At 37.7% G+C, this 72089-nt stretch overlaps 2 long non-coding RNA genes across 2 annotated transcripts; one reads left to right on the top strand and one right to left on the bottom strand.

Moving 5' to 3' along the window:
• The first annotated feature begins 43610 nt into the window (after positions 1 to 43610).
• On the top strand, positions 43611 to 44281 carry LOC145580977 (uncharacterized). The gene is made up of 2 exons (XR_014099600.1): positions 43611 to 43938; positions 44019 to 44281. It is a non-coding gene; the product is annotated as an uncharacterized LOC145580977 (long non-coding RNA).
• Positions 44282 to 50343: 6062 nt separating this feature from the next.
• Positions 50344 to 51907, bottom strand: LOC145580902 (uncharacterized). The gene is made up of 4 exons (XR_014099599.1): positions 51468 to 51907; positions 51028 to 51083; positions 50874 to 50951; positions 50344 to 50781 (listed from the first exon to the last, which is right to left on the bottom strand). It is a non-coding gene; the product is annotated as an uncharacterized LOC145580902 (long non-coding RNA).
• Positions 51908 to 72089: the final 20182 nt, after the last annotated feature.

Here is a 72089-nt window from a genome sequence, read left to right as displayed (position 1 = left end):
ATGCGACATCAGGTTTCATTCATCGAAGTTTTTTTTTTACTGGTTTAGAGGTAGGGTTCAAGGGAATGGTATGTTCCGCAATTTCTCTATCTATTCTAGGCATGTCCTTGTATGACCAAGAAAACACGTCTTCGAATTCTTTGAGCGTCGATATGAGAGTCGATCGCTCTTTCGAATTTAGAGTTAAGCCAATTTTGACTTTTCTTTTATTTTCGTTAGTTCCTATATTAACTATTTCAGTTTCTTCAACGATATGGTTCTTTTGTTTTCGTTCTTCATTAGAAGGCATATACTCGGAAATAGAGCTCATATTATTAAAATCAAAAGAGAATACATCAAGAGAAGAATCCTTTTTGGGATCTTCGTCCTTAGAACTAGAAAATAAAGACACGGTAATGGCCACAAGGCCTAGATTTTCAGCTGGCCTAGATTTTCAGCTTCCCTAGAGTCTATAATAGATTCATCGTCCGATTCTTCAAACATCTTCCCTTCTCCTATGACGATTTTCAGTTTAACGCCTTTGCAATTGGTCCATTTCAAAGATTTCCTCCATCCATGCTCAAAAGTTTCATTTGAAGGGGTTAATCAACGAGGTTGGGTCAAAAGCTTCATCTTGAATAGCGTTTTGATTGGTCATTGTAGCGACATGATTTTTCTCTAGTCCAAATAGCAAGTTAAATTCTTGTCCATCATAGTACCCTAGAGTTGGGTGTTTCGATTTAACGATACTAAGATCGTCATCCAAGAAGTAGCAATCATGAAATATTTCAAATCCATGCTTCTTGATTCCTTCCTGAACTAAGGGTTTTGGAAAGTCGTAGCATGGGTAATTTTCTCCCTCCCTAATGAATATCCCATTAAGGGTTTGTAGATAGGATGGGAGTAAAGTTATTATCCCTTTCTTATTATTGTCTCTACGTGCTTTGTTTTTTGCATTGTGAGACTCCAATTCTTCTTTGTTTGGTTTATATCCCAATCCAAGAAGAAGCTTTTCTTTGGGATAGGAAGTAAGAGAGATTTCTTCATTCCTATTCCCAAAGGCATCCCAGGAAAGTAACAACTCTTGAGTAAGATGTTGTTTACTATCCGAGTAGAATATGGATCAAGCTTGAATGGTTCTTCAAAGTCTCCTTCCATTTCAATTATGCAGATTTGCTCCGCGGCGAATCCCCACATGTCCTCTTCACCATTATCATGGTTTATTTCTAAGAGTGATTGATCATTTATTGCTATTTTGAGTGGAGAAGCATGTATAGTCATAGGAAGCCCTTGATAGTTCAACCTAATCATTTGATGAAGTGAGGATGGTATTGCACCAAGCTCATGTATCCAAGGACGACCAAGTAAAAGGTTGAATGTAGGTTTTATGTCCATAACATGGAATTCAACTATCTTTTGAATTGGGCCTGTGGTAATTGGTAGCTTGACAGTTCCACACACCGATCTTCTCAAATTGTCATAGGCCCTAATGTTTTTTGTTGTTGATTGAAAATCTTTTTCTGGATTAAGGCCTAAGTATTTTGTAGTTCGCAATGGTGATCCGTGCCATTTATGGCACCTTTAGGCTATGTTTTATTTACATTTCTATGCTTGTTTTAGTCATTTATGTCGTTTTTTTAGAGAATAATGCTCGATTTGCGTGTTTTTGTGTTAGTTCAGATAAATGCGTGCTTTTAATGCTTTTCTTAGCATTTTATTCATTTCTTGGCTATTTCTCTCCTTCTCCGTTTCTTTGTCTTGTTTTGTAGGTACATCGAGTTCCCACGGATTTAATAATCAAGGAGGGAGCTCAAGTGCATTCAAGGAATTTAACGGAGCCAAGTTAGGGAAGCCAAGCACGCAAGTGAAGCCAATCTAAGCAAGCTCCGCAAGCTCGAGTTCCGAGGTGGCAATCTTGAGCATCAAGGAAGCAAACCCAAGATCCTAGAAGTGCATGGGAATCGAAAATAGCATCCACTAGGATCAAAAATAGCACTTTCCGGATTTGAATTTGAGTTAGAAACAAAGGAAAATGAAGGCTTGCAAAGTATCAAAAAGGACCTTTGTGCATTGCTTCAACCATATCTCAAGTTCTACATATCGGATTGAGGTGATTCAACTTGGGTTCAAAACTAGACTTGAAGAGCTTCCCAATGATAGGTTGCACGCCTAAATACAATTCCTAGATTATGAGTTACAGGTTTCCGAAGTTGGTCCTGCAAATCTGGCCGCGGGCTGGCCGCGGGCGCGGGCTACAGTACCCGCGGAGCGCGGGCTGCTGCAACCTATTTCTGCTCATTTTCAACCAGGAACTTGTAGAGGGCTGGCCGCGAGCACCCCTCGGGCACCGCCGATTTCTCCGCAGGCGAGGCTTTCTGGGTTTTACTTGCGATTTCATTTATTTACTCCTTTTGTATATATAGAGTACGACCTTCTTTATTCTTGATGGATGAAATACTTTAGATTAGGATACTCTCTCTCTAGATTAGCTTAGATTAGAATACTCTCTCTCTAGATTAGCTTAGATTAGAATACTCTCTCTCTAGATTAGCTTAGATTAGGAGGTTCTCTCTCTTGATTAGGAGTAGTTTTAGAGAGAGAAATTGAAGGATTTCAATGGTGATTGAGAGATTGAAGATACAAGTGTGACAAGTGTGTTCAAGATCCTCTATTATCAATGAGCATTTTTAACTCTATCTCACCTTATTTCTTTTTTTAATTTCATGTTGTAGGGAATAAATTTCAAGCGTTAACCCCCTTAGCTTGAACCCCACTATGATCATACACTAAAGTACGGTGGCGTCCAAAAGGGAAGAAGATAGAGCAAAAGAGTCGCTAACAAGTTTTAGGAACTTGTAAACCATTCACAGGGTGAAGGTTACACCCCTAAACGATCCAAGAGATCGTCAACTCCATAAGGTCTTGAACCAAATAAGGGTTCGGGGATGAAGGTACAAATCCAACCTAAAAGAGATTGAACCTGCCCTAATAATAGGCCTCTACTTTATTCTGATCGTATTTATGTGCGCTTTTTGACTAACATGCAATCAATAAGATTAACCCTAAACATGTTTATCTATGTTGGTTGAATTTAATGCACAAACAAATCTATCATTGGAGATCACTTGAATTATAATCAAATTAACCTTAAACAAGATTATTAATTATTTTATTAAGCGTGATTACAAATACCAATTCCCTTTAAACATGCATAAAAGGTGTAATTAAGCAATAACAATAAATATCAAGCAACATAATAATAATCAAAATCAATAATCATAATAATAATAATAATAATAATAATCATCAAAACAATAATCATCGTAATAACAATTATAATAATCATAATCATAATAATCCTGTTAAAGCATAATAATAGCAAGATCCTAGGCATGATACTAACAAGATTAATAACAAACCCTAGCATGTCACTAAACAATAAAAATCAAAACTTTAACCCTAACATGATACTAACATGCTATTATATATTAGGAAGAACATAGGAAGCATCATAGCAATCATACTTGATATCAAAATTACCCTAGACATGATACTAGAAATCATAATAACAATCTAAACATGAACTCTATACCATAACATCAATTAAACCATTAAAGCACTGACTTCGATGCCTCGTACCTCTTTCTAATAACAAAATACACACGTTAGTAACTTCAAGGAAAATAATAAACAAACAATTAAATTAAATAATTGAAAGAGAGATTTGGGACCAAACCCTCATAAATTAAACCATTCACGTCTAGGGCGAAGGCAACTTCGAATATGGCTAGGTGTATCTAGATCTAATGAATACGGAATTTTGTATGTAAAAGCTAGTTTAGAAAAAGAGAGAGAGATGGTGAATGATTAAAGAGAATGAGAATGAAAACTGATTGTAGGTGAATGAAAACGGAGTTTTTACGGCATTATTTATAAAGAAAATCAGCCAAAAAGATAAAATTATTAAAATAGAGTCTGGCGCACAGAAAACAAAACTAGCATCAACGCTGGCTGTTGGCGCCAGGCGCCAGGCGCTAATTTCATAAATTCACGCGTTTTCTAAAATCAAATAAAAATTACCGTGCAGGAGGATAAAATCGTATTTTCCTCAAAAATGCTCTTTGATTTTAATTAAAACTCTGAAAAGTCAACAAAAGTCAATTTATCAATGTTAATTGAATTAGGAATGAAAAGAACCTTCTAGAAGAATCTAGAAGACTAAAACCATTCCTAATTGCATTAGGAATGATAAGTCATATAAGGCCCTCCTCTAGATCATTAGGCCGCTTATAAGGCTCAAACCTGGCCCAGTTCAGCAAATTGGCCATCACTTCCTCAGTATTCATCGGAATTGGGCTTATAATATATCGTTGTAAAGCTCTTGTCAAACCCCATCCAACTACACTATTATTGGACCCATATCATGGACCAACCAAACTGGATTGGCTGTTTTCTTAAAATAAGTTTTCAAAAACAGAGAGAAGAGAAAAGAAATTAAAACTATCTGCAACACTAGACTTTCCACACTTTCGCTTCATTCGATTATGATTCGACGCAAAAGGTACTCATCACTGGGTTGGGTTTTGGGGAGACACAAATGGGTGTCTACAGAAGCCCCCACTTTGACTGAGTTTGGAGAAACACAAGTTTCGAAAACAAAAGTCAAAGTATCGATAGGGACGGAGAATGATTCAGAACTTTCTGCGATCCTAAATCACTCTTGTAACGCCGATACCTGCAAAACTAGCGTTAGTTAAACAGATAAAAGAGTTAAGAAACGCGTATCTTGCACTGTCGAGCAAACATATCTGAAAGTAACCGATTGTTTTGATGACCTCCTGCAAGCTAGAGAATGCCATCCCGCTTGAAAACCGCTACGCCCGTAACTGCTTCCAATATAGAAGATTGCTTCGCCTGAAACGATCCTCCTCCGCTTTGATAATATTCCACGTCCAAGGGAATACTATCGAAGATTGCTTCTCTTGAAACAATCCTCTTCCGCTATGATAATACTCCACGTCCAAGGGAATACTATCGAAGATTGCTTCTCTTGAAGCAATCCCCATCCGCATTGATAATATTCTACGTCCAAGGGAATACTATCGAAGATTATTTCTCTTGAAACAATCTTCATCCGCATTGATAATATTCCACATCCAAGGGAATACTATCGAAGATTAATTCTCTCGAAACAACCTCCTTCCGCATTGATAATATTCCACGTCCAAGGGAATACTATTGAAGATTATTTCTCTTGAAACAATCTTCATCCGCATTGATAATAATCCACGTCCAAAGGAATACTATCGAAGATTATTTCTCTCGAAATCACCTTCAGTTGTTTGTGACAACTCTCCACAAGCTCTCCACAAGCTAGGGAATGCTGCCAAAGATTTCCTTGCTTGAAGCTATCCTTATTCTTTGCGATAATTTTCCAAAGAAAATTACCGAAGATCTCCGCTTATCGATCTTTAAAAGCTTGCTTGAACTTTGCTCCCGCTATTCTTGTACGTTGGCGCTTCTTCTGCTTTTGAACTTGTACGTCGGTGCCTTTTGCAAATGAACTACTATATCCGTGCCTTTTGCGATGAGCCAATGCTTAGGCGCTTTAAGCTAAGTGAGACGATCTTTCATCAGGTCGATCACTTTATGTAATCAAGCCGATTACTAAAAATCATGTCAAATTGCTTAGAGGGGCTAACTAGCGTACCAAGGAACCCAAAATATATTGCAAAAAGGTAGAACAACCTCACCGAGTGGCTGAGTATCCTGGCGCCGCGAGGTTGTTGAGCATGTCAGAGAGAGCTGGTCCCCCTTGGTGATCTTGCACGATCCCTTGGCGATGCTATGCAGAGGAGCTACTGCCGTTGTTGGCTCCAGTTCTTGTACAGGCTAAGGATGTGGCGGTACAATTTTTAGCTCTTTTCTTTCGTTAAGTAGCCCCTAAGTAATGCTTCACTGACTTGGTTTTGCTTTGTCCGGGCGATGCTGCTGAGTTCGTGCCACCCCGTATGTCTATCCATTACCAGGGGACATATGGGCCGATTGAGGAGATTATTCCTCCGGTCGCGCTTCGTAGAGCGGTCGATTCCTCGCCACCAGACTCGAGTAAGCTTATTTATTTGCAACTTGTGTCCACATATATTATGCATGTTTACTGACTTATTTCTTTGACAGTTCTCGCGCGAAGTAGTTTGTACCTGTGCTTTTTATTATTTATTTGACTTTGTATAGAACTTTGCCTTTTATTTAAACTCATTTTGTTAGACATATTTTGTATATACATACTATTATGAGTTTATTTATTTTTGCTATTATAATTATTATGTGCATGTTTGTGTGTGCAAGAAAAGTGTGACAAACAATTTTACGCAAAAATTCCGTCATTTTTATTATTGATGGAGGGTATCCGACTCTCTCCCCAAAAGAAAAATGAAAAAAAGAAAAGGCCAAATAAAATGTTGGGTTTATAAAAACTTGGAAATTAACCTAAATAAAATCCAAAATAGAATAATATAATTAATATAATAGTTATATTAATTAAAAAAAGATGTTTTAGAAAATAGATAAAGAAGTCGTAAAGTCATTAGCAGACTCGAATTAAGGTAAAAACGAGGTTTTAGAAAGCGTGGATGACGTGGCATATTGGCGCCAGCTGGCGCCATGCAATTGGGTGGAGCGTCAGGCGCTACACTTGGCGTGTGGCGCCAAGCCTTGGCGTCTGGCGCCAATCGCGGCGTCTAGCGCCAAATAGTGCTGACTCCGTATTTTACCCCGATTAAAACTGCTCCTAACTCGTGCATAAATAGCACCCTGCCCAGCCGATTCTTTTCATAATTTCAGTAAGTAAAATAATTCTTGGCCTTAGAAAAATAATATCATGTCTCTAGTCACCAAAACTTTTACCCAATACACCCATGAATGTTGTCGGTCTCTAAATGCCAGAGAACGAAAAGAATTAGATTTGTTTCACTTGGGGGAATTTATGGCGTCAAAGGGGTAGACCTTGACTTAGATTTCATTCATACCGCTCTAGAATATTGGAATGTTGATACTCATTGCTTTAGAATAGGGTATGATGACATTAGCCCTTTGCCAGAAGAATTTGGTGCTATTTTAGGTTTCCCTTCAATAAACCTCATAGTAATCCCTAGAGTAGATGCATATTATTACAAGGATTTTGAGCGCTTCTTCAATTTAAAAGAAAGGGATTTTTCAAAAATAGTAGATGGCAACATAGTTAATTTGAAAGAATTTGCACGCCATTATTTTGATAAACCTCTTTCTGAATCTTTTCATATTTATAGAAGAAGGGCTTTCTTATTTTGCATGCTTAATCAATTTTTTCTTAGTAGTGGTAAAAATAATGAAGGTCAATCAATTATAACCACCGTACTAGAACAAATTGAATCAGGGAGAAATCCAATGCCACTGATAGTTGGAGAGACTATGATTAGTCTTGATGAATTGAAAAGGAACCCAAAATCACCTTTTCGGGGTTCTCCAATTTTATTATAGGTAGAAAAATAATATTTTTAATTACAGAAATCAAAAAATATATTTTTGTATAGTAATAATAATTTATTTGCATTGCAATTTTTTACATATGTGGCTAATGGAAAGGCTAGAATTAATTAGCCCTCCGGACAACATTGAGAAGTACACTCCGAATTGCTTTGTGAGGAGGAAGAAACGCTTTTCTAAAATGGGGCGCCACGAGTGGAGAAGGGTCTTCGAATCTCGCAATTTTACTATCAAGTGGGTCGTCCCATGGTGGAAAATAGAAAGGATGGTTGGTGTCAACAAGCAACCTTTCTGCCGTCTTCCAAGTTTGTCTCGTATGACTTATTACTATCCCTGCAGGGTAAAAAGACAATACGGCCTTCTTTAAAATATTCCTTCCGGGAACTTCGTCCTCCCTATGAGTACCCTGTTTCCCAGGAAGTAGACATATTTGATGCTTATTGGAGTGCCAGACCTCTAAAGGATGCCTACTAGCTAAGGTTATGGATGACGAGGAGGAAGCAGACAAAAATTGGAAAAGGGCTAGGAAAGAAAAGAAAGATTAGGAGCATTGCTTAATTTCAAATTATTATACTTAGTTTATATTTTTATTTAATGTTAATTTATTTCAGCTTTATTTCCATCAATAATGTAATTTTATTTTATTAATGAAATTTCAGCTTATAATTAAATATTTACTTTAAATTTATTTTATTAAAGCAATGAGAACCGAAAAAATTAATTTTCCAGAATTTCTTCAAGTACGGAAGTCGAAAATTTCCGAAAAACACCGAAATTTGCCCAGAATTTATCTGTGAATTAGCGCCGCTTATTTACGACAGGCGCCGGCCACAGCCGTCTGGTGCCAAGCGCCAGTGCCGTCGGCTGGCACTGATGGTCGTTGTCTGGCGCCAGAGTTTTCTCTGCGACGCCAATATTTCGCCGATCTTCTGTCGAACTTTTAATTAATTCTGGGATGCGAGATATTCGAAAAATAAAGTGGCCACACCCGTAAAGGGTTGCCTACGTATCCTTTCTTAAGGAATCAGGCCAAACGTAGCTCTCTAGAGTATCCTACTCAAGTAATTATGGGTAGTATTTCTTAAGTTGGTCAAGATTTGTGATGTTCGAGAACTCATTGCCATCCATATCAGTTAGTTTTGCTGCACCCCCTGACAGGATTGTTTTGACAATGCAGGGGCAAGACCAATTAGGTCTAAATTTTCCCCTTGGATCTAAAACATTTTTCCTTAATGCTTTTCACACCAAGTCTCCTACTTTGATGTTTCTTGTCTTGACCTTCTTATTAAAATGCCTAGCCATACGAGTTTGATAACACTGAGTGTGATGCAGAGCTTCTAGTCGTTTCTCATCGAGTAGAATTAATTCTTCATATCTTGCCCTAGTCCATTCGACTTCATCGAGTTTACTCTCTAACGGAATGCGTAAAGATGGTATTTCTAGTTCGATGGGTTGTACGGCATCCATTCCATATACCAAGGAAAATGGCGTATTTCCTATTGATGTGCGAATTGACGTGCGGTAACCCCACAATGCGAAGTGAAGTTTATCAGGCCAATCCTTATAATTTTCCATCATTTTCTCGATGATAGTCTTTAGATTTTTATTAGCTTCCTCGACTGCTCCATTTGCTTGAGGTCTATAAGGGGAAGAATGATGATGTTGAATGCCGTATTTTTGTAGCAATTCTTCACATTTGGCTTGAAAGTGAGTTCCATTGTCACTTATCATTTCATGTGGGACTCCGTATCGACAAATAATATTTCTCTCGATAAATAGTGCTACATGTTTTGCAGTAAGTTTAGCGTATGATTGTGCTTCGACCCACTTTGTGAAGTAATCAATCGCTAATAAGATATATTCGTGGCCTCCTGTTCCTGGGGGAGTGATTTTGCCGATGATGTCGATTCCCCATGTAGAGAATGGCCATGGCGATGTGTAGGTGTAGAGCAAGGATGGAGGAACATGTTGTAAATTGGCATAGATTTGGCACTTAGGGCATCTTTTTACATATTGATGGCAATCCCTATTCATTGTAGTCCAATAATATCCTTCTCGCATTATTTTTTGGACTAACATTTTGCTGTTTATATGAGTGCCACAGATTCCTTCGTGGACTATCCTCATTGCTCTTTGTGCATCATTCTTTCCTACACATAAGAGAGCTCGACCCTTAGGTACCCTTTTATGTAGCTCGTTGTCTATGAGTACATATTGGGAAGCCAAAAGCCTTAATGCTCGTTTTGCTCTTTTATCATCATGGGGAGGGTATTCTCCTTTGGTGACATAATTGAGTATATCCGTGTACCACAGTTCTTCTTCTTCTTCGTCTTGGACTACTTCGTCGTCTTCTATAGCCTGGATGTATGCTGGTTTGTGCCTTTTTTCTATAGTTAGAGGCATTTGCTCGATTTCCATGGGAATCCTAACCATTGAGGCTAGTCTTGCCAAGGCGTCAGCAAATTGATTTTCTTCCCTAGGTAGATATGTGTATTCTACCTTCTCTAACTAATCCGTAAGAGTTTCCAGATAGGTTTGGTAAGGGGCTAGACTTTCGCTCCTTACTTTCTACCTTTTAGATATCTGATTGATAATCAAAGAAGAGTCTCCGAATATCCTTAACTTTTTTACTCCCTTTGCCAAAGATGTTTCAAGGCCTACCAAGCATGCTTCATATTCATCAGCATTGTTGGTAACGTCGAAATCAAGCTTTATGGAGATTGGAACATGCTCTTCTTTAGGTGATACTAGTAATACTCCAACGCCACATCCCTTTTAGTTTAAAACTCCGTCGAATTATAAAGTCCAAGTATCATCTTCGGTAACCATTAAGTCTTCGTCTGCAAATTCATTGGCTTGTATTGGCGTCGAGTCTTCTATTGGAAAATCTGCTAGAAAATCGTACACCACGGATCCTTTAATAGCTTTTTGCGGCATAAACCTTACATCAAACTGGGCTAGATTGACTATCCATCTCGATATGCGTCCATTGAGTGTAGATTTCTCAAATAGATACTTGAGTGGATCTAATCGGGAGACTATGAAGACGGTATGCACTAGCATGTAATGTCTTAACTTGGTTGTGGCCCACACCAAGGCGAGGCACAACTTCTCGAGTGGCGTATAGCGTGCTTCGTATTCGAGCATCTTCTTGCTTAGATAGTAGATTGCATTCTCTTTGGCTTCTACTTCTTGTGCTAGCATAGCTCCCATTGTCTCTTTGGTAACCGTCAAATATAACCTAAGAGGTATTCCGGGAAGTGCTGGTGCTAATACGGGAGGATTTGCAGGATAGGCTTTGATCTTTTCAAAGGCTTTTTGACACTCGTCATCCCATATTACTGGCACATTCTTCTTGAGCTTTTTGAAGATTGGTTCACATATTGTCGTCAATTTTGATATGAACCTACTAATGTATTGCAACCGGCCAATAAATCCTCGAATCTGTTTCTCAGTTTTGGGCGGTGGCATTGACATGATTGATTTAATCTTGGTTGGGTCTATCTCTATTCCTCTGGAGCTTATGACATAACCCAAAAGCTTGCCTAAGGTGACTCCAAAAGCGCACTTAGATGGATTCAACCTCATATTATATTTTCTTAGCCTTTCGAAAAATCTCCTTAAGGCTATTTAATGGCCTGGACGGTCTTTTGATTTCACAATCATATCGTCGACATATACCTCGACTTCTTTATGCATCATGTCATGGAGTAAGGCAGTTGCTGCACGTTGGTAAGTAGCACCCGCGTTTTTCAACCCGAATGGCATTACCGTGTAGCAGTAAGTGCCCCATGGTTTTATAAAAGTTGTTTTCTCCATGTCTTCTTCTGCCATGAGAATCTGGTTGTAACATGCGTACCCATCCATGAATGAGAGAAGCGCATGATTTGCCGTGTTATCCACCAGAATATCGATGTGTGGCAAAGAAAAGTCGTCCTTTGGACTTGCCTTATTTAGATCTCGATAGTCGACACACATTCTTACCCTTCCGTCTTTCTTCGGAACTGGGACGACGTTGGCGACCCATTCGGGGTATTTGGATACCTTGATGAAACTTGCAGTTATTTGTTTTTGAACTTCTTCTTTTATTTTAAGAGCTACGTCGGGCTTCATTCGACGTAACTTTTGTTTTACGGGTTTCATTCCTGGAATTAGTGGTATAGTGTGTTGAGCTATTTCTCTATTAATGCCTGGCAAACTTTCGTATGACCAAGCAAATACATCGATAAATTTTTTAATTAAATCGGTTCTTTCTTGTTCATTAAGTGTTAATCCGATTTTAACTTCTCTTTTATGGGTTGAATCATTTGAGATATCAACCGTTTCAGTTTCATCAATTACCGGTGTTTTCTTTTCGAGTGTTTCCATTGCTTTAATAATTTCTTCGTATTTTTCATTGTTAATTAAGCAATGCTCGTCATCTTTGGTTAGAGAAGAACACAAGAAATAAGGAGAAGGAGAAATATTATTATACTCTGAGATCATTACATCAAAGAGTGATATGTCCTCAAGGACTGGATCACTAACTATTCTAGGAGAAGAAATAGAGGGAGGAGGTGCTACTACTAAAGACTTAGAAGACTCTATAGGAAGAGCTTCACGTAGTAAATGTGATACCTCCATCATAGACAGTGTGACCAATTGTATATCTTCTTTACTTGCCGATTTTGGAAGGTTATCCTTGACATCAAAAAAGGTTTCCTCCTCTTTTTCTGTGGCATAGATTTCTTTGACAAGTCTAATGAGAGACGAGGGGTCAACCTCGTTTTCCTCATCATGGATAGCCAGGGCATGAGCGAGAGGTGCATTATCAATGCTTGGCTTCTTACTGGGAGGGGGCAACGGCAGCTTGTTGTTGTCGATTAAGTCTTGGATAGCTTCCTTAAGCTTCCAACAGTTTTCGGTGAGATGGCCCCTACCTTGGTGATACTTGCAGTGTGCATTGGGGTTCCAATTAGCCAACCTCTTCTCGACTGGTGGGTCCCTAAATGGTCCAATAGGAGTTATAAGACCTTTTGCATTTAATCGATCAAATGCGGTGTCATAACTCATGCCAATAGGAGTAAAGTTTCTCCTAAATGGTTTCTTTTGTCCTTGATTGTTCATAGCAAGGACTTCACCTAAATTAAAAGTGCCAACGTTGTTTGAGTGGGTGTTTTTGGAAGAAGAAGAATTGTCGTTCTTCTTTCCTTTCCAGCCACTGTTGGAGGCAGCTTTCAACTTAGCCAAGTCTTCTTCAATATTGATCCCAATGTCATAGACGGCCTTGAAGGTATGGAGATTATTTTGATACTTGAGATGCTTGGAATATTCTTCTTGAAGGTTTTTGATGAACAACCTTACAGACTCTTTTTCACTTGGCACCTCAATCATCTTAGCTGAGGTTTCTCTCCATTTGTTAAAGAAAGAGGTGAAGCCTTCGTTCTCTTTCTGTTTGAGGATTTCAAGTTCTCTATGGTCAGTCTCAACTTGAATGTTGCACTTGTATCTATCAACGAAAGTGTTTGCTATGGACTCCCAGGTAGAGGTCTTTTCTTTTTCGAGAGAAAAGAACCATTGTTGGCAAACGGTCTCGAGAGATAGTGAGAACAGAGAGGGGAAAACCTTCTTATCGATACCCTTAATACTCATTATTTTTTTGAAGGCTCTTAAATGAAAATAAGGGTTATCAGTTGCTTTGAATTTCGGGATGTCGTTGGCATTGAACTTCTGCGGAAGAAGATCTTTGTCCACCGAGACCCCTTGTGAAGTAAGCCTTTGAAACTTGTAGTCGATAGATAGTTTTCTTAGACTCTCTCGCATGAGATCCATCTGTTGTTGCTTCACGAGATCATCGATCTTGAGTGTGCGGAGCTTCAGTGTCTCAGTCACGGTAACCAGTTGGTTACTAAGCTCATTGACTTTTTCTTGTGTTGCCATTATGGTCTTAGCTTTCCTCTTATAAGCTATGGGTTTGTCGAAAAGTTGGACTTGTATGAAAAGGTTGTCTTTGATTAACCGTCCTTCCTTTATTGACCACGCGCTGTAATTTAAACCATTTTGCATTTTAATTACTTGACTCGAATCAACTTGACTTTACGGTTTATTTTTAAAGAGGAATAAAAAATAAATAAAAAATGGGTGCATATTTTTGGCAAAAATAATTTACATATTTTTAGGGAACTTAGTATAGTTTTTAAATTGGAGGATTAATATCCGACTTACCCCCCTAAAAAAATGACGGAAAAAAACGCGCATGCAAGACTCTCTTAGACATGGTCAAAGGATGTGGATTGGTGTGTGCGTTGAGTGTAAGTGACATGCTTGAACTCTTGTGTAAGACCATGGGACTTAGTGCCTAAACTCGATTAATGACTCGACCAATAATTCGAACTGTCGGCAAAACGAAAGAACTGGCGCCGCACTGTGTAGCTTGGCGCCAGACGATAGAGCTATCGCCAGGCGCCAGACTCCACAGGGTGGCGCTACAGTCCAGACTTTGGCGCCAATGCTGGAGCTTCAATCTGGGGCTGTTTTCGTTGTTATTAGTCAACAGGGGTATGCCTAAAGTCGTACTAGGTCAATTCTGATTAAAATATTAGACTTTATTGACTCAAATTAATTAATTAATTAATTAATTAATTAATTCGGCAAAGTTCTTTAAGTCATTAATTTATTTAATCTCAACACAAGTCAAACAAACGGTTAAGAAATCATAGATCATATGCACAACAAATAATGCACAATTAGTCAAGTAGGCACAATATGATGCAATGAGTTTGCAACCTAACCATGGCTCTAGTTCTCTAAAGTTCGGGATATGGTTTATTCAACATAGGGTCCGTGGTTAATTGTCCGGATGCACCGCGCGGAAGCCTAACCATGAAGGGTTGGCGGGAGTGGATGGGACACCGCGAGTTTTAGAAAAAACTCACTTCCATGGTTTGGTGAATTCAACATTCTCGGATGTACCCTTTGTTGCACAGAACGTTCAATCAGGTAGATGGAGCATGAATTCCCAAAGGGTTATGTCCATATGTAGAACACATATGGGTTTCAGAAAAATGAGAAAAAATTTAATCAGGAAGTAGGATCGAGCAAACAATACGAAAAACTGGTCGAAATTAGAACGCATATTTCTGGCTCGGTATTGGAGGAATTTGGCGCCAGCAAACAGAGACTGGCGCCAGGTTTTAGCTGTAGCGCCTGGCGCCAATGCTGGCGTCTGGCACTACAGTTAAAAATCTGGCGCCAATGCTCTAACCCTGGCGCTAATTCCTACATGCCTCAGCAGCTTTCTGTGCTCGATAAAATTTTCCAGTTTCGCGCAGTGTTATTTCGGTCCTAGTTGTGAAAGATATTTCTCAAATTTCCTACGTGTAAAATCCTATGTTTTTAACTCATTATGGATGGTCTTTCCAATGAGATCTTTTTTTATGCTGTGACAATAATGTTAATCAAAATTACGCACATGAAATACTTAGAACGATTCGAGTCTCATCCACTCATTCTAAATCATTGCCGAAACAAATTCAGGAATTTAAATAGAAATCCTCCCTAGTGGAGTAGCCAAAAACTGTAGGGAATAAATTTCAAGCGTTAACCTCCTTAGCTTGAACATCACTGTGATCATACACTAAAGTACGGTGGCGTCCAAAAGGGAAGAAGATAGAGCAAAAGAGTCGCCAACAAGTTTTAGGAACTTGTAAACCATTCACAGGGTGAAGGTTACACCCCTTAACGATCCAAGAGATCGTCAACTCCATAAGGTCTTGAACCAAATAAGGGTTCGGGGATGAAGGTACAAATCCAACCTAAAAGAGATTGAACCTGCCCTAATAATAGGCCTCTACTTTATTCTGATCGTATTCATGTGCGCTTTCTGACTAACATGCAATCAATAGGATTAACCCTAAACCTGTTTATCTATGTTAGTTGAATTTAATGCACAAACAAATCTATTATTGGCGATCACTTGAATTATAATCAAATTAAACCTAAACAAGATTATTAATTATCTTATTAAGCGTGATTACAAATACCAATTCCCTTTAAACATGCATAAAAGGTGTGATCAAGCAATAACAATAAATATCAAGCAACATAATAATAATCAAAATCAATAATCATAATAATAATAATAATCATCAAAACAATAATCATCATAATAACAATTATAATAATCATAATCATAATAATCATGTTAAAGCATAATAATAGCAAGATCCTAGGCATGATACTAACAAGATTAATAACAAACCCTAGCATGTCACTAAGCAATAAAAATCAAAACGTTAACCCTAACATGATACTAACAACATAAATATTAGGAAGAACATAGGAAGCATCATAGCAATCATACTTGATATCAAAATTACCCTAAACATGATACTAGGAATCATAATAACAATCTAAACATGAACTCTGTATCATAACATCAATTAAACCATTAAAGCACTTACTTCGATGCCACGTACCTCTTTCTAATAACAAAATACACACGTTAGTAACTTCAAGGAAAATAATAAAAAAAACAATTAAATTAAATAATTGAAAGAGAGATTTGGGACCAAACCCTCAGAAATTAAACCTTTCACGTCTAGGGCGAAGGCAACTTCGAATATGGCTAGGTGTATCTAGATCTAATGAATGCGGAATTTTGTATGTAAAAGCTAGTTTAGAAAAAGAGAGAGAGAGAGATGGTGAATGATTAAAGAGAATGAGAATGAAAACTGATTGTAGGTGAATGAAAACGGAGTTTTTACGACGTAATTTATAGAGAAAATCAGCCAAAAAGATAAAATTATTAAAACAGAGTCTGGCGCACAGAAAACAGAACCAACGCCAACGCTGGCTGTTGGCGCCAGGCGCCAAGCATAGCGCCAGACGCTACATCTGGCGTTTGGCGCTGATTTCAGAAATTCACGCATTTTCTAAAATCAGATAAAAATTACCGTACAAGAGGATAAAATCGTATTTTCCTCAAAAATGCTCTTTTATTTTAATTAAAACTCTGAAAAGTCAACAAAAGTCAATTTATCAATGCTAATTGAATTAGGAATGGAAAGAACCTTCTAGAAGAATCTAGAAGACTAAGACCATTCCTAATTGCATTAGGAATGATAAATCATATAAGGCCCTCCTCTAGATCATTGGGCCGCATATAAGGCTCAAACCGGGCTCAGTTCAGCAAATTGGCCATAACTTCCTCAGTATTCATCGGAATTGAGCTTATAATATATCGTTGGAAAGCTCTCGTCAAACCCCATCCAACTACACTATTATTGGACCCATATAATGGACCAACCAAACTGGATTGGCTATTTTCTTAAAATAAGTTTTCAAAAACAAAGAGAAGAGAAAAGAAATTAAAATTATCCGCAACACTAGACTTTCCACACTTTCGCTTCATTCGATTATGATTTGACGCGAAAGGTACTCATAACTGGGTTTGGTTTTGGGGAGACACAAATGGGTTTCTACACATGCTTTTTTGGTTTAATTTTTATATTTGATGTTTGATTAGGGTAATTGTTCTTGATATTTTGTTGATTCTTGTTTTCTATAGTTGATAATTGATTTGACGATGATGTTTCTTGAGTAGTTTTCTGCTAGGATTTGGGTAGACATGTGTGATTGATGAATTGAGATTGATTGGGAATTTGAGTAGTTATTATGTTGTGATTAAATTGATTCATAGAGGTTTGCATGTTACTTAGTTAATTGGAATAGCTAACCATGATTGCTAGCATTGATTGCATGATTGAATTGATTGACATGACCACTTGATATCGATTTGATCATAATTGGTTGAGTATTTGATTATGTTTCTTTTTATTGTTTAGCCCTAGAGAAATCTATGTTAGAGAGTATGAGGATGATTAGTTGAATGCTCTTAATTGCTCCTACTATTTGTCTTTGCATTGTTTGGATGGCTTGATTCCCTAATTAGATTGGTTATCATGAATGGATGTTGATCCCCTTTCCCTAGTGCTTTATTTGTTTGGTTATTTGCTTATTTATTTGGTTAGTGTTTACCTTTTACCCTTAGACTTTGACCTAGCTTAGGCACATAATTTAGAGCACTTGAACATAACTGTTCCTAGTGGTTCGACCCTTGACTTACCTCTATACTTTTATTTAGGTTAGTTGAGTTACTATAAATTTGTTTTATCGTAGGGAGGATTAGTTCAACGACCTAGTTTTCCCCACGTCAAATGGGCATACGTTTACAGCTGACCCATTGTCAACCAAAGTTAAAGGGATATTGTACCCCTTGTACCCCACGGTTAAGTATAATGCATTATTGTGGGTTGTGTCTTTTGAAGGTAAACCATCATTAGTGAAAATGATTGATTTGTCGGATTTCTCGCTAGTAAGCAAGCTAACGAAATCCTGAGGGGTTGTGTCTGTGCATATAAACAAAGTTGTTAGAGCGTTCATGAGAGAATTCCTATGTTCTTTAGAAGTACTTAGGAGTTCCCAAATGCTAACATTCGCCTTGGATTGGAAAAGTTGTTAGACCAATGGATCTTCCACCTCAAGTGGAGGTGGTATTGGATTTTTTACTTGACCTTGAGTTTTATTTTGTGTGGTCGAAGATCCATTTAGTGGTGGTGCTTGGTAGACTCGCCCAGAACGAGTTAAATGATCTATCTCGTTTGGGTTAGTTGTAGGACTCACAAACCAACTTTCTCCTAGAGGCTTTAGATGTGCCTCCATTTCAAGATGTTCCATGAGTTGTGCTTGATGCCATTGTTCATCCAAGGAGAGATTCGATAAATCTTGCGACTTCCCCAAGAAATGATCCCAATCAAGCGCTCCATTTTTTTCATTTTGTAAACAAGATGGAGGTGGGACGCGGCATACTTAGAGACATATAAGTCTTGAAAGTCATCGTCCCATAGTCCACATACTTCATTAGTTGCCCCTATGAGTATTGTGGATAGAGGTTCTCCTATAGGTGTGATATAGTCCAAAGGATTGAACATATCACTTCCCATATGGTCCTCATCAATGTGAGACACCCCTAAGGTGGATGCATTATTGTTAGGTTTAGGCGTGGGAATTCTCCCATCGTCTACTAAATCTTGTATTTTGTGCTTTAAGACATAGCAACGTCAGTATCATGTCCAACGCCTCTATGATAAACACAATAAGCATTACCATCCCATTGAGGAAATCTTCTTTCTGGTGGAGTGGGTGGTGTCGGCCCTGTTGGCGCAAGTAAGCCTTTTTCATTTAATTTTTCTAACAATTCTTTATAGCTTACAGGAAATGGAATAAATTTTCTTTCTTTTGTCCATCTTTTTCTAGGATCATCATATCGATTTGTGTTATTGTATTGCGTGGTGGTCGCAAATACGTCAATAAAGGATGATGCATTATCATTCCCTTTCTTGTAGTTATTCTTAGGTTGATGATTATGATGAGGTTTGTTTGCCTTTTCTTTAGCAAGATCATCTTCAATCCTAGTAGCCACAGAATAGACCTTTTCAAAAATGTCTAAACCAAGGTAACGTAGATGTTTGTTGTACTTTTGATGACAGTTGTCAATGAACTTTTGTACTAACTCGAGTTCAGGCGGCCTTCGGGCAAGGTGGGCCGCTTTTTCTCGCCATCTACCATAGAAAGCAAGGAACCTTCATCGTCGCCTTGATTAAGCATCTCAAGTTCACGTAAAGTTGACTTAAACTCTACGTTACTCTCATATTGGGTAATGAAAGCCGAAACTACATCTTCCCATGTTGCCTTGAATTTTGGATCAAGCCCATAGTACCACTCTCTCGCAGTTGGGTCTAGGAATAAAGGGAAAGTCAAAGCATAAAGCTTATGATCAACTCCCTTTAATTCCATAGTGCCAGTAAAACACATTATATGATTTTGTGGATTACTGGTCACCTTAAATATTGGCAAGTCCGTAGCTACGAACTTTTCCGGTAAAGCAAGTCCTGCGGGAGGAGCAAACTTTTCTGCGTCAAAGTACTTGTTCCCCATTATAGAATGAAGAACTAGCTTCTCCAACTACTTTTCTTTGATGGATAATTGTTCCATCTTTTCTTGCAAGGCTAAGTTTTCAGCATTTTTCTTTTCAGCCTTTTCCATTTTCTTAATTCTTCTCTCCTCGGCCTCTTGAGCCTTTTCCTCTATCAAATGAAAAATCTCTTGTTGAAGTTCTTCAATGGTTGGCATTGTTGTTGGACTAGGATTAGTTGTCGAATAAAAGTGGTTTGAAAGGGGTTGATCTTTGGGTGGTAAACATAGAATGCGAGTGCCCGGGGAGACTTCTTTTCCAAGCTTGGAAACCGGCCCTAAAGGAGTACGAAAGGATAAGTAAATCGATACGCTTATGTAGGGAATAATTTCAAGCCTTTAAAATCCCAATAGCTTGAACCCCACTGTGATCATATACTAAAGTACGGTGGCGTCCAAAAGGGAAGAAGATAGAGCAAAAGAGTCGCCAACAAGTTTTTAAGGAACTTGTAAACCGTTCACGAAGTGAAGGTTACACCCCTTAACGATCCAAGAGATCGTCAACTCCATAAGGTCATGAACCAAATAAGGGTTCGGGGATGATGGTACAAATCCAACCTAAAAGAGATTGAATCTGCCCTAATAATAGGCCTCTACTTTATTCTGCTCGTATTCATGTGCGCTTTCTGATTAACATGCAATCAATAGGATTAACCCTAAACCTGTTTCATCTATGTTGGTTGAATTTAATGCACATACAAATCTATTATTGGCGATCACTTGAATTATAATCACATTAACCCTAACAAGATTATTAAATATCTTATTAAGCGCGATTACAAGTACCAAAATTCCCTTTAAACATGCAATAAAGGTGTGATCAAGCAATAAATAATAAGCATCAAGCAACATGATAAATAATAATAAATAAATAATTATAATCATGATCATAAAATTATAATAATCAAAATAATAATCATAAAAAATAATCATCATAAAAATAATAATAATCATGAAATCATAATAAAAAATCATGTTAAAATATAATAAACATAGCAAGATCCTAGGCATAATACGAACAAGATTAATAAAAAACCCTAACATGTCACTAAGCAATAAAAATCAAGTCTTTAACCCTAAAATGATACTAACAATCATAAAAATTAGGAAGAACATAAGAAGCATCATAACAATCATATTTAATATTAAAAATACCCTAGACATGATACTAGGAATATCATAACAATATAGACATGATTTCTACATCATAACATCAATAAAAACCATTAAAGAACTTACTTTGATGCTTCGTACCTCTTTCTAATAACAAAATACACTCGTTATTAACTTCAAGGAAAATAATAAACAAACAATTAAATTAAATCATTGAAAGAGAGATTTGGGACCAAACCCTCAGAAATTAAACCTTTCACGTCTAGGGCGAAGGCTACTTCGAATATGGCTAGGTGTTTCTTGATCTTGTGAATGCGGAATTTTGTATGAAAACAAAGTAAGAAAGAATTGAATGTTTTAGAGAATGCTAATTAAAGCTTGTGAATGAAGAGAATTGGTGAATGATAGATGTAGATGATCCATGAAAACGGAGTTTTTAATACAGTATTTATAGAGAAAATCAGCCAAAAAAGATAATTTAACAAAACAGAGTCTGACGCTCAGGAAACAGAGCTGGCGCCAACCCAGGCTAGCTGGCGCCAGGCACCAACGAATAGCGCCAGGCGCCAATGGCTAGCGTCTGGCGCCAAGCCTGGTTCCAGGCGCCAAGGCCTGAGGTTGGACGTCAGTCTTGATTTTAACGCGTTTTCGAAAATCCGATAAGTTTACCGTACTGGAGGATAAAATAATATAATTTCTTCGAAAATGCTATTTGATTTTGATTATAACTCTGAAAAGTCAACAAAGTCAACTTATCAATGCTAATTGAATTAGGAATGAAAAGAACCTTCTAGAAGATTCTAGAAGACTAAAACCATTCCTAATTGCATTAGGAATGATAAATCATATTAGGCCCTCCCCTAGATCATTGGGCCGTACATAAAGCTCAAACCGGGCCCAGTTTGGTAAATTGGCCATAACTTCCTCAATATTCATCGGAATTGGGCTTATAATATATCGTTGGAAAGGTCTTTGCAAGCCCCATCCAACTACACCATTATTGTACCCATATAATGGACCAACCAAACTTAATTTTCTGTTTTCTTAAAATAAAGTTTTCAAAACAGAGAGAAGAGAAAAGAAAATAAAACTTTCCGCAACACTAGACCTTTCCACACTTTCGTTTCATTCGATTATGATTCGACGTGAAAGGTACTCATCACTGGATTTGGTTTTGGGGAGACACAAATGGGTGTCCACCGAAGCCCCCACTTTGACTGAGTTTGGAGAAACGCAAGTTTCGAAAACGAAAGTCAAAGTATCGATAGGGACGGAGAATGATTCAGAACGTTCTGCGATCCTAAATCACTCTTGTAACGCCAATATCTGCAAAACTAGCGTTAGTTAAACAGAAAAAAGAGTTAAGAAACGCGTATCTTGCACCGTCGAGCACACGTCTCTGAAAGTAACCGATTTGCTGCCGCTTTATTGTTTTGATGACCTTCTACAAGCTAGAGAATTCCATCCCGCTTGAAAACCGCTACGCCCGTAACTGCTTCCAAATTAGAAGATTGCTTCGCCTGAAACTATCCTCCTCCGCAATGATAATATTCCACATCCTAGGGAATACTATCGAAGATTGCTTCTCTTGAAACAATCTCCATCCGCATTGATAATATTCCGCGTCTTAGGGAACACTATCAAAGATTGCTTCTCTTGAAACAATCCTCAGTTGTTTTTGACAACTCTCCATAATCCAGGGAACTCCATCTTGCTGTTTCGATGTTCACTCGTCTCTGAACAAAGAGCTTCCTTTTGATATGTTCACGTGCCTCTGAACAAAGAGCTTCTTTTTTGTATGATCTTCTGAATGAGGTGTCCACGCGTCTCTGAACGAAGAGCTCGATTGATATGCCCACGCGTCTCTGAGCAAAAGAGCTTGATAATAGGAAATGTCCACGCGTCTCTGAACAAAAGAGCTTGAAAATAGGAAATGTCCACGCGTCTCTGAACAAAAGAGCTTGAAAAGGATTGTCCACGCGTCTCTGAACAAAAGAACTTGAAAAGGATTGTCCACGCGTCTCTGAACAAAAGAGCTTGAATGAAATGTCCACGCGTCTCTGAACAAAAGAGCTTTTTTTTATATGCCCACCCGTCTCTGGAGCAAAAGAGCTTTTTATGGAAATGTTCACGCGTCTCTGAACAATAGAGCTTCGGTGCTTGAATGTTTGTTGCGATAATGTTCTGAAGAAAAATTTCCAAAGACCAGCGTTTGTCAATCTCTAAAGCTCACCTGAACTTTATTTCCGCTAAAACCAGTATGTCGGTGTCTCCGTGATTAGGCGCTTTAAGCTAAGTGAGACGATCTTTCACCAGGTCGACCACTTATTGTGATTGTAATCAAACTGACTACTTAATCATGTCAAATTGCTTATAGGGGCTAACTGGCGTACCAAGGAACCCGAAATTGCTGTACGAGGTCGAAATCACCTTTTTGATAGGCTTCAAGCTCTGGCGCTGCTGAAATATCTCTGGCGCCAAGAATTGATTCTGTCGCCGAACGCTGCGATAGGGTCTTCCCTGTTCTGCTATACCTGTATTTATTTTGACTATAGAACTTTGCCAATCTCTTTAATCATCTTAGGGTTGACCTAAAGTTAGCGTTGCTTGACTCGTCGACTTGACTCGCTGTGATTGACTGACTCGAGGTTGACTCGACTCAAAGTAAAATGACACGTGTGTTAGACTCAAATCAAAGTGCTATGACACGACATGACTCAATGTGTACATGACTCGTGTGTGCATTGTAATGTGATCGTGCGACTCGAAAATGCAAAAAGCAAAAATTTCCATCACTTTTATGGAGGGTACTGACTTTCTCCCGAAAAAGAAAGACACGAAAAAAGAATCGAAGTGTTGAAGATGCATGAGCATAGTCAAATGTCATTTGATACTGTCTCTCAAGGTGGAAGGATTAATCCATCCTAAGCTATCTCAATGGTTGACTCAATGATGAAGGTATTTGGGTAACTTAGGCACGGAGGCTAAGCACTTCGTACTTTGTGATGCAATGACAATTATGAGTGATGAGTGATTCTGACATGGCATGCTTCAGCATTATGTTAAGATTTCATGACAAAGGGTTCCTAAGGGAAAGTATATTTGGTAATGTATTTGTGTAGTGTGTGAAAGTGACACTAAAGCTAGGCCGCAAGAGCTAAGTGTGTGGAAAAATATATTATTGAAAAGAGTCAAATGGTGGTGACTCTTAGGCTAGGTAAGCTAATGATGTTGGGATCAAGCCCCCAAGTCTATCTCTAAATGAATAGGGATGAGCACAGGGGATCCCTTGATATGATCATGGTGTAAGTGTGTGAATGTGAATATGAATGCATGTTTATTACGGCCGCACCTCGATGTGAGGTTGCCTACGTATCCGTTAGGAATCAGGCCGAACGTAGCTCTAGCCGAACCTCGCACAAGTGTGTATACCTCAAAAAGGTCTTTTTAAGGGTTGTAACGTGGTTAGGCTAAAGGTTGTAGAAAAAAGGGATAAAGGCTCAAGATCCTAGATAAGCCCCCAAGGTGTGCAACCTCGCTTTCGAATCTTTATACTTTTATGCTTGAGTTTCTACTCCTTTTTAACTCTATTTTATCTTTTGCTTTAGCATCTATTTTATTTTTATAAGCGTGGGCAATCCCGATCACGCGGTCTATCACTCACTTGGCATTCATGTTTCTCAGACACGGTACCGAGCACTTGATAAGAGACGCAATCTGAGACGTGTTCATATCAAAGATATTTTCATATCAAAGACATTGGAACACTTACCCTTTTGTACACTTTTATTTATATTTTTGCTATTTTTGCTATCTTTTGAAATACTCAAGCTTTTGTTTAGAATTGCATAATTTGCACACTGTCTCATCCCAAGATTAGATAGATGTAGGTTGAAAGAAGAAGGGTCTATCGTTAGACGAGGCTCAAAGTGGTTTATGAAGAAAGGATTGTATATTTGAAAGGTGAAAGGAGATATGATGTGGCTACAAGGGTTGCCTTAAATCATTGGTATACCTTGTGTTTAATTCGACATTGTTTTTTTTTTTTTTTTTTATGCAATATAATGAAATGATCATATGTAAGGAAATAAATGCTCATTTTTATTAAAGGAAAAGTAAAAAAGACTACAAAAATAATTTAAAGGAAAAGAAAAGGTGCCTATGCTAGACTTATTGAGGAAAGGGTAGATAAAAAAGAAAAAGAGGTCACAAAATCTTTTCGTTGAAGCTCGCCTCTTGTCTTGTGTTGTTTCCTTTATCATCACTCGCTCTTCTTGTTAACTGGAGGTATGGGAAGCTTGTTTTTATCAATCAAATGTTGGATATCCTCCTTTAGCTTCCAACAGCTCTCAGTAGCATGACCCTTACCTTGGTGGTACTTACAGTGTTTGGAATTCCAACTAGGCAATCTTTTCTTGAGTGTGGGATCTTTAATAGGTCCAATGGGAATAATGATTCCCTTGGCATGGAGTCGATCGAAAGCATCATCGTAGCTAATTCCAATAGGGGTAAATTCCCTTTTTAGTTGCTTTCGATTACCCATGGCTAGGATCTCACTAAGGTCGAAAGTACCAACACTATTACTAGAGTAGGTGTTTTCGGAAGAAGAAAGATAGTCGTTCTTCTTCCCTTTACAACCACTGATACTATTGTTACTAATCTTCGCCTTCTTGTCGCGCGGAGGAACATGAAGGAGATTTGAATCAATGAGATCTTGAACACGATCTTTGAGGGCTAGACATACTTCGGTGGTGTGACCACGACCTCTATGGTATCGACAATAAGAATTTGGATCCCAATTGGGAAACCGCTTTTCAGGTGGAGGGTCTTGACTGGGACCAATGGGGTGGATAAGATCTTGATTGTGAAGACATCCGAAAGCTTCATTGTAAGTCATTCTTATTGGTGTGTATTCTTCAATGGTCCGTTTTGCTTGTGGCTTAGGAGTATTGAGTTCTTCATTAAACCCTTGGCGAGAATTTTGTTCAATGGCCATCACCCGATTCGCTAATCCTTCTACCACATTCAAGAGCATGGCAATGACATCTTGCAGTTTTCGAATGTCCTCTTTTAGACTTGACGAGTCTTCCTTGGTATTATCTAAGAAAAGACTTTCATCCTTCTCAATTATGGCCACTTCATCGAGAGAGGTCATATAAGCTGTCTCGATCATAGGCTCTCCCACAGGTGTGATAAGAAGTGATGGATCGAAGGATGCTTGGTCATCTTCGATGGCTAGAATCTCGGAAGTTTCATTGTTATCGATCAGATCTTGAATAGCTTCTTTGAGTTTCCAACACTCTTCAGTGTCGTGACCCTTTCCTTGATGATATTTGCAGTGCTTATTAGGGTCCCACTTAGGTGGCCTAGCTTCTGGAACTGGATCTTTGATGGGCCTTATGGGCATGACTAGTCCTTTGTGATGTAGCTTCTCGAAAGCCGTTTCATAACTCATACCAAGTGGAGTGAACACTCTTTTTGATCTCTGGATTCGTGGTTTAGAGGCGTTCGTGGCATGTACTTCATTAATGGGAGAGGAAGAAGAAGGAGGGTCGTTCTTCTTTCCTCTCGCACCATTGTCTTTCAGAAGGTCATCTTCAATGTCAATGCCTATATTATAGACAGCTTTGAAAGTATCTGACTTGTGTTAGTACTTTAAGTGTTTTGAATACTTCCCTTGGAGATTCTTGATAAACATCCTGACAGATTCTTTTTCGGTAGGAGCCTTGACCATATTAGCGGAAGTTTTCCTCCATTTATTGAAGAAAGAAGTGAACCCTTCGTTTTCCTTTTGTTTTAACATCTCAAGTTGTCTGTGGTCTGTTTCGTCTTGGATGTTGCACTTATATCTATCAACGAAAGCGTTTACTATCAATTCCCAGGTAGAGGTTTTCTCCTTGTCGAGGGAGAAGTACCATTGTTGGCAAACGGTTTCAAGAGATAGTGAGAACAGAGAAGGGAAGAACTTCTTATCGATGCCCTTAATGTTCATTATAGTTTCGAAAGCTCTTAGATGAAAATAAGGATTATTTGTTGCCTTGAATTTTGGGATGTCGTTGGCGTTGAACTTATGCGGAAGGAGTTCCTTGTCCAGCGAGACCCCTTGTGAACTCATGCCCTGAAATTTATAGTCACTAGATAGCTTGCTTAGACTCTCTTGCATGAGTTTCATCTGTTGTTGCTTCACGGGGTCATCGACCCTAAGTGCGAGAAGCTTCAGTGTCTCAGTCACAGTAGCTAGTTGGTTCTTAAGATCATTGACTTCTTCTTGAGTTGCCATTATCTTCTTAGCCTTCCTCTTTTGACGAATCGGTTTATCAAAAAGCGAGACTTGAATAAAGAGGTTGTCCTTGATTAATCGCCCTTCTCTCCTCGACCAAGTACTGTGGAAAAGGAATTTGGGGGTACTGATTGTTAATTATTTGACTCAAACTTTATTCAACATGCAATGAATGGAGGAAGTGAAGAAAGATGGAAGAATGTGAAGAAGATTTAGATGGAGGGATAAGAAGGATTAGGGATAGAATGTACCTCCAACTCAAATGACGGAAAGACCGACTCATGCATGGACCTAAGACATGGCCATGGTGATGTACTCAACGTGTGTGCTAAGAATAGTGAGTGTAGATGGTACGTTAAGACTCGTGTCATGACCATGTGGCTAGACTATGTGACCAAGACTCGATTAATGACTCGACAAGGTGTTATTGACAGCGGAAATTCATCGAATTAAACAGAGGACTGATTAATTAGACCCTAGGTGATGACTCGACCAATAATCCGAACTGTCGGCCAAGCGACAGGACTGGCGTCACACTGAGGAGCTTGGTGCCAGACAACATAGCTGTCGTCTAGCGCTACACACCATAGTGTTGCGCTATAGCTCATACTTTGGCGCCAATAGTGGAGCTTCGGTCTAGGACTGTTTTCGGTATTATTAGTCAACTGGGATTAGCCTAAAGTCGTACTGGGTCAATTCCGATTGAAAAAAATAGACTTTATTGACTCAAATTAAATAATTAATTAAATAATTAATTAGGCAAATTTCTTTAAGTCGTTAATTTATTTATTCTCAACACAAATCAACAAACGGTTAAGGGAAACATAGAATATATATGCACAACAAATAATGCACAATTAGTCAAGTAGGCACAATATGATGCAATGCGTTCGCAACCTAACCATGGCTCTAGTTCTCTAAAGTTCGGGATATAGTTTAGTCAAAGAGGGTCCATGGTTAATTCTCCGGATGCACCGCGCGGAAGCCTAACCGTGAAGGGTTGGCGTGAGTGGATGGGACACCGCGAGTTTTAGAAAAACTCGCTTCCATGGTTTGGTGAATTCAACATCTCGGATGTACCCTTTGTTGCACGGAGTGTTCAATCGGGTAGATGGAGCATGAATTCCCAGAGGGTTATGTCCATATGTAGAACACATATGGGTTTCAGAAAAGTGAGAAAAAATTCAATCAGGAAATAGGATCGAGCAAACAATACGAAAAACCGGTCGAAATTAGAACGCATATTTCTGGCTCGGTATTGGGGGAAATTGGCGCCAGCAAACAGAGACTGGCGCCAGATTTTAACTGTAGCGCCTGGCACCAATGCAGGCGTCTGGCGCTACGGCTAAAAGTCTGGCGCCAAGCTCTGGCCCCTGACGCTACTTCCCACATGCCTCAGCAGCTTTCTGTGCTCGATAAAATCTTCCAGTTCTGCGCGGTGTTATTTCAGTCCTAGTTGTGAAAGATATTTCTCAAATTTCCTACGTGTAAAATCCTATGTTTTTGACTCATTACGGATAGTCTTTCCAATGAGATCCTTTTTATGCATATGACAATAATGTTAATCAAAATTACGCACATGAAATACTTAGAACTTTTCGAGTCTCAACCACTCATTCTAAATCATTGCCGAAACAAATTCAGGAATTAAAATAGAAATCCTCCCCAGTGGAGTCGCCAAAAAACTGAAGGGAATAATTTCAAGCCTTTAAAATCCCACTAGCTTGAACCCCACTATGATCATACACTAAAGTACGGTGGCGTCCAAAAGGGAAGAAGATAGAGCAAAAGAGTCGCCAACAAGTTTTTAAGGAACTTGTAAACCGTTCACGAGGTGAAGGTTACACCCCTTAACGATCCAAGAGATCGTCAACTCCATAAGGTCATGAACCAAATAAGGGTTCGGGGATGATGGTACAAATCCAACCTAAAAGAGATTGAATCTGCCCTAATAATAGGCCTCTACTTTATTCTGCTCGTATTCATGTGCGCTTTCTGATTAACATGCAATCAATAGGATTAACCCTAAACCTTTTTAATCTATGTTGGTTGAATTTAATGCACATACAAATCTATTATTGGCGATCACTTGAATTATAATCACATTAACCCTAACAAAATTATTAAATATCTTATTAAGCGCGATTACAAGTACCAAAATTCCTTTTAAACATGCAATAAAGGTGTGATCAAGTAATAAATAATAAGCATCAAGCAACATGATAAATAATAATAAATAAATAATTATAATCATGATCATAAAATTATAATAATCAAAATAATAATCATAAAAAATAATCATCATAAAAATAATAATAATAATAATAATCATGAAATCATAATCAAAAATTATGTTAAAACATAATGAACATAGCAAGATCCTAGGCATGATACTAACAAGATTAATAACAAACCCTAGCATGTCACTAAGCAATAAAAATCAAGTCTTTAACCCTAACATGATACTAACAATCATAAAAATTAGGAAGAACAAAAGAAGCATCATAACAATCATATTTAATATTAAAAATACCCTAGACATGATACTAGGAATATCATAGCAATATAGACATGATTTCTACATCATAACATCAATAAAAACCATTACAGAACTTACTTTGATGCTTCGTACCTCTTTCTAATAACAAAATACACACGTTAGTAACTTCAAGGAAAATAATAAACAAACAATTAAATTAAATAATTGAAAGAGAGATTTGGGACCAAACCCTCAGAAATTAAGCCTTTCACGTCTAGGGCGAAGGCAACTTCGAATATGGCTAGATGTTTCTTGATCTTGTGAATACGGAATTTTGTATGAAAACAAAGTAAGAAAGAATTGAATGTTTTAGAGAATGCTAATTAAAGCTTGTGAATGAAGAGAATTGGTGAATGATAGATGTAGATGATCCATGAAAGCGGAGTTTTTAATACAGTATTTATAGAGAAAATCATCCAAAAAAGATAATTTAACAAAACAGAGTCTGACGCTCAGGAAACAGAGCTGGCGCCAGGCCCCAACGGCTAGCGCCAGGTGCCAATGGCTAGCGTCTGGCGCCAAGCCTGGTTCCAGGCGCCAAGGCCTGAGGTTGGACGCTAGTCTTGATTTTAACGCGTTTTCGAAAATCCGATAATTTTACCGTACTGGAGGATAAAATAATATAATTTCTTCGAAAATGCTATTTGATTTTGATTAAAACTCTGAAAAGTCAACAAAGTTAACTTATCAATGCTAATTGAATTAGGAATGAAAAGAACCTTCTAGAAGATTCTAGAAGACTAAAACCCTTCCTAATTGCATTAGGAATGATAAATCATATAAGGCTCTCCCCTAGATCATTGGGCCGTACATAAAGCTCAAACCAGGCCCAATTTGGTAAATTGGCCATAACTTCCTCAATATTCATCGGAATTGGGCTTATAATATATCGTTGGAAAGGTCTTTGCAAGCCCCATCCAACTACACCATTATTGGACCCATATCATGTACCAACCAAACTGAATTGGCTGTTTTCTTAAAATAAAGTTTTCAAAACAGAGAGAAGAGAAAAGAAAATAAAACTTTCCGCAACACTAGACCTTTCCACACTTTCGTTTCATTCGATTATGATTCGACGTGAAAGGTACTCATCACTGGGTTTGGTTTTGGGGAGACACAAATGGGTGTCTACAACTTGTTTAAAAAGGGAGGAAAAATAAAAGAAAAGACACAAAATATATTAAAACGGATAATTCTTCAATGAAGATATAGTTCGGACGAGTCAATTTGTTTTTTGAGAAATCAAAATTGACTCATTAAGTGGGTGCGCGCAAGTGACTCAGTTGCGAGCGGCTATTGCGCGCAACCTAATCCCTTGCCCTGAGAGGGGTCACGCAACTCAGCGCCACCTGCTCGTAGGATTTTTTTTTTAATTCGAGCGTTTTTTTTTTTGTCATTGTTTTTTTTAATTTGATATTTTTTTTTGTCATCATTTTTTTTTATTTGAATATGACTCTAAATCACGAAGAGACAACTTCGTAATTGGGAACCTAGACCAAACTAAAAAGAAAAAAAAAAAGATTATCCTAACATGTTGCATATAGTCACATAATCACATAAGCATGCCATAAGTCAAGATTCACGCAATGTTATTCTAAGGTCAAAAAAAGGCTTGGGTGTCCAAAGGTACCATATCTTAAGAAATGACGCACAAATCAATCACTCAACGTGTTGATTCATGGCATCGCCCTCCCAACATTTTGTTGGCGATATGGTTGGGATGATTGTTATTGATTTCGGGATAGAAGCCTAGTGTTGGCGACCCCTAGTCAATGAGTCAATCCCCAATGGTTTAAGTGTGCTATGCTTATTCATGATGCAATGTTGCTTGTTTGGTTTTTACTTTGTGCAAAAGGAAGATATTATGCGTTCGAGTCTCGCTCTCTAACTAGAGATTATCCAAGTTAATTCTCATTACAACCCATAGGCAACCTAGTGTTGGAAACCTTGGATCATAACTACGAACTAACCATGTAACCTTTAATTCCCCAGTGGAGTCGCCACTATAAGGAGGGGGTTCCCATCGCAAGGGGTCCTCTCTTTAAATGCACATGGCCCTTTAAAATCCTAGGACTTTACACTTGTTAGGGTGTAGTAGGAATTGAATTCCTGACTGTTCGGGTGACCTTGAATTAGAATTGATTCTACCATTACGCTTTTTTGTAAGAAACAAGTAGGGAGTCGCCAATAAGTTTTAGGAAAACTCATAAACCTCGTTCATGCCTTTCTTCCATGTGGAGTTCATGGAATAATTAGCACGAATCATAAGTTTACCCATGCCCAATTTGGTCTATAAACCAAAAATGAGTTCGGGAGCGAGGGTACTAAAATAACGTTCCCTTTAGAGGGGAATCGTTATCCTAGTCCTAGTGCGGCCTCTACTAGCTCTTCCTTTTATGCGATTTCATCACCAAACAATATATGCAACCTAAAACTATGTTAGTTGATTTCATTTACACATACCAATTCACGTAGGAATTACATCGTAATGTCGTTATTCTTTATTTAATCAAATTCGTGAAAAGGACAAGAAAATAAACAATATTTGCCTTGGCTTAAGTGATCACCCAACAATTATTTAGTTCAATTATAATCTTTATTTAATGCAACATACTATGTGGAATTGATTAATTAATTATTTTAAAGGTGATCAAACAACACTAATTAATTAATTAGGGTTCTTTTAAACAAGAAAATAAATGTGATTTAACTAAGTGCTCGGGAATTTACCACTTCTCTTTGCTAGATCTCTGTTTAGAATATTTATGGACTCCTTCTTGTTGGGGAACCTCCACTGTAGTAAAAAAATAACAAAAGGGGTGAGTGTTTAAGACAAGAGGGGCTAGGTTGCACAAGTTCACTAGTATTTTGCCAGAGTTGTAAAGTATTTTTTCTGTCTGTCTAAGCCTCGGTTTAAGCTTTTATTTATAGGGAATGATTAGGTTTAAGGTTACGAGCATTCTGCCGCAGCAGGTGTCGTGCGCAACAGGATGAGTTGCATGCGGCATCCCAACGCAAGTGACTAGGTTGCGCTGCTATGGGCAGCGCAACTAATTGTCTTACGCGCGGCTTTATGATAGGATTCGAATTTATATTTTTCGTATATTTCTGAATCTTCCGCATCGCAACTGTGGAGGTTGCGCTGGGTGTCGCGCGCAACTTAATTACTTGCGAGCGACAGCCCAGCGCAACTGTTTGAGATGCGCGCGGGTTTTTCTACGGCAGCATTAAAATTTAACCTAGGCGCTCCTAAATCCGTCATTATTGGGTTTTAAGCACGGGCTTAAGCCTAATTATGATCGGGTTTAGTTAATTGGACCTTTGTTTTGGCTTTTATCTTTAATTCGGGCTAGTCTTTTGTGTTTTGTGGCTTAACCAGTTCTCCATAAGTATTCTTCTCTTTGATCTAATACAAAGATGGTTTTATTTATTGTCATTGCACTTCCTGTCGGGACAGGAGGCCAAAAGTAGATGTCTAGAGGTATTAGTATTGCCCTATAAGAATTGAGATATACCATGATTGAATTGAGTTTGAATTGTTATGTTATTTGGGAACATGTGTGTAGGCGTCGTTCGAAGTGCGCCTACGTTAAAGCATGTAGTGAATATGCTTGGCACTCATAGGAAGTGGGAATTGACATTACGATTAGGGACAAATAAAGTAGGGAGCCGCCAACAAGTTTTTAAGGAACTTGTAAACCGTTCACGGATCATAAAAGGCAACCACGAATAAGGGACAACGAAGGCAACAACGATTGACCCGTGAAGGTTACACCCCATTCATAATCCATGAGATTACTAACTCCATATGGTTCGGAACCACGAAAGGAGGATCGGGGATGATGGTACGAAGTGAGTCATGGAGTCACATTCGCCCGTATTGGCCTCTACTCGATTCTTATAGTGAAAAGTATTCATGTGATCTCAAAGGCATACAAACAATAATTCAATTCGCTCCAAACTATTATTTAACTAAATTGGTGGAACATTAATGCACACATAATTCTAAAATATTTGTGATCACTTCAATTAATAATAAGATTAAAAGGAACCTAAACCGGTTGTCCAAATTATCTTATTAGTCGTGATTTTCAATTACATATTCCCTTTAACATGCAATATGGTGATCAAAATAAATATAATAGAACAACATTAATATTAAAACCAATTTAATCACAATTCCAACAACATAAAATCGTTAGAAAAATAATAATAATAAAAGGAACATAATCCTTACTTTGATTATATTTGTTTGCAACTACAAAATAATAAACGAGTTAGTAACTTCAAGGAAATAATAAAACAATAACTAAATTAAATTAAATAAAATAAAGTTGATTTTGGGGCCAAACCCTCAAACAGTTCTACCTTTCACGCCTTGGCTTAAGGACAGAACCTCGAGTAAAATATGGACTCCTTTGAGTGCTTGAAGAAGGAATTTTGAAGTGAAAAGGGTAGGCTAGTGTTTAGGTTAATAACATAGAAGAGAGAAAATAAAAATAATAAAATTCTCCGTGCCCCGTACATCAGAAATGAGGGGGTATTTATAGGGAAAATGTGCTGAGGGAGCACACGGAACCCTAAAATGATAAAAACCCTAAAAAAGTATCCCGTGACACGGTCAGACCGTACCGTGACACGGGAATCTCCACCGTCAGACGGTACACATTCCCATGACACGGTACACTTTTGGAGTGACGCGAGAAATTTTCAGAAAACGGGATAAAAACGCGGAAAGGACACAGAATGTCCCGTGTCACTGCAGACCTCCCGTGTCACGGGAAGTTCCACTGTCAGACGGGAAGCATTCCCGTGACACGGTGGCAGTCTGCCGTGGCGCGGGAATTTTTCAATCCATTTTCCGTCTAAATTCATTTTTAACCCTAATTTCTTTCGGCTTTTTAAGTGCCGATTGATAATTTCGGGCTTCAACTGGCTTTTATTATTTGGGCTAAAATAAGAAAATAATTTAATAAAAAATAAATAAAGGGTTTGGGCCAAAAAATAAATAATAAAACAAAAGGTTTGGACTTAAAATAAGTTGGGCTGAAATTAAAACTATGCTTTTACCAAACATCAAGACTAATCCATGGACCGTTCAAAAGTATGAATTTAATAAAATACGATTTTTTAAGCACTCTCGGGATTAAATACTAAACCCGACCAATAGTGGCGGTGAAAGGTTATTTATCATCGGGTTTGGTTTTGGGGAGACATTTTTAGGTGTCTACAATGTGCCATTATTGAAATATTATCTATTACATTGTGAATGATTATTTGATCTATGAGATAAAAAGGGAGAATATTCTTATTTTGTTCTTGGTTTGAGGCTCGGCGTTATATACCTTAGTCCTTGGCATGTTGGTAAGGAGATGATAATCATGAATTAAAAAATGAGGTACAATCTTTATTTATATTTTTTATGGTCCCCTACAGTGGGAATTGGACCGTATGTGGTCTGGTTCAAGGTGTGTTTCTGGTTATCGAGAGTATTCATATTTTTATACTTGTTAGTTTATTTATTCGAATTACTCAGGTCCAAGGCCAGGTTTAGAACAAAGAGCATGGCACACTTATTGGTTATGAGTTAATTGAGTGGAGGAATATATTATTATTCGAGGTTGAGTTGATAAAGGTTATTTTCATAGTATAATGTGTAATGTAGTTCTAAACTACATTGTTTAAGTGAGCTAGTAATATTAATTATTCTATTTTTTTCTCTGTATTCTGATATGAGATGATTACTCAGCTTTTTGCTGACGTGTGTGTATTGTTTTGTTCTGCTACTTGTGTTTGCGGCCATACCTTTTTCTTATGGTGGCCCTGCGACGTCTATTTTGGAATTTGTCCGTAATGGTGAGCAGTCAAGATTTTCTAAGCAGGTTGATCATGTGGGCTTAGCTAAAGGAGTCCAAGTGTTTCGATTAATATGCTGTCATGAGTTTATAAAGTTGTATAAATAGCTCACCTAGTTTATTGGGTTGTAATTATTGGGATTTTTGTATGCCTTAACACTTAACAGGTTGTTGAGTGTGGCGGTAATACCTCCGGTTTAGGTGTATGCTTCCGCAATTTTATTCAAAGGTTGTTTATTTTCCTTTTAATTCTTATTTATTATTAATTAGTAAATCGGTGGTGTTACAGATTGTCAGTGGTCATATGGAAATAGTACAACAAGCTTTTAACAAGAATGGTATTTGTAAAAAGTCTCTAGAAGAAATGTCGCACTTTAGGAGTAACATTCGCATTCCAAATCACATCCCTTGCCAAGTAAATACGTAAACTTAACCATATAATCTCCCGACTTAAAGAAAGCCCAAGAAATCTCATCATCACTAGCTCTTACGCTCAGGGGGATAGCTAAAATACATTGAATGTATCTGTCACTGAAATGCTCATCTATAACGTCATACCTCCATTCTATACTAACCGAGTCAATGATATCACTCACTTTGGACAGTGAGGGAGACTCCTCACTCAGAATAAAGCGGCCATCTGCATCAGCAGCCCATGGATCCGACCACAAGTTAATATTACAGCCATTTCCCACCTTCCATAACACAACTCCCTTGATGATTGCTTTTGAGGACCAAATGCTACGCCAAGAATAACTTCCAGCATAACCAATATAGGAGTCAAGGAAGTCCGAGTGAGGGTAGTACTTCGCTTTGAAGACCCACACAATCAAAGAGGAAGGGGTCGTTACTAGTCTCCACGCTTGCCGACCCAAAAGAGCGTCATTGAAAACATTCAAGTCACGAAACCCCATACCCCCTAAACACTTCAAAGTACACATATAACCCCAACTCTTCCAGTGAGTCTTCCTCGTCCCCTCACTCGAACCCCACCAAAACCTCGCCATAGCATAATGTATACGCTGAACAATTGTGATCGGGAATTTATATACCCCCATCAAATAAGACGGAATGCCTTGTATGACAGATTTTAGAAGAATTTCTTTGCCTGCTCTCGAAAGAAGCTTTTCCTTCCACCCTTGCCATTTCTTCCATATTATATCACCGGCTCAAAAATCGTTTTCTTTGACCAGCCAATGATGGTCGGGATACTCAGATTATTTTCATGTCTGTCAACCTGCTGCATATGTAAGATCTCCATCAAACCCTCCCTTTGCTCAACATGTACACCCCTACTAAAAGATACCTCCGACTTCTCATAGTTAATTTTCTATGTAGATGCTTTCTCATACTTGTTGAGTAACTCAACTACAACTTTGCATTCCTGTCGGTTAACTCTAGTAAAGTGTAGGCTGTCATTAGCAAATAAAAGGTGAGAGATTTCCGGGCCATTGTGACAGCCTTTGCCCCATGCAGAGCCCTCTCACGGACTTTATTATGTAACATACTAGAAAACACATAAATCACTAGAATAAACAAATAAGGAGACAAAGGATCCCCTTGTTGGAGCCCCCTAGTAGGAGAAAATGACCCACATACTCCCCCATTGATTACAACGGAGTAAGAAACAATAGATACACGGTCCATTACCAGATTTACCCATCTGCCATCAAACCCCATGGTCAAAAGAAGCTTCCTCATAAATCCCCACTCAACTCTGTCGTAAACTTTACTCATATCTAATTTCATTGCAATCGTCCCTTTCTTGCCTTTGCTCCTATTCTTCATAGTATGAAAAAATTTCCAGAGCTATAAGGGCATTATCAATAATAAGCCTTCCCGCAACAAAAGCACTCTGATTTTCGAAAATGATACAAGGGGGAATATTCTTAAGTCTCATAACAATAGACTTTGACACTAATTTGTAAAGCACATTACAGAGGGAAATAGGGCTATATTCAGTAGTATTAGTCGAGGAATCAATTTTAGGAATCAGAACAATATTAGTATTATTTACAGGACTCGGATAAGAAAAGCCATGTAAAATGTTACTCACAAAGGAAGTCACCTCATCACCGATAAAATGCCAAGATCTCTGATAGAAAATTGCGTGCATACCATCCGGACTAGGAGCTTTGCAAGGATGCATCTGCTTTAGTGTTGCCAATATTTCATATTTTGTAAACGGTTTCATAAGGTTTGAATTCATTTCTGGAGAAATACATGGCCTGATACTCTCCAGAGCTTCCTGTATATCCACCTACTCCGAAGGAGAAGACGAAGGGAACAATGTAGCAAAATGCTTGGTCATGATTTTTTCTATTTTTTCCTCGTTCGAATGCCAGACCCCCTGCTCATCATAAATTCCACTAATGAAATTTTTCTTCTTTCTCTGTGAAGCTTTGTGGTGGAAGTAAATGGTATTTTTGTCTCCATCTTAGACCTCGGAAACTCTACTATGAATATACCAGTATGCTTCCAGTTTTCAATTCAACTCGCCAAGCTTCTTTTCAATAGTAGTGCACTGAAGAATACTCTCTGCCGAGGAACTTTGAAGTTGAGCTGTTTCAATGCTTGTTCTGCCTCGCCAATTTGTTTCTCTAGATTGTGGAATTTTTTACTGATCCAGAAACAAAGGCCCCTAGCAACTGCAGCGATCCTCTCAATTACGGTGCACCCTTTCGAATTTACCAAGGCAACACGCACCGTGCTTTCACACGATTCATCCAAGAGCCACCCTATCTCAAATTTGAAGCTTTTATTTTTCTTCTTCTTATTATATCTCCCCTCCTCCTATTTAAGCAGCAATGCAGTACAATCGGACTTATAGCGGACAAGGTGTTCCACTTCCATACTCGGAAACAAATCAATACATGAAGAAGTCCCCAAAAATAGATCCAACCATTCCCGAACACGTGTTTCCAAAGTCCTATCCCTCTCCCAAGTGTACTAAGATCCAATGTAACCCAAGTCCCTGAGCTCATAGTCATCCACCAAATCCCGAAATTTTTCAATCTCTCTTCTATTTCTATCCACACCTCCTTCAATCTCAACATAGGATAGGATTTTGCTAAAATCACCCCCGATAAGAATGGGGTGGGGGGTTTCGCCACAAAGATGTCAGATCAAATCTTATATTTTATATTTTTCTTCCTCCTTTGGCCATCCATAGACACCCACAAACCTCCAAGTCCCCTCCGCGCTAGTAATATCCCCGTAAATATGATTTTGAGAATATGACACCAATACAACGTTTACGTCTTTCTTCCAATATAAACAAAGCCCCTCCGTTTTGCCTCTACTAGCTACCCCAAAGGCATTCTCGACCCAAATGTTCTTTAACATTTTCGACCTCTAATTTATTTATCATAGTTTCCGACACAAAAATCATGCTAGGGGCATGCTTATTACTCCATCGACAGAGCTGTCGAACTGACTGGGAGTTGCCTAATCCCCGGCAGTTCTAACAAAGTACGATCATTGGACGAGGCGGGGTTGGTCAAGCCCAACCTCTGCCGCTAAATTAGTTTCCATAGATGCATTCTCATCCTGTTTGGTTTGCTTATTTCCACTATCCTCAATCGCTATAGTCATAGGTTCAATATCCAGAGAACGTTTGCGAGTGCCTTAGGGAATTGAAATTAGTTTATTTGCAGGGGGTGTGCGTCCCTTTTTTCTCCCACCACACCCCTCATCACTCATAGAGTTACTTACATTGAACAAACAAATTGAATTAGGACACAAGCTGAGCAAAGGTCTGAGCAAAGATCTGCTAAATAAGTCCATAGTACACTTATCTTTTGCATTTAAATTCACAACACCAGGGGCATTACTAGGTAGTGTACTAGGTAAAGTAGCCACTATCTCCCGCGCATCAGGTGGGGTAAAGTGAGAAATTCCAGCAGCAACATTCAAAATCGAGTCCTCCTCTGCCTCTGTATGTTCAAGTTCTGGTTGTTTTGTAAAGGTCAACCTCTTAGCAGACTTTAATTTCTCTAATCTTCCTTTTCCTTTGAGACTCCCTTCTTAGGAGTAGTTTTTAAATTCGTGCTCCAGCCCAATCTTTCATGTTTATCCTCCTCTGCTACTACAAGACACTCACGTTCAGAGTGCCTCATCATACCACACGTAAAACAGAAAAAAGGCAAGAGTTCATAAGCAAAGTCTACCTGCAGGTCTTTCCATCTTCGATCTATGATTTTTTAAAATCGTCATAGAGGGCGGGTCGTATTAAGCATGATTTTTACTCTTCGAAACCAAACAATTCCCAAGTCATCCTCTTCTATCTCCATAACTTCACCTATCCCTTCAATAAGCTTTCTAACATGAGCATCAAACCTACAATTGAAAGGTAGGTTTTTTATTCTCACCCAAAAGGGTGATTTTGTCAAGACTACTTCCTCCGGTTGTTCATTTCCATCGATCTCCTTCAAAATCACGAGCATATTGTCAAAACACCACAGTCTGTCGTTTAACACCTTCTCCATAACCTGCCAATGGAAAAATTAGAAGGCGTATAAATTAGGGCCAAGAACCCTAGTCACAACACCATTGGCAAGAGCCCAAACAGTCGTCATAGTTCTCTTAAACGCATTAACATTGTAAGCCTTACGAGTCAATAATTTGCTAATGAGCACCAATGACATATTTTTCCCCTCCTAGTTAGGGTTTATATCACCAAGATCAATTGTTGAGTTTTCCTCTTCATTGATTCGAGGGTGGGAACACAGGTTAGCATTTTCATCCTCCATAGCGACAGGCTAGTTGCTGAGAAAATACAGGAAGCCACCGAAATTCGGTAGGTTCTATCCGCAGATAGAGAGTGAACTTTTTTTTTCGAGAGAGAGCACTTTCTTTCGAGGGAGTCATTTTGTATTTTTAACTTCCAACATTACTGTACTCATCTGAAGCCTATACACATTTTCTGAATCTTTTTTTAAAACCAATTTATTATGGGTATTTATTATTTTTTTTAATACAAAAGCTTTAATGACGATGGAGCCCTTTTGGATCGGATATCCATATTTGAAAATGCAGATATTTGATATCCGTATTCGATTCGAAATTTTTCAAACATCCGAGATCCGAATATCCAAAAATTTCAAATCGGATTGTTCGGATATCCTATATCCGAATGATTTTTTTTACACGGATAATAATGTTAAAATACTAATTTATTGGAAAAATTAATTTTTTTTTTTAAAGGCAATTCATGACTGCAAACTCAAACTCATAATTTCAAGCTACAATTATTCATATAATTTGAGTCTAATAATCCTACAAATTTCAAAATCTATATATATATATATATATATATATATATATATATATATACACACCTTTATCATATAAAAAAAAGTAGAATATACAGATTAATTCCCTTTGAATCTCTTATATTTCTCCTTATTTTACTACAAAAAGTTAATTAAAATGGAGTTAGTTTAAATGAAATGGCTTATATATAACATTTTTTTATTTTTGAATTTGAATTCATATCATGTCTATCCTTAAAATTCTCTTGTTAAATACATTATTTAAAATATTTTATAAATTATTGTTTAGGGAATAATAAAAGAAATAAAAAAAAAGCGAAAAAATATTTGGGCGGGAAAAATTTTGTTGTAAATGTGACATGTGTACTTAAGGGATAACTCTGGAGATTACTTTAGTATATAGTATATAAGAGAAAACCCAAGTTACTCATTTTGAGTAATGACCAAAGTTACTCAAAGAGCATGCGGGTCATTTTGCTAAGTAAAATCGGGATAAAATTGTCAAGATAAGGTAAAAGTGAAGAAAACAGTGGGCTTAATTGGAAAAAAAATCAATAGATCTTCAAAGTCTTCAATGGAGAAACAAAGAGGCTTTAATGGAGAATTGAAATATGCAATTAGTTTCAACGGAGGAGGACAACACTTATACCTTTGGGGTTGACAATGCCATTCTTTCCTCCATTTTTCTTTAGGTTTTTTGTTAAATTTTGCCGCTGGAAGTGGTGTGTTGGGGTCGGAGTTTGTTAAGGTGTTAGTAGTGGTGGGGATGATCTATGTTGTTGTGTAGGGTGAATTCTACCATTGTTATACTCTTGCAGACAAGTGAAGAAGGAAGAAAAAGAGAGAGATAACGAAGGAAGGACTGTCAGGCGCCAGCTATGCACGAATTTCTAGACCAACATTTACAAGAAGGGTTGAGTAAAACTATCTGAAAATCCGAAAATCCGATCCGCATCTGATCCAAAAATTATAGATATTCGATTCGAAATCAATTTCGGATTGGATTTTTAAATCACATATCCGATCCGAAAAAATTGGATATCCGATTTTCAGATCGGATATTCAAATTCTCGATTTCGAATATCAGATTAAATTACCGCCTCTTTCTAATATCCATCGGTTGTTTAAAATCCACAAAGGCCCAAGTATCAAACCCTAATAATATAATTATTCCCCACCGCCTCTTTATCTCTCCTCTCTCAATCAGCCGTTTCCTCCTTCCCTCCTCTCCCTCTCCTCTCTTTCTCTCTCCTCCTTACTCTATCAGAATTAAAATCTCTTCCCTCCTGTTCATTAGTTCATGGTTCTCTTTTAGACAAGTGAAGAAGGAAGAAAAAGAGAGAGATGAAGAAGGAAGGACTGTCAGAGCTATGCACGAATTTCTAGACCAACATTTACAAGAAGGGCTAAGTAAAACTATATGAAAATCCAAAAATCCGGTCCGCATCTGATCCGAAAATTATAGATATCCGATCCGAAATCAATTTCGGAATGGATTTTCAAATCACATATCTGATCCGAAAAAATTGGATATCCAATTTTCGGATCGGATATTCAAATTCTCAATTTCAAATATCCGAAAAAATTACCGCCTCTTTCTAATATCCATCAGTTGTTTAAACTCCACAAAGGCCCAAGTATCAAACCCTAATAATCTAATTATTCCATACTGCCTCTTTATCTCTCCTCTCTCAATCAACCGTTTCCTCCTTCCCTCCTCTCCCTCTCCTCTCTTTCTCTCTCCCCTTTACTCTCCCAAAATTTAGATCTCTTCCTTCCTCTTCATGAGCTCATGCTTCACTATACTAGTTCACTCTCTCCTTAACATTTCCTCAAAATCCCTCAACAACTCTGACCCCTCGCCTCTCTTTCTCTCAATTTCAACCTCTTAGATCTACAAACCTTCACATCTTTGTCGTCCTCACAAGTCACAACCAGAAGCTTGCCTTTCACAAGTCTCAACTTTCACCAATTTAGCCTCACTCAAGATCTACATTTTTGTAGTTTGGTTTTTTATGATTTGTTTTGTCGTGGTACGTTCAGTGTAATATGTCTATCTTTGTAGGTATTGGCATTTGGTTTTAATGTGATTAATAAATGGTTTAGGGTCTATGACAGATTTATTACTTGGATCGGCATGATAGGGAGGTTGTACAATGGTTTGTTTTCCCCAAGCTGAAGGTTTGGACCATGAAGGAGATATTGATTGCTAGCAAGGAGGACAGATCACCCAATGGAGGTGATTATGGATGCAAAGGGGTATATGATATTATCTGTTAACCCTATCCCTTTTTACAATACTTTGTTTTTATTTATATTCAAGCGTGTATGTATTAACTGGTACAATTTGGTGTGTTGGTAGACCCTAGATGTTGCTTATGGTGAGATTCATCCAAGGCAGGCAAGAGATACGGATGGACCTGGTGTTGTAACTAAGGTTATTATTGAACATGATATTGATTTCACAGCGACTCCTAGACGTCGTAGAGGAGCGTCATCATCAAAGATCCCTCGCCAGGAAGCTCGAAACATATACGCAGTTGAAAGTGCAAGTGTTGTTGCTGTTGTTTCTGAAGAACCGAACCAAACACATGGAAAATTATTAGTTCGTTCCGATGGTTTACCGCATGTTGGTTATTTAGATGATTGGAGAAGGTAAAAGCTCCTTTGTATATGAATGGTGTCTTCCCTTTTCTAAGAGTTTGTTGCTCATATTATTGTTACCTGTATACCAGGTTTCTACCTACAGGAGCTCCCTCCCTGCTACGAAAGATGATTTCGGGGGTAAGATTTTCAATGGGAAATGTTGTCTATAAACCGTGTTATGTCTTATGTCACAGTTATGAGCCTAAACATAAATGTTTATTTTCTTTTTACAGGTAATGAGCGCTTCTAACTATTTCATTATGGGTGATTGGCCATTAATTTTATCGTCTGCACGCATTTGTAAGTTTAAGTTCATGCACTTGTCTCCCTATTTATGTGGATTATTAGAGTCTTAATGGTTTAATTTCTAACTGTGATTTGGTGTTAGCTTCAGGTAGTATCGTTCGATGGACAATTAGATTACAATATCGTGATGCTCCCTTTATTGTCAACATTCATTTGCAATCCTAGATGTTCTGTGCTATTGGTTGTCTCAGAGGTTAGTATCTCTTTTTTGCCTTCAACACATCGAATTGGTGCTATATGAAAACTATTTATTGGATTCTTTGAGGTTTTTCTACAAGACTGTGGAAGAACCTTAAGTTCTGATCTTGCTCTATACCGGATTTTTATTCCTTTAACGACAATCACCCGATCTGAAATGATGTTGTTATCTGCTGACTCCATAACACCAGATATCAGTTCTATCAGTAGACCGTTAAGTTGGTTGACCTTTCTATTTTGATATTAGGTTCAATCTTATTGCTTAATCATAGGATATCCTTTTCTGTGACCAGATGTTGAACATACAACAAGTTTATCACGATATATTTGTCTGTTGCGTGAAAGGCCTCACAACTTCCAACCTGTCAAGGAACATGTTGCTGGTACAAAGGAGTCATGCGTAAAACTGCAAAACGCCCCTTAACTTAGTTGAGCCCCCCTTGTTTGTGCTAATTTAGGTAATTCTTTTAATATATTATACTAGGCAATGTATAACAACTTGTAGTCTTGTACTATTATTCTGGTTTTTTTTTTATTAGAGTTGTATTATTATTTCTGTACTGCATTTTATAATTGAGGCATTAGAATATTCAACAGTTATATTCTCACTTTAAAATTTGTCCAACAGGACCTTGATATGAGTATGGCCCAACCGAATTGTAAAGCCCATCCAACTCATCCTAAGTGAGCCAACAGAAGTAGGCCACAATATTGGGCCATACTTCAATATGATTCACTCTAAACGTTGGTATTCTTTGTATCACTTATTCTTGGAATAAAATTCGACACATACCCATACCATTGGCCAATAATAAAATTTGACACATATTCATAATATTGGCCCATATTATTGGCCCATAATATTGGACCTATATTACATTTGGCATAGTTTATGAGTATTGACCTGTTATCTTAGGCTTTCTGAAACGAACATAAAGGTTAATATTTGGAATTTCTGAAAATCTACAAGTTCTTAGTGAAATTATAAAGGAAAATAAACAGTTTCCATTAAATACACATTTTAATACACAATTACAATCAACATTAAAGTAACCATACAGAATAGGCCAATTATTTTGGTTTAGTCAACATATAAACATCTTCATTTCACAAAGCGATATGTCCTTGAATTGGTTAAGCTATCAATTAACTCCAATGTGTTTTCCTTCCTGAAAAAAACTATCGCGTGGCCACCATCTACTACAGTCTTCGATGACCCGTATACTACAAATGGGTATAGTTCCCAGCAAATCACGCGCCCCAATGCAAAGTAACTCTGGTCTCGGTTAATATTGCCACGTCTGGCATAGTTAATTCCACCGTGGCCTTGAAATCTTCCACAAATGTATCTTTTGCCATGCTTTTGCAATTCCACACCAACCATTTATTACGGTTGCAGATTGATTCTGCTACTACAACATCAAAGTAACCCACTGTCATACTAATGTTGATTTTTTTAACGTCTAATAGGTTGCTAGTGTGTAAATTGGATGAAATTGTTAATTGTTTTATTGTACAATTGTTACTAGTAAAAAACAAGTGTTTATAATCACTGTAACTATTGAATTTGATGCAGTGAGTTCCAACTATAAGATTGGTGGTTTGTAGTTGAGGTTCAGCATCACTTCCAAGAAAACTTGAAATACTTTCTGGAATGATTTTTTCATATCCCACACCACCTTCACCACCATGGTTTGCAACTATCCATTTCAGGGCTACCTTCAACCCAGCTGGTAATAGAGATAGATCGGACAAATCTGACAAATAGCCGGGTGTAACATCGTTATTGTCATGGATGACAACTACATCCCCACCAAAGTTACCACCACTTGCAACCGTCTTAGCAGCGGATTTTGCATCTACAAGTGTGATGGGAACTTCCCATTTGTTGTTCAACACACAACTCTTCACCACGGCAAGCAGACCTTTTGGCTTGGTTACTTTGGTTGAGTCCAACCGCTTCCTTTTCTTTTTGTAATGGAACTCTACTCGTGGTTTAATAATCATAGCTGGAATGAGCATCTCCTTACTTGCCTTGCTGGTTTTATGTTGGGTACTTTTGATATCTTTTGGTTTTCTATTTTAAGGGCGTACGATCATTTTGTGTGAAGAAAAACAAAAACAAGCCAGCTATATTAACAGGAGTATTGGAATTGTTTGTAAGAGGGGGTAGTGGATTGGCTACTAATTCCTATTGCAGCATTTTATAGGTGTGTTTTTTTCATAGGAGTAGAAAAATGTGGTTTTACCTCCAGAATTGAAGCGAAGGCGGGAAATTGAAATAATTGGTACATAATTTTACCACCAAAATGAAAATAATGGCGCTAAAATATGCAATCAACTTGTAATGCAACCCTAGTAGTTTTTGGTCCTTTAAAATGCTAGAAGCTTCTTATAAATAAACCTTTTAATACCAAAAGTTTAAATAACAATCTATTTAGAATTGAAGCTGTTCCGAGAACAATTGATTTTTATAGTAACTGTAATTGAAATCAACTACTTTAAGAATGCACACCTGCCTTAACTAAAAGTGAATTGCAATTGATTATTGTTTTCGAAAATGGGGTTGTGTGAAACCGTAATAGTTGGCCAATCAACCTTAACCATACATCTTTATTGGCCTATCAACGCACACCTTAAACAGTGATGAGTAGCTGATGAATTTTTTTACATAATTAAAATATCCTCAAATTCTTGTTTACATCTATATACTTCCCTTAATATATTTTCAATATTATTCTTGATCAACCATTAATTTTCAATAATACTTAATATATTTTTATTGAATTTAATTACTTTATTATTATCTAAGGAGTTTCAAAAGAAATACAACTATTATTATTTTAAAAGGATCAGATAATAAAAAAAAATATTATAATACATTAGACAATAAATCTCTATAAATTAAATTGATTTGGTTGTAATATATTAGACAACAAATCTTTATAAATTAATTTCATTTGGTTAGCTTATTTTATTATACAGTGAAAGAGGTACTTTTTTATAATTCCTTAAAAAAAAGGTACTTTTTTATAAGAGATACTTATTTAAAAATTTTATGATGGAGATACAAATATATTTAGGGTATGTGATACCTTCAACTATAAACACCATTTGTGATTAGGTTGTTGAACTTTTGGTTCAATTAATTTTTTATTTAACGCAATAGGAATTCCCGGTGGAAGGTTTCGTATATATATTACAAGTATATTGTTATTCACATACATACTTTACGACTAAATTCAAGTCTTTTATTCTCACCCACATTTAGCACATTTTTATTATTTAAATTTTTTACACACCTTCTAGGGTGATTATTAATGATTTTTCCTATATCCTATGTTGATTATTAGCTAATGTATTATGAATAATTTAAGAAACCAGTAAATTAATTAATACTTTATCATTTTACAAATACTTTGAGTATGTACTATCTCTTGTTTCTAAAGTTTTATTTTCGATCAAAGTTGTTTATTTCTATATTAAGTAAATGATTAGAGTACTAAAAAAATTAAGAGTTTTATGACCATTAATAAAGCATTTCATAGCTAATATTCATTTAATAAGCATAGTCGCATTATATAATCATAATATAAACCGCTACATTTTTTATATGTTACATAGTACATAAGAAGGTCTTATCATAAAACTAATACTAGTCATAATTATAGAAGGACCGGAGTTAACCAAAATGATAACCAACTTTAACAATTAAAACTGGGCGTTAACTACATAATCCAACAACACAAAATGATTAACACCCACTTCCACATAGCTTAAAAATACCCAAACAAAATGTTCCCAAACCATGATGTTACACGTTGTAGCCCTTAATCGATCATTCACTATTCAGCACAGTCATTACCACCATCATTCTAAGATGGTCTTCAGCTTCTTGTGGCAAAGAGACTTCAGGTTAAGTGGGTCTGATTCCTTTCCCTACAATAACGAAAATAATTCATGACAATAAACTGGTAATGCAAGTAATTTAATAAAACTAATCCTAAGTGTTTTACCTGTAAAACAACATCGGTTAATGCATAATTAGAGAATAGAGGTGTCCCTACCATCTTAATGACCTCTTACTTGTACAGAATAGCAGTTCCACCGGAGCATGAATGGATGAACGAGGTGTGCACTATGAAATTCACGGGCAACCTAGAAATAACCTCCTCACGTTTTCATCAAAATGCCTTGTGTCTAAAAGGATAACAACTGAAGGATTCACAACTCCGTACATCAACTCAAAATTCTGGAGGAAAGAATCCCGACTAATACCATGCACATTCCAAGACACCATTTTAGTGTTTAACGGCACATTATTCAAATGAGGGACCCAATTGGGGCATGAAACTAGATCAAATGCTACTATGTGGAATGGCCCCCTTTTAGGAGATTTAGTTGCTTTGTAAATTTGTATGATAACCACACACTCATAAACGGGAACATTCAACACCTGGAAGGCGTCTGTGAATGTTCCCATGCAAAGGTACACCATATCCAAGCACAACCTAATCGGTGGAATATTTAAATCCAACACCGGCTTTAGATCTATTAGGTGTTGTAAGTTGCGAGGGATGTAGCTCTTTGTTTCTAGGTACCACTTGAGCAGTAATTTTGCTTCAACTGGTATAGCATAACAATCATCAATGTTTGGGATATGTGCTGGACATGTCACCGTTTGTAAGTGATCAGGGCGCATTTTGAGAGTGGAGTATTGTGGGTTGAAAGCATTTGGATTAAGGATCAATTGGGCTATAGTTTGTCTATAAACAAACTCTGGGTTGTTGGCTTCATCATGACATAGGTATATCATGGAGTTAAAATCAGGCTCGGTTTGGGTACCTTCAGGTGGATGGAAATATAAACAAACTCTGGGTTGTTGGCTTCATCATGACATAGGTATATCATGGAGTTAAAATCAAGCTCGGTTTGGGTACCTTCAGGTGGATGGAGTTAAAATCACTCTGCGAAACAAGCAGTTGGACGAGCTCGCCCAAGAGCAAAAGCGGCTGATGGAGGAGAATGAGCGTGATAATCTTGCCCGGCTGAAGATCACTTGGAGCCTCCTCTACCCAGATATAGACTTTGAGGTTTATAAACTAAGGTATGATTACGCCACTGAGGTGTATGATGCCCAAATACTAGGTCAGGCTCCTCCGCCTCGTTTCAAAGATTGGGCTGTAGAGTAGGGATATAAAGTCTTTGATAACTAGGAGCCGGCGGCGGATGATCAAGATGAAGGCCAACCCAGCCAGGATCAGCCGGAGCAGCAGCATCCACCTCAGCCTTAGGCGGGCCTCCCCACTTTCTGCGGCAGTATGCCATCCTGTTTCTTTACCGGCTTGTATGCCGTGTAATATTGTATCTTTACCAACCAAGGGGTTGGTTTAACAATTTAATTTTTGTTTCTTCACTGGATGTAACTCTGGTTAATACAACTTCTGGCCTTTGAGCCATTTTAAATATTAAATGAAGTATTCCGACTCAGTCGGTTGTTTATACCTGTTTGTTTTTTAATGAATTTTTCAATTTGAATTTTGCGCATGCTTGCAATTCTTTAATATTTTGCCTAACTTCGAAAAGCATGCGGGAGTTTGCAATCTGGGTGCTCTTTCCCCTGGACGATTGTGTGGTTGGTTTTGTTTCAAATTGATTGATTGGCTTGAAAACACTTGATACTAGGAGAAGTATGGAGTGTTTTTTGGCCGATCAATCATAATGGTGATTGCCCCAAACCAAGTGCACAGCCGGCCATTAAAGCGGGTTCTTTGAGCTTCTTACCCAGGCGGTTATATTCCGTCTGGGGTTATTACATAGCCATTACACAAAATCTTTTGCCCCAATTGGGAGAGAAAGTGCAACTTTGGAATAAATAACATAAGTGAGAACTTCAGCCGGATACCGACTGATGCCTCGGGGAATCCGGTATTCGATAACTTAATCGTTCTTCGTATTGCCTGTCTGCCTGGGTAATACTCAGACGGACTCTTTGTTTAACTAACGAAGTTTGATACTTAGTGTAATTCAATAATTGCTTGTCCGTCTGGGTAACACTGAGACGAACTATTTGTTTAACTAACTAAGTTCGACACTTAGTGTAAATTCAATTTTTTAATAACGCTCGGCCGATGGTCCGATTAAAAAATTAAGCACAAAAACGCTTAGTGGCTATACAACTGGTCTCAAACAAGACCAAAGGCCTAAAGAGGCCGGATGGTTGCTTATTTTATTAAATCGCCTGTCCCAACATGGACAAAGGCGTCCGGCGACACCCCTCCGGGTGCAATCGTCGCAGAGAACAGACTACTTGTCGGTTCTACGTACCTATGCAGACGACGACAATTGAGCGACCAAATTGGTCAACTCATAGCCGTCTAAAATGCATCCACCGTATCCACCACATCCACCAGCATGCCCATAAGAATAAAATCTACGAGCGAAGGACCGGACACTAGTAAGCAGTTTGGATAGCACCATAGTGCACCAATCATATTGAACGGCTTCCATAGCACATGTCAAAGCAGGTACCAGGTCAGAAGACAATCTAGTGGACAACGTATGACACAACAGCATTTCTAATGCAATCAATAAGAAGAGCGTCTTAAACTCTTTCTCCTCGTTCTCTTCCCAGTAACACTCAAGCCTCTCCATTAACTCAGGGTAGATCGGAATTCTTACTTTATCAAAGACGTCTGGTTGTCCATTATTCCGTGTTGCCCCGCATTTTGCAATTATTTTTTTCACCTTATCCCGTTGTGTACTCTTTAATGTTTTTCATGAGGGAAGTATCTTTTTTCCATTAGGGATGCCAAGGACCCAATGAATTTGATTTTTAGACAACCTTAAACACCTTCCATCCTAGGTTAGTAACATCTTACTAATCGGATCCATTCGGGTCACTAACTAGTACCCCAACTGCCTTGGAAGATGCATGTCACCAGATAAATACAACAGCCCTCCAAATCCCATTTTGTCAACCCACCGTCTCCTACGTGAGTCAAAGGTTTGACAGATTCTGGCAAAACTCTCCACTCGACAATTCAAGTTTGGTGGCTGTTGAATTTGGGTAAGATACGTTAAATGGAAACAATAACAACAACATAACATTTACCTGAACTTGGAGAACAACACACATTGTACAATACCTTAGACCTCGCCTTAAAAAAATCCTTTAAAACTTCACCTTTAGCCTTTATTTTCCCACCGACAGTCAAACTATCATCCTATAGGTAGATTTCAACCCATCATAAAACGAAAGATAAACAACGAGAGAGTATGTTGGTGTGATTTAGAACTTACCTTGAACATTGCCTGGAAAACCTGTTTGCTATCTTGCATCATTTGGAACTTACCTTGAACATCAACCAATGAATTAATACACATTGCAAAGTTTGAGCACAACCAACCGTTAAAGGAAAAAAATTAAAAAAAATTCCGAAAATTATTCTAATACTGCATACTCAAATTCCAATTCATAACATTTCTTTGACGATAATTGGATTGGTTTACAGCAAAATTGGGCTCCAAAATAAATTCCAGAACACAAATGATGTTCACTAATACCCATGGGCAAAATTCAAAATAAATACACAACAATTTAACATATTTGACTCGCAAGCTAAGCTATTTAATTCCCAAAATCTAACTATCTAATAAACAACAAATTTCCTGAAACATAAAGCCATAGGAAGAGATAATCAAGAATTTAGAGACGACACAAGCCGTAGAAAGAGCAACTTTTCTTTTCGAATTCGACGGGACGGTCTTGCGGCTTTTGATTGTATTCCGACAACCGCATAACCCTCAAGAACCTCAATTTCACTTACAATTGATCCCCGGTGACAGAGTGTCAGAGTTCCAGCCACAGAAGCAACAATCGGTGAGAATGTCGCCGTAGGTTTTCAGAGATTTGGGAAAGTATCCAGAAACGTTACAACAATTTGCTCAAAGACGGATGTTAAAAAAAAAGTAGTCAAGCGTTAGTTTGACTATGAAGAATGTCTGCCATGTCATTTAGACGTTTTCCCAATTAATGACCGTAGCGACCAAAATGCCCCTCACCCTTTGTAAGGAAATGACATAGTTGCCTCTTAAATTACTGATTTCGCAAATCAGGCTGATGAACTTGAATTTCCCCTTCGGCTCACGCTTGCACTCGATACTCCGTAAAGAATTTGATAAAAATAGCAAATTTTAGGGTTTAAATATACCTCTAAATATTAGAGTTCTACTTAAAATAAAATAGGATTACATAAATTATATCATTTATAAAGTTATACTTTAAAGATTACCAATAATTTTATTTATTTATGTTTTTTAAAATACGGGTATTACACAATCTCTGTCCATTGTGTTCTGCTGAGACCAAGACTGTTATCCATGCTTTTCCTATGTGTTGGCGAGTGCAGGAGCATTGGGAGGACTGTGGCTGCTCTAGAATGGCCAATTAAAGGGAGTGTGATTCAACCCGTGACCTGGTTATTAGCTGGAAAAAATTAAACTCGAAAATTTTCCAAAGAGGTATGTTTCTTGCTTGGTGTTTGTGGGGTGATAGGAATTGCAAGGTGTTTCAGAACAGAACAACTCCAAATGATGTGATTGGTGAACGTGTGAATAGGTACATTGATGTGTAGGGTAAGTACACCACTCGCATCTATGGAGCTGCTGGGTTACGCCCTCCCCGTAGCCCGAATAAGTGGTGTGCTCCCCCTGCGAGTTTTGTCAAGATTAATGCGAATGCGTGTCTTGCTGATGAAGGGTGGGTAGGGCTTGGAGTTGTTGTTAGGGATCACGAAGACAAGGTTATTGCTGCTGCTACAAAAAGATGACGTTCCTATTAGAGCCCATAAATTGCAGAGGCTAGAGTACATATGGCCTTTCTAATCCAATTGCAAAGTCATTATCGAGAAGCTATCAAAGAATTCGCAGGCTGTGGAGTTCAACTCTATTCTTGGTGATATCATGAGCTTATGTTCTAGTTTCATGTCCGTTGTTTGGTCACATGTGAAACGTGATGGTAATTGTGTTGCACACTATATAGCTAAATTAGTCCCTTTTGGCTACGAGCAATCTTGGGAAAATCATTGTCCCCAAGAGGTTTCCCCATATGTACTCATGGACTCCTTATCTCTTGATTAATTAATGATTTTGTGTTGTTGGTTTCAAAAAAAAAAAAAAAAAAAACGCGGGCAAGAGAAAGATAGAGAGAAAGAATTGTCAAAAATGGAAAGTGTTGTACCTAATTAACAATTTCCAAAATAGAATAGTTTCGCAACTAAAAATAAATGGAGGAAGTAGCATTTTTGGAAAAAACTGGTTTAGTGCAAAATCACTACTTTGAATTGCAGTTTTACTCATAAACATGCAAAACTTCAAATAGCGGTTGTACTCATTAACAGTAAATAAAAACATGAACTTATTACAATATTACCAATAAATAAACTATTGTTGTTTACCAAGAAGTATAATATATGTGTGATTCAATCAATGTTTAATTAATTAAAAAAAAGGGAGGGAGGGGAGTACTGGAGTATTATTGTCGTAAAATTTGATTTATGTGTATTGGTCCTGTTGAATAGTTAATACACGTTAGACTTGAAAAATTGTAATTTCCTAAGTGTAGACACCCAAAAAAGTTCTCTAAAACCAAACCCAGTGATGAATACCTTTCACGTCATTTGATTATCGAACGAAGTGAAAGTGTGAAAATTCTAGTGATGTGGATGTTTTTACTAAAATATCTCTCTTTCTGTTTTAAAAAATGTTTCTTCTTTCGCTCTATTAATAAAAATAGCCAGCTCCATTTGGTTAGGTCCATGATAAGGGTCCAATAATAGTGTAGTTGGATTGGGCTCGAAAAGAGCTTTCCAACGATATATTATAAGCCCAATTCTGATGAATAAAGAGGAAGTTATGGATTAAATTAGATTTGGCCCAAAATGACTTTACATGTGGCCCAATGATCTAGAGGAGGGCCTAATAATTATTATTCCTAAATTTATTAGGATTGATTTTAATCTTCTAGAAATATCTAGAAGGTTATTTTTAATACTAATAAGATTAGGATTGATAAATATATTTTTAAGATGTTTTAATTTTAATAAAAGATGTGAGTTGTCACAAATATGATTTTAATCTCCTTAACGCAAAATTAGCTGCTTAATCGCATTAAGAAGACGATTCCGCGTACAAAGCACATTTTAATTTTGACTTAGCGCAAGACGACATAGCTGTCGCCAGGCGCTGCTCCTGTCGTTTGGCGCTAACACCTGTCATTGGCGACATGAGGTATTTTATTCCGAATATGACTTGATTTGATTCCGAGCTATTTTTTCTATAAATAGAGGTCGTATCTCCCCGTTTTTTTCATTCTCAAACATCATCTCTCTTTCTTTCTCTCTTTAAAAGCTAGAAGCTTTCTTTCTCTCTATTCTTTTTCTAAACGTTCCCTCACAAAATTTCACATACATTAGTTCTAGACACACCTAGCCAAGTTCGAAGTTTCCTTCACCCTAGACATGACAGGTTTATAATTTCTGAGGGTTTGGTCCCAAATCTCTATTTAAATTATTTAATTTAATTGTTTGATTTATTATTTTCCTTGAAGTTACTAATGTGTGTATTTAGTTATTAGAAAAAGGTATGAGGCATCGAAGTATGTAATTTAATTACTTTATTGATCTTTTGATATAGAAATCATGCTTAGATTTTTTTGTTGATTCCTAGTAACATGTTAGGATGCTTTATTGCTTCCTAATATCACGTTTAGGGTTAAATAATATTTTTGATATTGTTATGATGCTTCCTATTTGTTTTCCAATATCATATTAGTATCATGTTAGAGCTAAAGCTTTGATTTTTATTGTTTAGTGAGATGGTAGGGTTTGCTATTAATCTTGTTAATATCATGCCTAGGATCTTTCTATTATTATTATGCTTTATTTTTAACATGATTTTGATGATGATTATTGTTATTGTTTCTTGATATTTATTATTGTTATTGCTTGATCACACCTTTTATGCATGTTTAAAGGGAATTTGTACTTGTAATCACGCTTAAAAAGATAATTAATAATCTTATTTAGGTTAACATGATTATAATTCAAGTGATCGCCAATAATATATTTTTGTGCATTAATATTCGAACAACATAGATTAAACAGGTTTAGGGTTAACCTAATGATTACATGTTAGTCAGAAAGCACACATGAATACGAGAAGAATAAAGCAGAGGACTATTTTTAGGGCAAGTTCAATTTCTTTTAGGTTGGATTTGTACCCTAATCCTCGAACTTCCAGTCATGGTTCCAGACCTATTGGAGTTAACGATCTCATGGATCGTTAAGGAGTGTAACCTTCACCGTGTGAACGGTTTACAAGTTCCTAAAACTTGTTGAGGACTCTTTTACTCTAGCTTTCTTCCCTTTGGATGCCACCATGCTTAAGTGTATGATCACAGTGGGGCTCAAGTGTGGGATGCTTGAAATATTCCTACAATTTGCGACTCCACTGGGAAGGATTTCTATTATAATGTCTAAAATTTATTTTGGCAATAATTTAGAATGAGTGGATGAGACTAGTCAAGTTCTAAGTATTTCATGTGCGTAATTTTGATTAAAATTATTGGCATAAGCATAAAAAGGTTCGCATTGGAAATACCATCCGTAATGCGTCTAAAACATAGGATTTATACAAGTAGGAAATTAGGGAAATATCTTTCACAACTAAAGTAAAAATAACGCTATGAGAAAAACTGGAAAATTCAAGAACAGAAAGCTGCCGAGGCATGTAGGAATTAGCGCTGAGAAAACGGTGTTAGCGCCGAGCGATGGCTCTGTCGCCTGGCGACAGTGGCATCGTCTAGCAACATACGCTATATTCTCGCGCCAAATTCTTCCATTACCGAGCAAGAAATCTAGCTTCTTGTTTCGACTAGTTTTCTAGTACTGTTTGCTCGGTTTTACTTCCTGATTGAGTTTTTCCCTTTTCTCGGAAAACCATATTTGTTCTACATATGGCCATAACCTTATGGGAATTCATGCTCCATCTACCCAATCGAACGCTCCTGGAAGCGAAGGGTACATCCGAGTGTGTTGAATTCACCAAACCATGGAAGCGAGTTTAACTCGCGGGGTCCCATCCACTCGCGCCCACCCTTCCAAAGGTAAGGCTTCCGCGCAGTGCATCCGGACTCATAACCATGGACCCTCTTTGACCAACCTATATCCTCAACTTTAGAAAACTAGAGTCATGGTTAGTTTGCAAACTCATTGCATCATATGGTGACTATGTAACTACTTGTGCATTATTTGTTATGCATAACCAATAAGTGTTTCCCCTAACCGTTTGTTTGACATTTGAATGAGTTTAAATAAATTAATTAATGACTAAAGGACTTTGCCAAATTAATTAATTAATTAATAAATGATTAAAATCTAAATAAATTGATCGAACTTGACTTAGCACGACCTTTTTAGGCTTGTCCCTTTAGAGTAAAATACTGGAAACAGTTCTAGATCAATTTTCTACCAATGGTGTAGAGGTCTGGACTGTAGCGCCAAGCGCTAGTAATTAGCTCCAGGCGACAATGTTGTTGTCTGGCGCTGGTCCTTAGCGTTTGGCGACAGTCCATGTTTTGCTCGAGTCTTCACAATGAGTCTAATTAATTAATTAATTAATTAATCGGCTTAATCAGTTTATTAATGGCAATAATCAGGTTGAGTCCTTAATTAAGTCTAGTCACATAGTCTAGTCACATGGTCATGAAACAAGTTAAACCTGTCATCCACACTCACTAGTCTTAGTACACACTTTGTGTATACATCACCATGACCATGTCTTAAGTTCATGCATGAGTCGTCGTTTCCGTTATTTGAGTTGGGGGGCCACTTTATTCCTAAATTGTTCTATATATTCTCATCTATATCAGTTTTTCACTCTCTACATACTTTATCCATACCTATCATTCTCTCATTTCTTCTATGATCTCTTCCCATCTATTGCATGTTGAATAGAGCTTGAGTCAAAAATGAAAAACTTACCCCTAACTTCTCTTTCTGTAGCGCTTGATTGAGGAGAGAAGAGTGTTTAACCGAGACAACACTTTTTTGTATCACTCTTTGATAGAAGAAAAAGGGTCATAATAATTGCTAGTGAAGAAGAAATTTTCTTAAGTAATACCTAGGAAAACTCGTCAAGTTTGGGAGAGGAAGTTCATGAACTACGCAATACCGTTGTCTTGCTTATGGGTGCAATAGAAGGACTAGCAAACCGGATAATGGTTATCGAACAAGGTTCTCATTGTCAAGACCGAAAGGATAAAAAGGAGGATCACTATTTTTCCTCTTCTTCTTGTCAAAGCTTTAATGAAAAACTCAATGCTCCTAAGCCGCGGGCAAAACAGATCATTGATGAGTATACACCAAAAGGAATGACTTATAGCGAATCTGTCAACTACCTTAGGGCCAAGGTCTCATTCACCCTATTGGTCCAATTCTAGATCTAGTACTTTAGAGACAGTCTTCCAATTGGGACCTAAAATCCTATTTCCAATATCATAGAGGCCATGGTCACACCACTGAAGAATGTTTTGCACTCAAGGATCGCGTTCAAGACCTCATTGATTCAAATCTCCTTCATGTTCCTCCGAGCAATAAGAAGGTCAAGATTAGTAGCAATAACAACAATGGCCGGAAAGGAAAGAGGAACCACCATCCTTATTCTTCCAAAAACACCTACTTTAGTAACGATGTTGGTACCTTTGACCTCAATAAAGTCTTAGCTAATCAAGGACTTAGAAAGCAACTAAGAAAGGAATTCATTCCTATCGGGATTAGCTATGATACTCCTTTTGATCGACTCCATGCCAAGGGACTCATTACTCCCATTGGACCTATTGAAGATCCCCCACATGAGAAGAGTTGCCTCGTTGGGACCCAAATGTACACTGCAAGTACCATCAAGGTAAGGGTCATACTACTGAGAGCTGTTGGAAGCTAAAAGAGGTCCCAATATCTAATTGATAATAACAAGCTTCCCACACCTCTAAATGGCAAGAATATTTGGTGATGATAAAATAAAGACACGAGGCGAGCTTCAACAACAAGATTTCGGGACCACTTTTTCTATTTTTCTTTTATTCTTTCTTTCCCCAATATGTCTAGCATAGGCACCTTTCATTTTCCTTAGATTTACTTTGTAGGTGTTTTCTTTTTCCCTTTTAATAAAATGAGCATTTCTTTTCTCGCATATGATCATTGCATTGCATTTCAACAAAAAAATATTGTCGAACTAAGCACAAGGTATACCAATGATTAGAGGCACCCCTTGTAGCCATAATATATCACCTTTCACCCTTCAAATATATAATCATTTCTTGTCAAACCACTTTAAGCCTTGTCTAACAATAGACCTTTATTTTTTCGACCTACATCTACTTAACCTTGGGATGGGATGGTGTGCAACTTATGCAATTTTCAAAGAACAAAAGCTTGAGTAATTTCAATAAATTAAAATAAGCAAAAATAATAAAAGTGTACAAAAAGGTTAGCGTTCCAATGTCTCTGATATGAATATATTTTTGATAAGAACACGTCTCAGATTACGTCTCTTATCGAGTGCTCGGTACCGTGCCTGAGAAACATGAATTCCAAGTGAGTGATAGACCGCATGATCGGGATTTCCCATGATTATCAAAAAATGCAAAAGGCAAAAAAAAAAAAAAAAAAAAAAAAAAAAAGAAAAAACAAAAGAAAAAGAGTTCAAAGTGAGGAAACCTCAAGCATAAAAATATAAAGATTTCAAAAGCAAGGTTGCACACCTTGGGGACATATCTAGGGTCTTGAGCCTTTATCCCTTCTTCTCTAACCTTTATCCTAACCACGTTACAACCCTTAATGTCCTATTCGAGGTATACACATACTTGTGCGAGGTTCGACTAGAGCTACGTTCGGCCAGTTTCCTAATGTTTACGTAGGCAACCTCAGAATGAGGTGCGGTCGTAATAAAAATGCATTCATATTTACATTCATAATTGATCATATCAAGGAATTTCCAATGATCATCCCTATCCATTTAGAGCTACAATTGGGGGCTTGATCCCTACATCATTAGCTTACCTAGCCTAAGGGTCACCATCATTTTGACTCTTCTTGAAATAATATTTTTCATACCGTTAGCCTTTGCAGCCTAACTTTAGTATCACTTTCACACACATCAGAGATACATGACCAAATAATCCTACCTTTAGGAACACTTTGTCATGCAGTCTTAGCATAACGTTAAAGCATGTCTTGTCATATCAAAATCACTCATCATTGCATCATTAAGTATGAAAAACTTAGCCTCCATGCCTAAGTTACCTAAATACTTTCACTATCGAGTCAACTAGGATAGTCTAGGATGTTACAATCCTTACACTATGAGATACAACGTCAACGCCTACACTTGACTAAGATCGTTTAACATGCACCTTCAAAAACTTCACTTTTTCTTTTTGCGTCTTTCATTTTCGGGAGAAAGTCGGTACCCTCCACAAAAAATGACGGAAATTTTTGTTTTTCTGCATGAGTCAACACTTTGCAGACAAGCATCACACGAAGTGAGTCATCATTATGTCAAGTTTATACCTTGAGTCATGTCAAGCCATGAATGTCAAAACGGTTTGAGTCGAGTCATGACAAGTCACATGTGTTAAAAACATATTAAGTTTTATGCAATGAGTTAAGCAACACTAAACCTAAGATCAACCCAAAAAAAGGATGAGCAAAGTCCTATAGTCCAAAATATAAATGCAGATACAAAAGATTTGAAGCGAAAGGACGCAAGTGGCTTAGAAAATCAACTAGAGTCGGCCTGATCGCAGTTATATTGACGATTAGCCTGATTGATTTAGCATATCAAGATTTTGATCAAGCACCTCGTTTGGAATGGATAATTTTTTCGACACAGTTTCAAGCATGGAAGCTATCACTTCTAAAAGAGCAAGCGAGCATGGACATTCCCGGATTTTTTGAAAAACCGCGAATATAAACGCATGAATTTCTTCCAAGATAAGAGGAGTTTGAGCAAAACTTGGATCGGTAAATTAGAGATGAAGAGCTTTAATTTGCAAAATATTTGAGCAGACTTGGTTGAAAGGAAACTACCACGTTGAAGATTCGGAGCGATACCGAGCAGCGAACAGCAACAGCAGCGGAAATGGAGGAAAAAAGGGGTTTTATTCGAAAAAAACCCAACTTTAGTGATAGACGGTAGAGTTGTCGCTTGACGCTAGTGTCTGTCGCCTGGAGATAGAGAAAAATACTGGCGACAGTATGCACTGGTGCGCGCTGCTACGGCGACAAAATACATGGCCCCCATATTAGATTATACGGACCTTATGCAGTAATTTTAGGTTTCATGGTACGCCAGTTAGCACCTATAAGCAATTTGACATGATTAAGTAGTCAGCTCGATTACAATCACAATAAGTGATCGACCTGATAAATGATTGTCTCACTTAGCATAAGGCGCCCAAGTATTAGTTCATCGCAAGCACCAAAGTAATGGTTCATAAAAAAAAAAACACAAGCGCCAAGGTATCGGCGCATCCACAAAACGCGTCGAGGTAGTGGCACACTAGCAAAAGAGCCAAAGTACCGACTCATTACTAAATGCGTCGAGGTACTGGCACAGCGAGGAATCACAATGAAATAACAACAAATAGCAAAGCGAAGTATTAGCGTTGAGGATCAACAATCGGTGGTCTTCGATAACTTTTATGGGACGGTTATCATCATAAAACTGAAGATGGCTACAAGTAGCGGTCTTCGACGATGTTCTTAAGGTAAAGAGGAGATGGTCTATAGCGGCGAAGCACTGCCGTGGCGAGGTACTGCCACAACCCTAAAGATGACGAGGCACAAACACCTTTGAAGATGTCCCAAGGTAAAGAGGAGATGGTCTATAACGATGAATCACAACCATGGCGAGGTATTGCCACACCCCTAAAGATGATGAGGTACGGTCACCTACGACGATGTCCCGAGGTATAGAGGAGATTGTCTATAGCAGCAAAGCAAAGCCATGGCGAGGTATTTCCACACCCATGAAGATGGCGAAGCACAGTCACCTTTGACGATGTCCCGAAGTAGAGAGGAGATTGTATATAGTAGCAAAGCACAACCGTAGCGAGGTACTACCATAACCCTTGAAGATGGCAAGGCACAGTCACCTTTGACGATATTCCCAAGGCACTGTGGAGGATTGTCACATGCAAGTGAAGATAGCAAGGCGCTGTTACTTTCAGTTGGCGTTCACGAGGCACTATGGAGGTCGTCACCAACAAATGCAACAACAAAAATCATTTACTCCAGAGACGTGTGCTTGACGGTGCAAGATACGCGTTTCTTAACTCTTTTATCTGTTTAACTAACCCTAGTTTGCAGGTATCGGCGTTAAAAGAATGATTTAGGACTGCAGAACGTTTTGAATCATTCTCTGTCCCAATCGCTACTTTGACTTTTCTTTTCGAAACTTGCGTTTCTTCAAACTCAGTCAAAGGGGGGGCTTCTGTAGACACCCAAATGTGTCAACCCAGAACCAAACCTAGTGATGAATACCTTTTACGTTATTTAATTATCGAATGAAGTGAAAGATTTAAAATTGTAGTGATGTAGATGTTTTTATTAAAATATCTCTCTTTCTGTTTTAAAAAATGTTTCTTCTTTCACTCTATTTATGAAAATAGCCAATCCAAGTTGGATTGGGCTTGAAAAGAGCTTTCCAACAATATATTATAAGCCCAATTCCGATAAATAAAGTGAAATTTTTTAGCTACAACCCCCTATAGGTAAAGCTCCCTACTCCCCCCATGTACTACGTCGTTTTACTTTATTTTTTATTTCCTCTTTATTTTTCCTTATTAAGTTCTTTTCTTATTCTCCAAGCCATGTATATATATGATTTATACATTAATTTTCTATTGTTTTTTTCGTTCGTTTTTTTTTTTGTATTTTCTCTCTCCTGTTCAACATTGTTTCTCTTTTATTTAATGATGAATCCATTGATTAGAGTTGTTGATCGTGATTGATTGTGAAGTTCTGCATTCTTCAATTACCGACTTTGAATGTGATAGTAAAGTAATTTTCCTTAGGTTGTTTGATTGCTTGATTAGTTTGTAAATCCATGTGAGTTGTTTTGATCAATTTTGTCTCTATTTTAGTTTGTTTTGTGTTTGCTGTTATAATTCAAGTTAATTTAAGTTCAATTTTGATTAAATTTGTCCCTATTTTTTATCTATGTGTGTTAGTTGGTTGTGTGTTGTTTATTGATTGCTATTTTACGTTAAGTGTATTATAATTTCTCTATTCATTCAGTTTCTTATATTGATTATTATTGTACTAATCTATAATTAGTTTGTAGTTTTATTTTTTAATTGTTACTAAGTAGGTGTTTTATGTGGTTGATTATATTTTATTGCTATTGATGAGTGTCATTTATGGCACTCATAGGGTAGTCTTTTAGGATGCTTTCACCCTATTTTCATAGCTTTCTTTTATTATTTTGGTCTTTTCTCCTATAGTTTCTCTATTTATTTCTTTATTCGTGTTTTACTTTCCTTTATGTGGTTTTCTTCGTGTTTCCCTTTTGTTTGGCTCCTTTTCTCTTCTATTTTCTCTGTTTGTTTACTTTTGTAGGTGCTTAAGGAGTTGGCTTTGCAAAGGGATCTAGAAGAGCAAAAAGGGTTAAGAAAAGAAGAAGCAAGCTTTTTAGAGAGGGCTTGGAGAGGGCACAATCTTTGACAAAGGCCGCGGGCGCGGAAAAGTGCAAGAAAATGGAGATTTTTGGCAAGAACTCTCCGCGACTTGGCCGCAGTCTAGTCGTTGGCGCGGAGGTTTTGGAGAGACTGCTCCTGTTGGAGAGACCGTGGGCCCCTTATTTCACTTGGTGGGTCTTCTCCGCGGGTGTTGCCCAGATTGCCCGCGGATTTTGTTATGGGTTCCGTACCCATTTTTTCGTGCCCCAGGGATGTTATTGTAGAGGGCGCGGCCGATCGGATATTCTTCTTTGTCTATAAATAATCTTGTAATTCCTTTTGAAAGCTAACTTTTAGATAATTTTTCATTTGCTTAGTTTTTAGAGAGAGAAACTAGAGAGAAGTTAGAGAGAAAGTAGAGATAGAAATTCTTGGATTTTGATTTGTATTACAACATTGCTTCAATCAAGTTTCGGATTTCTTCTTCATATCAATGAAAGTATTTGAGTTTTCTTACCTTTGAATTTACGTTTATTGCAATTTCCTTTAATGCTTGAATGTTTGATTTTAGTTTTGGTTTAGGTTTGAGAATTTGTTGAATGATTGAATTCCTTCTTGATTAAGCTTGAAATGAATATGATTTTGATTGAATTTGTTTTGTCCTTCAATTTCACCATGATTAGTGAGTAGATTAGTCTTAGGGAGAAGGGAAGCATGCTTGATTGATGATTTTTGCTAGTTGATGATCATTGATTTATTGAACTGTTGCAATTAAATTGGTTGACATAGTTGTGCATGTGATTAATTAGACTAGGAGTGATCAGTCTATAAGATAAATCTGATTGCATTGCAAATTTCAATGACATGAATCCTTGATTTGAGAATTGCTTTAATTGGTTGAATTTGATTTTGATTTTCCTTGTTAGCCATTCATAGTGAACCCTAGCTTGGCTTATAGGAGATAACTTTTGGATTCATTTGATTGCAACTATTGTTGTCCCTTGTAATGTTTGAATCAATTGAGTTATCTATCAATTAGTATAATCATTGAGCTTGCATGTGGAACCTATATCCCTAGTGTTAAGCATATTGAATTTCTCGATTTATCTAGCTTCTTGATACTTTAGTTACCAACCACAACCATTTATGTTCTTCGAATTAGCTTGACAATAGACTATATCAAAGTACCTACTCATTCCTTTGGGTTCGATCCTTGACTTACCATATACTTGTATTAGGTTGGTCGAGTGTTTACAAATTAGGTTTGGCTTTAGGGAGAGGTAGATAACGACCAACATTTTCCCCTTGTCAAAATGGCGTCGTTGCCGAGGAATGATATTAGTGCTTAGTTATAGTTGTTGAGTCTATTTCATTATTAATTTAAAAAAAAACAAAAAGATTTTTCTCCTTTAGGCTACACTTGTAGACGTGCTACTAATAATTTGTTTGAAATTGTATGCATAGCGCACGTGGTCATTCACTAGTGCCATTTGATCTGGAGATTGAGATGACTGTTACAAGATTAAGGGTTGCTAGACGATCTTTGAGCTCTAGCATTTCAAGTGAGGAAGAACCACAACTAGAAGAACAAGCAAGAATGGGAGAAAATCCGAGAGTTTTATTGAAAGAATTGGGGATTTCCGGCGCATATAGATTTGAGAGTGTAATTGCTCCACCTACAACACCAGCAAATGATTTTAAAATTAGGTCGGCAATGATCACTTTGGTAGAGAGGCGACAATTTAGTTGGGCCAAGCATGAAAGCCCACTAAATCATCTCAAGGAGTTCGAAAAATATTGCAATACTATGAAGGTGAACGAAATTTCCTATGAGTTCATCCACCTCAAGCTCTTTCCCTTTTCTATCATAGGGTGTGCTTTGGCATGGCTAGAAAAGGAGGTTAAGCCGAATTCTCTAAGGACATGGGACGAGGTTACCAAGAAATTTCTATCCCATTTCTATCCACAAAAGAAAACGGCGGAGGCTTGTTTCAAAAAAAAAAAATTAGAAAATGGCGGAGGCTAGAGCTTTGATTCAATGTTTCAAACAAAAGCCATGTGAGAGCCTCTAAAGAGTATCAAAGGGAGTGTCCTCACCACGGAATTCCAACGTATCAAATTATTCAAATTTTCTATGGAGGCCTAAGTCCCCAAGGCAAGTCATGCCTTGATGGGGGAGCCGAAGGTCCCATCATGAATAGCACGGAGGAAGAAGTGGTAGACATCATTGAGGACGTTGTGAGGTAATTTAGAGATTGGCAAGATGGTTAGAGGGATTCAACTAGCAAGAGTAGCTCTTCGGCGTACTCGGTTGATCATCTAGATGCAATCAACAATCTCTCCTCACAAATGACAAACTTGGGGAAGGAAGTGATTGCAATAAAGGAAAAATTGGAGAGTTCTTCTTCTCAAGTTTCAAATCTTCCCTCCCAATTTAAGGGGAGAGGTACTCCTTCTAACTCTCATCCCCCTCCTTCTACTAACATGCCTAGTGGTTGTTTGTTTGGTTATATGTGTTGTTCATATGATCATGATGCTAGTAATTGCCCTCATGATTTTCCGGATAGTGTAGGGAATATTTCAAGCATTACCCAAAACTTGAACCCCACTGTGATCATACACTTAAGTACGGTGGCATCCAAAGGGAAGGTAGCTAGAGAAAAAGAGTCGCCAACAAGTTTTAGGAACTTGTAAACCGTTCAGAGGGTGAAGGTTACACCGCTTAACGATCCAGGAGATCGTTAACTCCAATAGGTCTGGAACCATGACTAGAAATTCAGGGATGAAGGTACAAATCAAATCTAAAAGAGAAAGAACCTGCCCTAATAATATGCCTCTACTTCATCCTTCTCGTATTCTTGTGCGCTTTAAGACTAACATGCAATCAATAGATTTAACCTAAACTTGTTTATCTATGTTGGTTGAATATTAATGCACAAATAAAATTATTATAGGCGATCACCTAAATTATAATCATATTTGCCCTAAACAAGGTTATTAATTATCTTATTAACCGTGATTACTAGTACCAATTCTCTTTAAACATGCATAAAAGGCGTGATCAAGCAATAACAATAAATATATATAATATCAAGCAACATAATAGTAATAATAATAATCATTATAATTAAAATAATAATAATCATGTTAAAGCATAATATTAATGGCAGGATCATAGGCATGATACTAACAAGATTAATAACAAACCCTAGCATAAACATTAAAGATCAATTAGCCCAAACATGATACTAACATGCTATTAGGAAAGAAAATAGGAAGCATTCTTTTAATCATACATGATATTAGAAATTTTTAGTTGTTACCCTAAACATGATACTAGGAAGCAATAAAACATCCTAAAGTGATACTATGAATCAAAATAACAATCTAAGCATGATTTCTATATCATATGAAAAACTTTGAGAAGGTAATCCCGACATCTCAACTATGCATATTCTCTCCATAGGTTTGAAGTCTATCTCCCTCCACCTTTCTTTGACTCAACCCCACTAAAGTCTTAGGTTCTTTTATTGGGCTGTAACGTAAGGCTAAGGGTTAAGGCGGGGTAAAAATTCTAAAATTTTGGTGATATATCCTAAGTGAAGCAAAAGAGTGGCCTACTCTCAAAAACAAACTCAAGAAGTCACAAAATATCAAACAAAAAAACCAATAATGCCATCTCTCACAAGCTTATTCAACACTAACACAATATATACCAAAAACAAAGTAACGCTCCCCCCCAAGCTTGAACGAAGCATTGTCCTCAATGCTTAAACAAGGGAAGAAAACAAAACCAAACTAAAATATTTTTGTGTGTGTTTTTTTTGTTTCTTTTTCAATATTTTTTGTTTTTTTTGTTTTTAGCTCTTATTTAGTGTCCTTGCCTTTTTTTTTAACTATGGACGGCTTTTTTCTTGAAACTTCATTTGATTTTCTTGAATTGCATCTTTCTTCTCAAACTTTTTGGCTTATTCTTTTCAAGCTCAACATTCAAGACCTTACCTAAACCAATTCACAAAGTTTTCTTGCTCATGATCAACACTCTCAAAACTCAAACCTCACATGCCAATGCTTCACTAACTAAAAGGGTTGGTAAACATAGGCCATTGGGTTTGTAATGTGGTTAAGACAAGAAAGGGGAAATTAGGCTCAATTTGGTTAGCAAGTAGGTCGATGAAAAATAGAAAATCAAATTTGTAACAAAATAAAAAGAAGATAAAGAAAAATGAGAAAAGGTGCCCTTTTTCCTCCCTTAGAGTGGCTCGGTCACGATCTTGGGAGCTAGAGGTCAAAACAAGGATTAAGACACGCATAGTCAAGGATCCTAAATTGCCACTCAACAAGGTGATGAAGGCTAGAACAAATGAAACTCACAAGGGATTATAACCAAACAAATACCAGCCAAGGGTTTCAAATCCACTATAGAGAGCAACTCCATCTTACCACATTCCCGTGCAATAAGGCTTCATGGACCCCTAAAAGTTCTTAACCCGAATACCTTAGCATATACTATCCTAAAGTCAACCAATGACACTCTCAAACCGTGCATACATTTACCACTTAGGAAGAAAAACATTCAGGGATTCAAGTCCCAAAACAAAATGTCCAAAATAAGAACAAACAAATCACATTTTTCCACAATTACCTTGAAAGTAAACAAAAATCTTTTTGGATTTTTCAAAATAAAAGAAAAGACATGGAAATGCATATACTCAAGTGCATGGCATAAATGAATCAACATCCCACAAAACATGATAGAATACCCTCCCCCCAAGCTTGAGTGAGACAATATACTCAAATATAAACCAAATAATCCATGGGAGGGGAAAAGAAAGAAATCAAATCAACAAACCAACATAAGTCCAACGAGTCACCAACCATTAGAGAAAGAGATAGGAAAGATATTACCGGATATTGGTGGGAGTAATTACTCGCAAATGAACCAATTTAACCTTTCAAAGCCGATTTCTTCTTGAATTTAATCTCGATTTCCATATGCTAGCAAAAATAGGCATTAAACTTCCTTAATTCTTGATCCAAACCAATGCATAAGTGTATATCAAGTTATGCACCTAGGCAAGGGGCACACAAACGTTTCCATGAGAGAAAATCTAATCTAAAAAGAAAAGAAAATGAAAGCAATAAAACCTCGGGTTACTTCCCGAGAAAGGCTTGTTTAATGTCCAAGCGAGACCACTCTAGTAAATAATATTGCAACGAACGCAAGAGCTTATCAAATGCACTACTACACATTTCATATGATAACAAGTAGGCAAATTACGGGAAGAGGACGTGCAACAAGATTATTGCACGTAAGTGAGAGGAAGATGCCAAAAGAAGGAAGAAAAATCATAAGAAAAATCAAGAAAATAAGAAGAGAAAGAAGAAGAAAAATAAGGAAAAGAATAAAATGGCAAAACCTCCTCAAAATCTTTTTGGGGGGCACAATCACCCATTTCCTCAATAATAGGAGGATGAAAAGGAAGAGTCTCATCAAACAAAAGAAGGTCCTCAATAGGCTCTTTGACAAAAGAAGGGAGGAACATGGGATAGTAGGAGATGTGGTCAAATTTCCTTGAGAAAGGGACATGAGGTAGGGGAGGAGAAACAAGGGTCTCACAAAGCCCCACATCACCAATGAGCGCATGAAAATCAATCATAGAATCCTCAAAAGAACACTCATGACTCAAATCTCCCTCAAACAAAAACTTTCCAATAGAAATAACCTCATCCTCCTCTCTATCACAACGATGAACAACAACTCCCTCAAGATCCTCAAAGCCTAGAGTCTCTAAACCATTCAAGAAAGGATAAAGGTTTCTCTCAAACTCATCCCTTTCCCATAAAGCATTGCCAATGAACTCTCTCAAAAGGCTATAATGATTTGTTACACCTTCAATGAACATACTAGCCATAACCTCAAATGAGTCCAAAGACTCATGGATAGAAGGGTCACAAACATGCAAGGTAGACTTATCAAGATGGGGAAGAGGGTTGGAATCCTCAAAATCGATATTTTCTTCATTCACAACTCTTTCACCATCACTCAAGGGACTCTCAATGTCTCTTGATTTCTCAAACTCACCATCATCATCCTCATGAACTCCCTCATTCAAACATGCAGATGGCTCACTCACATCCTCACCAAGGGAAGCTCTCAAAGGGGGTGAATAAGGGGAAGGATGGCATTCAAGCTCAAATGGGGAATGAAAAGGATAAAAATCCTCAAAAATCCTCTCATCATAAGAAAATCTCCCCTCACCTTCACACCCTTGCCCTACATCATCCTCAACAATACTCTCACACTCCAAGTAAGGTGCCTCACGTCCATCTAAATCAAACATAGCACTCATCACTTGGGCAGGCCTCACTTCTATCAATTTTTGTTCCTCTTGAAGCTCTTGGAGTTGTTGGGTGAGATATTGCATTTGAGAGAGAATTTTGGCATCAATGTTATTGGGTTGAGGTTCATGATCAAATTCAAATTGCATATCATCAAAATTAACACAAACCACATCACAATGAGCATAAGGAGGAAAGGGGTCAACTTGCATATTTGGATCATCACAAGGCACATTAGAAGTATTAAGAGAATACATGCATAAATTAAAAGAATCTTAACATTGAGAATCAAAACAAGAAACATGAGATTCTCTATCATAAGAATCTCTAGCAAGTCGTGTGAAGAAATTCCAAGCATCATGCATAGACAAATGACAAAATCTACCATTATTCATGTCCTCAACCATTCCCCTAGTATACTCATTTATGCCCCAATATGCTATACCACAAGCATCACTAAGAGAACACCCATGGTAACTAAGGAAACCATCTAGTCTTTCAAAGTAAGCATAGAAGGGTTCACCATCAAATTGAGGAAAAGATAAGCATGCGATTTTTATACAAAGAACAAAGAAAAGCAAACAAAAATCAAATAATATACAAGAACCTAGATAATCTAATCAAAACAAACTAATAAACTCCTTAGTCCCGGGCAACGGCGCCAAAATTTGATCGCGGGTAAGAGTAGGTCGTTGGTCTACTAACCCTAACCAAATTAGAAATTTATAATACCTAAACTTACACTAAACTAGTTATTGGCAAGTAAAGGGTCGAACCACGAAGACTAAGTGTATTAATTTGTGCAACTTTGACTAGTAGGAAAGGTTGTGAGATAGAGAGAGATTCAACAAAACAATACAAAGAGTAAAAAACTAAAACTAGGGAAAGTGGAATCCAATAACATCAATGCATTCAACAACATCATACAATTAGATGAAAATGACCTCGATTAGGAACATCAACACATTTAACTCACTCTCGCACAATTAAGCATGTTAATTATCCCACTAAACTAATTCACTCTCGTGCAACTAGCCTAGCAAAGGTATGGAAGAATTCAGGGCTCTCAACCCACTCACTCTCGCACAATTGGTTGAAAGCACAATTAAGAGCATATAATTGCTTAGCTAGAAAGATTCTAATCCATAAAAGCATCATCCATATACAATAATCAAGAAACAATTTCATACTAATCACATTCAATCATTCAATTCATTAATATAACCTTCATCCAATTTTCTAGAACAAGACCTAAGCTAATTTAATGAAGATAGACATGGAAAACAAGGTAAAATAAGAATAAAAACAAGATTAAACAAACAAACTAATTAATCTACTCAAATCAACAAACAAAAAGAAAAAACTAAGAATTAAGCAAAGTAATAAAGATGAGAGAAAGTTAGAAAATGCTCATTGAATAGATGAGAAGAAGTTCCACAAAGTTGCTTCTTCAACCTCTCAAAAACTCCATGGAAATCCAAGCTTTCTCTCTCTAAAACTACTCCTAAACTAGAGAGAGAACATCCTAATCTAACCCTAAGAGAGAGAAGCTCTTCTCAAACTAGGGAAAAAGATCTATAGGAAAAAGAAGTTCCCCCGTACAAAAACAAGGCTCGCAAATATAAAGGAAGTCGCGAAAAAAACTGAACAGGGGCTCACTATGCGCCCGCGCAGCAGCCTGTGCGCCCGCGCATTCGTGGGTTGTGCGGCTTGTTGCTAGGGTGTGTACGCCCATGCTGCTGGTTGCGCGCTCGCGCACATGGCTGTGTGCCCGCGCATTTGTGTGTGCTTCCACGCACAAGTCGCGCGCAGGCCGCGCAAAACTTTCTGCCTTGATTCTGCAATTTTGCCTCTTCTGCGCGGGTTGTGACAGGGCTGCGCGCCCGCAAACTCCAGCCACACGCCCGTGCACATTGTGCGCGCCCTTGCACCTTACTTTCTTCTATTCTTCTCTCATGCTTCCTTGGCTTCTTCTATGCAATCCAAGACTTCAAATACCTAAGCACAAACACCAAGGGAAGCAATAAGGTATAGGGAACGGTGCAAACACGCAATGAAGGCAAGCATTCAAGAATATACGCGATTTCATTAAAAACACATCGAGACATGTATGCACGCATTATTTGAACAAAACAACTACAAAATACCCTAAGACTAGCTAAAACAAGGCATAAACACTATCCTAGGAGTGACATAAATGTCACTCATCAGCTGCTCCTTCTCTCTCTAATACACAAAATCCTTAGTGTAATAGAAAGCCAGACCCCAAATGCCATAATCCTTCTTCGGATAGAGCACATTCCAAGCAATCTTCATCTGGTTGTCAGAGTCCTCTTAATTCTCAGCAATCAGGCAATCTTGCTCCGCCTCAATTGTGGCTTTGATGTACTTGTGGACCTGCTCTACATCCTGTTTCAGGCGCTCAACCTCAGCTTTGATATCAATTTTCTCCTAGGCAACACCCTGTAAGGTCTTGAGGTCGTCCTGAGCCTTCTTGAAGTTGGTCTCATCAGCATTGGCATTTTCCCTGGCCTCATTCAAAGCTGTATTCAGGCTCCTGATTTGATCCGCCTGTTTTAGCCAGACGACTTTAGTTTCAAGTTCATTTATTGTACATTAATATTCAACAACATCCTGAGAATCCCTAGCTAATCTGGAAGCTCTTTTTACCTCCACTCTATTCGGGTGTACGTCCACTTAAGCCCATCAACCCAGAGCATAGCTTGAAGACGTAAATTGTATGAACCATGCGGGAAAAATTATACTGTTTGTTTCTCAAAAAGGAATCAGTCATACCTCAGATAGGAGTGTGGTGATCCATTCAACATTAACATCTCAATGCTCGCGATGGCATCCTTCTCCTTCTTCGGGACGGCCGCCAGCATGGCCTTGGCATGTGCCTGCACGTCTGGTCATCGAGGGGATTGATCACCACTATATGTTAAAGGGGGTGAGTGTGCTATATAGGCGACACCAGTTTGATATCGGCTGTCTGATGAAGAGGTATGTTGAGAGGGAGGTTTCACCCGAAAGAGCCACCCAAGCTCAGATTTGAAAGGATTATATACACCTTTAAACCCTGTGGGTTTGCACCACCCACAAGCGCGGAGAGGCCGGATGGAACCATACCAAAGCCATCTCTGAAGCCTCCCACGGTAACATTTCTCCCTCCGATGCGCAGACAGGTTTTTACCAAAATAGCCTTCTAGGGTGGTCTTACCTCAAGCATCCTTGGCAGACATTGCATGTTTAATTGAAGTGGAGGCGGTGTCATCCCGTCCCT

This window comes from Chenopodium album, chromosome 1 (assembly GCF_948465745.1).
Source record: "Chenopodium album chromosome 1, dcCheAlbu1.1, whole genome shotgun sequence".
Lineage (NCBI taxonomy): Eukaryota > Viridiplantae > Streptophyta > Magnoliopsida > Caryophyllales > Amaranthaceae > Chenopodium > Chenopodium album.
The sequence above is the reverse complement of the archived record's forward strand: the minus strand, read 5'-3'. Positions and strand labels throughout refer to the sequence as shown.